General features: G+C 45.7%; 2 protein-coding genes and 1 long non-coding RNA gene across 3 annotated transcripts; 1 reads left to right on the forward strand and 2 right to left on the reverse strand.

Annotated features, from left to right (window-relative positions):
• Positions 1 to 11,915: 11,915 nt before the first annotated feature.
• On the reverse strand, positions 11,916 to 19,821 carry LOC134410060 (uncharacterized). Its single transcript, XR_010026239.1, has 3 exons — positions 19,447 to 19,821; positions 17,967 to 18,160; positions 11,916 to 12,400 (listed from the first exon to the last, which is right to left on the reverse strand). It is a non-coding gene; the product is annotated as an uncharacterized LOC134410060 (long non-coding RNA).
• Positions 19,822 to 20,373: 552 nt separating this feature from the next.
• ATF7IP2 (activating transcription factor 7 interacting protein 2) lies at positions 20,374 to 38,087 on the forward strand. Its single transcript, XM_063143397.1, has 11 exons — positions 20,374 to 20,459; positions 21,823 to 22,498; positions 24,954 to 25,075; positions 26,548 to 26,679; positions 28,109 to 28,180; positions 28,869 to 28,993; positions 30,622 to 30,689; positions 32,280 to 32,344; positions 32,937 to 32,985; positions 33,412 to 33,512; positions 35,691 to 38,087. The coding sequence occupies exons 2-11, from the start codon at positions 21,832 to 21,834 to the stop codon at positions 36,090 to 36,092; spliced, it is 1,803 nt and encodes a 600-aa protein (XP_062999467.1). The 5' UTR covers positions 20,374 to 20,459; positions 21,823 to 21,831; the 3' UTR covers positions 36,093 to 38,087.
• Positions 37,696 to 57,842, reverse strand: EMP2 (epithelial membrane protein 2). Its single transcript, XM_063143398.1, has 5 exons — positions 57,754 to 57,842; positions 46,034 to 46,148; positions 42,796 to 42,886; positions 40,993 to 41,139; positions 37,696 to 40,777 (listed from the first exon to the last, which is right to left on the reverse strand). Exons 2-5 carry the CDS (start codon positions 46,109 to 46,111, stop codon positions 40,593 to 40,595), a joined length of 501 nt encoding a protein of 166 aa, XP_062999468.1. The 5' UTR covers positions 46,112 to 46,148; positions 57,754 to 57,842; the 3' UTR covers positions 37,696 to 40,592.
• Positions 57,843 to 58,271: the final 429 nt, after the last annotated feature.

The raw sequence follows: 58,271 nt of genomic DNA on the forward strand, positions 1-58,271 counted from the left end.
ATCATAGAATAATAGAGTTGGAGGGGGCCTACAAGGCCATGGAGTCCAACCCCCTGCTCAATGCAGGAATCCACCCTAAAGCATCCCTGACAGATGGTTGTCCAGCTGCCTCTTGAAGGCCTCGAGTGTGGGAGAGCCCACCACCTCCCTAGGTAACTGGTTCCAATGTTGTACTGCTCTAACAGTCAGGAAGTTTTTCCTGATGTCCAGCTGGAATCTGGCTTCCTTTAACTTGAACCCGTTATTCTGTGTCCTGCACTCTGGGAGGATCAAGAAGAAATCCTGGCCCTCCTTTGTGTGACAATCTTTCAAGTATTTGAAGAGTGCTATCATGTCTCCCCTCAATCTTCTCTTCTCCAAGCTAAACCTGCCCTGTTCTTTCAGTCTCTCTTCATAGGGCTTTGTTTCCAGACCCCTGATCATCCTGGTTGCCCTCCTCTGAACACGCTCCAGCTTGTCTGCATCCTTCTTGAATTGTGGAGCCCAGAACTGGACGCAATACTCTAGATGAGGCCTAACCAGGGCCGAATAGAGAGGAACCAGTACCTCATGCAATTTGGAAGCTATACTTCTATTAATGCAGCCCAAAATAGCATTGGCCTTTCTTGCAGCCCTATCGCACTGTTGGCTGATATTCAGCTTGCGATCTACAACAATTCCAAGATTCTTCTCATTTGTAGTATTGCTGAGCCAAATATCCCCCATCTTGGTTGCTAGTCCAATGTTTGCTTTCCTCTTCCCTCCCATTCCTTCCCCCTCTTGTATTGTGTTAATTAGGCTGTGAGTCTGCCAGGGGAGCTGTGAATCTACTCTGGTTTTCAGTCAGAACCAGCCAGAATTCTAAAGGAGTGATCCAAGGTGCTGAACCACTGGAATGCACAGACAGGGTCTTATCTTTCAGCATCTGTATAGCACTTAGAACATTTTAGATGCTTTGTAAGTGTTCTTATAGAGAAGGCTATCAACGGCTACTAATCCTGATAGCTACGTGTTACCTCCAGGATCAGAGGCAGTAAGCCTGTGTGCATCAGTTGCTGGGGAACATGGGTGGGAGGGTGCTGTTGCACCGTGTCCTGCTTGTAGGTTCCTGATCAACAGTTGTTTGGCCCCTGTGTGAACCGAGTGCTGGACTAGATGGACCCTCAGTCTGATCCAGCATCAGGGCTCATGTTATGTTCTTATGTTAACAAAAATGCCTTCACCTTTTGGCTCTGAACACTACATTGAAAATGGTTGTTTGGGTCCTCACAGGAACTGTGGTTTTTGCCATGCTGGGTTTTTTTTTCCCTTCCCTTTTCCCAGCATTTTTCTTTACTTCCTGTTGGGTAAGATTGTCAGACACAGTTCCTGCTGTGGAGTTTCAAAAGGGCACATTAAAGTTGCATTGCCAGATATAGGATCTCCTGCCCGGCTCTGAGAATGTGTGAAAGAACCCTGTTGGAGCACTGTTGGCTACTGCAGGGGGTTAAAACATTATTGATGTATCTCAAGGCGAGCAGAGATATATATTCCTGTCTAGATCTAGCCTCTGCCAGTTTTTAACTAACAGGCTGGAACTAAATGCTCGGTCAACCCCTAAGGACCACCTATCACACTCAAGGCAAGGCAAGGAGTGTAAATAGATTTAACCCTTCTGAGTGAGGAAGAATGACAAAAAGCCCTGCAATGAGAGATTTCAGCCCATGACATATAACTGGGAAGGATCAGGCATGCATCTTACACTTGTTTTCCTAGAGCCAGTGTGTATCAACAATGCATTCCTCCACCCACCCATCCCAATAAACCTGACTCAATGCTGAGGACCATCTGGGGGTCCCAGTCCTGCTTTCCCTACGATTAGATGTATGGTAAGAGGAGGGCCAGCATCCAGGCTAGGCATGGTTGGGCATCTGCCAAGAAGCCCACGCCCCTGCAGGGACCCACTGACAAGACATGCTCTTGTCTTCCATCACTGCAACCTGTTTGTTCACTTGCCACCTCCTCTGGTCCAGGCAATGGTGGTGGTGACCAGGAGGAGTAGGAGATCCCCCGGCCTCCTTGCTCCCTGGCTCTCTCCCTGTCAAGCAAGCAAGTGGTACCCATGGCGAGAAAGAGGAAGGGGAGCAAGAGCGCTGGTGACCATGGCAATAAGAAGGAAGACTCACTGAGGGAGGGGTTCCATTCAGGGTGTCTTACCCAAGAACCCTCAAAAACCCAAAGCCAGCCTGGTAGGAAGGCTGAAGGACAGGGTCAGGTCTGTGGAAATCAGCTTCCCAGGGAAAACCACCTCGACCCATCATGACTTGCTTTCTGACAGGCAGCCAAGACACACCTCTTCTTTTCAATGGGCAGTTTTATTTATTATTTTGTTTATTTATTACATATGTATCCTGCCTTTTTTCCTCCAAGGAACCCAAGGCAGCGTACATAATCCTCCTCCTCTCCATGTTATCCTCACAGCAACAACCCTGTGAGGTAGGTTGGGCTGAGTGTCTGTGCCTGGCCCAAAGGCACCAGTGGGTTTCCATGGCCAAGAGGGGACAAGATCCCAGCTCTCCCAACTCCCAGTCCAACACTCTAACCACTACACCACAGTGGCTGTGGTGCTGCCTGTTAATTCGATCCTCGACTGCTGCTGGTTGGATCAAGTTGGTGGATCACGGAGTTGCTTTATGGCAGTTTTAAGTCTCTATCTATATACGCTGTGTGTTCCTCTCTCTTTTTGATGTCACCTAAAGCCTTGTGTTCAGTAACTAGCAGCCACCCAAAGCCATTGAGCGAGCCATTCCTGTGCACTTGAAGACAATTAAAATGGAGGGTTACTAATCTACAAACAAATAAACAGGTGAGCAAGAACAGAACTGAACCAACACCTAGAGAACCTTGTTTGTTTGTTTGTTTGTTTGTTTGTTTGTTTGTTTGTTTAAGTACAAGTAGGCATGAGGTGTTGTAGGCATGAGAAGATAAGCAAGGTATAGGCTGAGCAAAATAGATAAGAGCAAAGATTATAAAGCCAACCAGAGGGGTCTGCTAGGGAAGGAGCTATGGTTAACATGAGTAAAGAGCAAACGTCGGCAGCAGAAGAAATTAATGGCCAGCATTTTCTAAGGTCGCACAAACAGAATGAAGTTGAGGAGCAGAAAAGGGTAGTAAAGAAAAGAAGGGTTTGTAAGGAGGCCAGGCCAGATGGTGCAAACAAATGTCATCCTATGGTTAAGACGAGTACATGAACACAGCCAGAGTGCAGTTTTCTTGGTGTGAACATGGGTCCCTGGGAGAAAGGATGGATCTTTGATGTTAAGGAGTAACAGGAGAGGAATGGATATAGAGGTGGGCGTAAAAGAGTACGGTAACCCAGGGGTCCCCAACCCCCAGGCCACGGACCGGTACTGGTCCGTGGCCTGTTAGGAACCGGGCCGCACAGGTGAGCTGCTTTCACCCTCCCCCACCCCAGCGTACCTGGGCGCAGGGCACCATCTTGCCTGCCCAGCCAGCTGAAGCAAAGCCAGGATGCTGGAGTGGGGGGCGGGGGCTTCCCAAAACCATCCCCTCAAACACCCACCCACCCCCGGTCCGTGGAAAAATTGTCTTCCACGAAACCGGTCCCTGGTGCCAAAAAGGTTGGGGACTGCTGCGGTATCCAATCACATATCATGCTCAAGTGTAAAACTATATAAAAAAGTAAGTGATGATACCGTGCAGGCTGGCTCCCAACAGGGAGGCCCCCTCTGCCAGCCAAAAGCCATAAAAAACAATAATGTCTATTCCTACAAGCTACTAAATCGCAACTTCATCTTCCCACTGGAAGCTGGTGGTTCTGGTACCAGTGGGGTAGTGAATCCACTCTGGGTTTCAGTCAGAACCAGGCAAACTCTAAAGTAGCTCTCCTCAGTATTGGACCTGTTTGGGTTCCAACTCTCTGAAAGAGCTATCAAAGCTGCTGAAACCCAGCCCTCAGTCAGGTTCAGCACCTTGGATAGCTCTTTCAGAATTCCTATACGTATTTAAATGTATTTGCTTTTCGTTAAGGATTTTTTAAAACACAACAACATAAACAACAACAATCTAAGTATATGTGCTTTAATTTATGAAGTAACTGCGCTATTGGAGTCCAAGGGTGAATTGCAAACTTTGAGCCTTATCTCCTGTACTAGGTTGTAGGGTTGTAGGGACCTGTTCTAATGGAGATGGTATTATTTAAGTTTAAAAGACCCAAATAGATTTTTGGACCACGTTATTGCTCTTACAGTGTGCCTGGCGAAATCTCTGTCACGGCTGGGCTAAGCAGAACCCAGTGAAAAAACTGTAGGATTTGGGTTTTTCCCTTCCATGTTTTTCTGAAGCTGAAGGGTGGTAGTAGAGCAAAACATCCTTCCCACGCAACGTACCCAGTGCCATGTCACAAATCTCTCCCCATGACTTCCTTCAGCTTCAGAAGAGATTTGGCATGTGGTGCAGGCAGCTGGGTGTTGGAAAGAAGCAACACGCACAAATCCAGCAACCTGGATGGAGCCGGGTGGTTCTTTGGATGCTGGCTAAAGTGAGACATGAATCATTTTAAACACTGTATTGCAGAGCGCGGTTGGGCCTAACCAGTACTGCTTCCTACCAGATGCTCCCCTGGAAGTGCTGTTTACTGCACAGAGCAGTTTTCCAGATCAGGGGTCCATGGTGACTTTTGCTATGAATGAAAAAGCTACCAAGTTTGGCCTTAGTAAGGGTTGACAACACAACCCCTGACCCTCCATCCCCAGACACACCAATGATCCATAATGTTTACTAGGGACAGTCCCGATTTGGGGGGGGGGTCCCCTGACAAATTACAATACTTTCAGGAATGCCTCATGCACATTTTCTTAACGTCATTTACAAGCACTATCATTCTTCATGGTTCACCTCTCTCCCGAGGTCTCAAGAAGTTAAATTTCTGAGTGAGTGGGTGGGTGAGAGAGTGTGTCCTCCTGCCTCCAGCACACATGAGCAAATGCAGAGGAATGTCCAGGTGTCATGCAAATACACTGCCTGCCTTTGGTACGATAACAGAGATGTTAATGGCAGGCCCCTATTTCTGTCTGGGAAGCGTTGGAGGGTGTGCTTTCCACACTGCAGAACGGCTGGAGTCTTTCCATTGTATTCCCTTACACTGCAGTATTGTCTCCCCCACAGATGAAAAAGGTGTGATGACTATTCTTTAGGTTAAAGATAGACTAAGGGGGGAAACAATTGTTCTACAAATTGCTGTTGATAGTTCAGAACCAGCCCTACCACTATGCGAAATGAGATGTGTGCCCATCTGGGATCTCTGCTCAAAAGGATACTACCTGTGTAAAGAGTTCCCCCCTCTTGGCATTTCTTCCCACTTGGGAAAACAGAAACCATCAAGTATCACGTCGGGTTCACATAACTGTGACTTGTAACAGTGGCCTTCACCTCCATTTTGGGGGGTGGGAAAGTGGGATATAAATTTTAAAAATAAATTTGTGTTTACCTGCCCTTCTGGGAAGTGGAAGGGTGTGGCCACCTTGGTAGCTACCAGCTACCAGCAATGTGACAAACATTTGTGAATGGTTTTTTTTGCTTCGCATAACTACTATTTCCTGGTCAATGTCATAGTCAGTGTGGTGTAGTGGTTAGAGCGTTGGACTAGGAATTGGGAGAGCTGGGTTCTAATTCCACTCGGCCATGAAAAGTCACTGGGTGACTTTGGGCCCATTACTGGTTCTCAGCCCAATTTACTTCACAGGGTTGTTGAAAGGATAAAATGGAGAGGAGGGAGGAGGAGGTGGTGAAATGCTGCCTTGGGCACCTTTTAGGAAAAGATGGAATATAAATGTAACAAATGGAAACTCACATGAATTACAAGAGTTTTCCAGGAGCCATTACGCCTGGGCCCAAAACCCCAAAACAGGAAGAAACAGCAAGGTGTCCATGAATAGGAAGAGGTTTGTCCACGCACCTTTCAGTGTTCCTTTCACACTTCCCAGGGACGTGCCTGGAATTTCATTGAGTTCTTCTTGGACAGTTTAGTACTCAGACTGCAGATTGTTGCACAAATTATTCATAGACTTTTCATGGTGCAATTGGTCTCAAGGCGATCTTTTTTTTCTCCTCGCTGCCCAATTTATAGGCCCAAAATGAAACAAGAGAATGAGGGGACAGGCAAATTGAGTGGAATATTGAGATGGGGTTAATGGTGTTTTTTTAAAAGGAACATTAAGCAAACCTGCAAATATTTTTACTTTATTTTCCTTTGCAAAAGGAGGTGCAACCCTAGAGGAATACTAACGGCACATGAATACATTCAACTATTCACACTATATATGCATGCATGCATGCATGCACTAGTAACAGATGGAGCCTTTTCTACTCCCCTCTAGCCATGATTCTTATTATGGGCTGGTTCACACACACATAGAGATTGTCTGATTTCTCAGCACTTGGTGATGCACAGCTCCACATGTGAATTAACTCCATTGGGAGGATTGTTTCAGAGCTACTGCAGAAGTTGTGCCTGGTTTGGTGTGTTGTTGTCATTGTTTTAATATGTGAAGTTGTATTCACACATACAGAAACCACCATGTGACACAGCAGTTGTCAGAGGGTGAAACTGCATTTCCCAGGGGCTATAGGGAACTATGGAATTCACTATCTCAAGGCGTAGTGATGGCCGCCAATTTGGATGGCTTTAAAAGGGGGATTGGACACAGTCCTGGAGACAAAGGCTATCCATGGCTGCTAGTCCTGATGGCTGTATCCTACCTCCAGTATCCGAGTCAGTAAGCCTGTGTGCACCAGTTGCTGGGGAACATGGGCGGGAGGGTGCTGTTGCACCATGTCCTGCTTTATTGGTCCCTGTTCGACAGCTGGTTGGCCACTGTATGAACAGAGTGCTGGACTAGATGGACCCTTGGTCAGATCCAGCGTGGCACTTCTGATGCCTCTTTGGTCCAGAGAGTGAGACAACCCTATCCTAACACTTACACATACACACACAGACACACAGACACACACACAGAGGGAGAGAGAGAGAGAGCACTACTGTTTCAGCCAAAAGGATGATTGAAAAGAGCAATACGTCTGGCATTAGTAAAATACCCACACAGGTTTTATTTTCCCTTTACAATCTCTCATGCAGGGAGCTGAAAAATCCTTGCAGCCAGCCAGCCACTGGAAGAGTCACTTTGATCACGTAAAGTAATTCAGTCTGTGTTTTTCTCTGGGTGACACCTAATGCCTTATTAGCTCACCCAGTGATGCAACTGTCTAATCAGATTCCGTGAAACTATCCAATCCTCCCTGTGGGATCCAGGTTGAGAAAAGCATTAATGCCACGTGATTTCCTACCCCCTCACCACCAGCCCCTGCATGTGCATTTTTTAAAATACTTATTTTAGCTCTCTCCTGATCTTCCTCCTAATCAGTGGAGCAAAAAATAAAAATAACAATGCTTTATATGTCATACACTAACTAAAGCCTTCCTTTGGAACAGCTATGGGTATAGAAGAAGCATATAGGCCAGCCTTCCTCAACCTGGAGCGCTCCAGATGTGTTGGACTGCACCTCCCAGAGCTGGCTGGGGCATTCTGGGAGTTGTAGTCCAACACATCTGGAGCGCTTCTTTCTCTCCCTTCCTAGCTCTTAGCTTTGCTCTTTCTCTCCCACTCACCCCATATACCTCACTGTTTCCCTCCCTCCTCGCCTGGCTCTTTGAGCTTTATCACACCAGCATTATACTGTGCAATCACTGTGAATTGCATGCAAAGGACTCAGACGTTTTCCAACTTATAATTGGCTTTGACTGTGAAGGACTCCCCTGCCTCCTGCCTTATTGTGCTATAAAGCCAAAAGATTCGCCGTATTTAGCCCCTACTTTTTGAGCGTATCTTCCGAGCCGCCGCTCGGGCGTAGGAGCAGGATTTCAAAGAAATGCTTACATCTGCGTAAACTTTAAAGATAAAGACACCAAAATTGGCATAGTAATAGATATTAGGGGGAGCTTTAAGCAGGTCATCCGTTGATTTTTTAATGATTTTTTTACATTTCCCCCCTTAAACTCACTTCCTGGTATACAAAGGGTCGCTGTCACCTGGTAGCAAAAACAACAACAATGGCGAAAACTTAGTGCTATGGGGATAATCCAAGGGAAGCAGGGACGTGGGATGAAGCTCCTTCTATCCCCTCTACCCGTCTGCCTTGCTTTTTCTTCCTGCCCACTGAACAGCAGATCAGGGACAGGAAGGAGAACCTGGTGCTCTGTGGTGCGTTTTTCAATTTTTTATTAAAAAAACCCACGTTTTTGGAAGGGAGCAGGGAGCGAAGAGGTGTGTGGGTGCCATTGGAGGTGCTGCATTGAGGACCGCTGTTTCTCTTCCGCTGCTCCCAGACTGTGAAATGGCCTGCCAGAGGAGATTCGTCAACTTGACAGTCTTTTAGCATTTAAAAAAGCAATAAAGACTGATCTATTCTGGCAAGCCTACCCAGTGGAACTTTAGAATGTTTTAGGATGTTTTAAGGATGTTTTAATAATTTATACTATGTTTTTAATCAGTTTTATGTGTTTTATGTTCGCTGTTGTTCCCCGCCTGGATCCAAGTGGAGAGGCGGGTAAGAAATAGATGATGATGATGATGATGATGATGATGATGATGATGATGATGATGATGATGATGTATCCAGTGGTGCACTGGGCTCCAAAATGACCACTCAGAGAGCTGCAGGTGATGGGGGCTGTGGCATTACACCCCACAAGTCAGTTCCCTAATATATGTCTAGGATTTGTAAGTCTAGCGTGTTTAGGATGTTGACCTGAGCTGGTGGAGATTGAATATCTTAGGAGGGGGGAGGAGGATATATAAGGGGATGACTGAGGTGAGAAGGGGGGTTGTTTTAAAAGTACTTTGGTTCAAGGGAGAATTAGAGGATCAGGGTAGAGAGGGTTGTCTTTGGAGTGTAGTGTGCAGATAGTCAGTTGGTGTATATTAAACAATTCTGATAATAAAGGAAGTTCAAGAGTGAAGGTGTGAGAGAAAGGAAAGCGTGTATGAGAAGAGAGAAAGGATTGGATGAGAAGTTTTAACAAGGGTCTGAAAAGTTTTATTATGAAACAAAGTTTGTGAACATTGAAATAAATTTTTATTCCGTTTGTTTTACTACCACAAAAATCCCATGTGTCTCCTTGGCATTTATCATCTGCAGTTATATACCGATAACCCCCGTTCTGACATTAATTCACCATCAGCACATATAATTCACAGCGCATTATTTTATTCCTGAAATCATTCCTGTTTAACCCCTTTCTCCACATAGTTTGGAGAAAGGCGGTGGTTGTCCCTCACCTCCGGCTCATAAAGCAGTGGCGCTTAGCTTGAGCAGGGAGTGTCCACAGACAGGCTGGTTGTAAAGAGCCCGTGTCGTGGCAGGGGCAGGCAGGAAAAGGCCTGGGGTCAGCGCCTGGGCCCCGTGGACATGCCAGCACGAAAAAGTTCATCCTCATCATTGCAGCTTCCTTCCTGATTTTTAAAAACATCTTAGAGGCAGGGGCTGGCCACGCGTGTACATGGTTATAGGTGCTCACTCTATTATTTTTAATTTAAAAACCTATTTTCTTTTTCTACGATGAAATAGTGTGCTTATTCCCAAGTAAATGTGTTTAGCAGCAGATGCAAACTCCAGGAACAGAAAATAGGCAGTGCCGGAGTCTTGGTTTTGTCCTAATTCTCCACAGCAGAGTTCAGCAACCTACGGCCCAAAGCAACTCGGAATTCTAAACTGATTTCTTGCTTGAAAAAACATCCCTAAAGCTGAAGATTTGTTCGAGAGCTCCACCTATTGTCAACATGAATTAGAGAGGCTGAAATATAAAAAAAAAATGAGTATGTTGCAAAAGCAAATGCTCACCACCATGCCCGTTGGCTTGTATTGACTGGGGCTGCCAACTTTTCAGCCAACCCCTGTAGCTGTGCTTTTCATACAGAGGTACTGGTGGCAATAATGTTTATCTCTGGGCTGTGGAAAGCTCCACCTGGTCATTTCTGCACATCACACAGATGATAATGGCATAAGAGCAGATTGCAGTGGCGTTTCCCTGGCCAGTTGGCAACCTTGATATTGACAGAAATCTTGAGGAGGCGCTCTCTCCAATGAACCCAGAGAAGCAACAACCCCTGAACTGCCCCTACTTTAAAAAGTCAATACCACAAACTTTGTTTGACATTGACTTAGCATAGCATTATAGCATTGACAGCACAAGCCTAGGGACACTTACCTGGGAGTAAATGCCAATGAACACAGCGGCACTTACTCCAAAACAAACATGGCTAGTTTTGCACTGCGAATCTCACTGAAACGAGTGGGGCTTTATTTCCTAGTAAATATGGGCTTGGAACGGACTGCCAGCTGTGTGCAGTTTAGAAAGCCCCAAGAAAGGTCCAGGAAGTGACCCCTTCCAAATTTAAATGCCCCGTTCTCCTGTGGCATGTTGGATTCCCTTTGAGGGCAGTTCCAACCTTGTCATTATTCAGAACTATACCATGCACAGGGAACGTTTAAGGGGAAATGATGTTATGGGCAGAGAGCAGTGACATTCTAGATTGTTGAAAACTTTGCATTAAATCATATGCACCCGTTCCCAGTCCAGGTGCCAGACACTTCATCTAAAGGCTACATTTTAGAGATTATTTTTTAAAAAAACCCAACAACCTGGAAACCTCTTCTAGCCACCGCCTAGTTAGAACTCCAACCGGCCACAGGCCCTTAACAATGCCATGAGTTTGAAAGGACTGTCAGATACAGTTGCCGGAGGAAGTGAGTTAATGACTTAAAGATTTCATGCCCTAAAGGGAACAGTCATTGTGATAAATCAAAACGAGAGAGAAGTGAACTGTTAGGGCTACACTGAAGTTGGGCTGCAGCTGACAGAAAGAGACCCGGGTGTCAATACCTGGTTGGAAAAGTCATTATTCTGTTAAAATATGGTCCTGAAAATGGCAGAAAGATTAAGGTATAAACCCACAGGTGAGTCCTCCTTGGGTTTTGCATGAGGGAACTTTCCCTGGACCATGCCTTAAGGCCATTTCTATCACAATCACGTCAGGAAACTTTTTTTTCCCTTGCGAAATGCTAGAGTTCCACAGCCTTAATATTTCATAGCAGTGTTTGATGGGATTATTTAGTAATGACGCCTCCTGCTAGAAAGGCAGTCAGCAGGAAAAAAGCAACAGATAAAACATAATGAGTGTTTACCAGTCCCACGTGCACACAGGCTATCTTAGAATAATAAAAGGAGACCACACCCTTCTTCAGTGAAGGAAAGAAAACAGTTTTATTCACAAATATTCTTGCCTGCTCAGTTCATTTTTTGTTCCATTACACCAGTCAGAGAGCAAACACATTTGCTCCCATTAATGGTGGAAGTCAGGCAGGGGGGAAGAAGGGGAGGCGCAAAGGGGGGAATCGCAGGAATCCACATTATGGGCTATACAGATGCTAAGGCTAGCTGTGGTCAAAATTCTCATGAAATAACTATTTATTTATTTATTTATTTATTTAATTAATTAATTTTTATACCACCCAATAGCTGAAGCTCTCTGGGCGGTTCACAAAAATTAAAACCATGACGAGCATAAAAACAACCAACAATTTAAAAATACAATATAAAAAGCACGACCAGGATAAAACCACACAGCAAAAATTGATATAGGTTAAAATATGAGATTAAAACAGCAAAGTTCAAATTTAAGTTAAATTAGGTGTTAAAATACTGAGAAAATAAAAAGGTCTTCAGCTGGCGACGAAAGGAGTACAGTGTAGGCGCCAGGTGAACCTCTCTGGAGAGCTCAATCAACAGCCAGGGTGCCACAGCAGAGAAAGCCCTCCTCCTAGTAGCCACCTGCCTCACTTCCTTCGGCAGGGGCTCACGGAGAAGGACCCCTGTGGATGATCTTAAGGTCCGGGCAGGCACATATGGGAGGAGGCGTTCCTTCAAATAACCTGGCCCCAAACCGTTCAGGGCTTTAAATGTCAATACCAGCACTTTGAATCAGGCCTGGACCTGGACTGGCAGCCAATGAAGTTGTAGAAGGACTGACGTGATATGATCTCGCCGTGATATGATCTCGCCGGCCAGTCCCTGTTAGTAGGCGGGCTGCCCTTCCAATAACTTGCAGACAAAGTTGCAATATTCCCAACAGCGTTCAGGGTTGTTATCACCACAGAAGCTCCCATTCAAATTGTTTCAGAAATTTGGCTTTAAGACACCCTCCCTGGGTTGCAAAACAAAAAGAATGTAAGAATGGTCTTCCTGGATCAAAGCCTAGATCCATCAAGCCTAGCACGCTGTCTCCAACAGTGGTCAACCGGACGCCAAAGCATGAAAGCAACAGTTCCAGGATGTGCAGAATATCACTCTGCATTTGGGAGGCCACTTAGTCATCACCAAAAAAGAAGACAAAAGAGGAAATTGATTACATAAAATTTGCATGTGTCAATTTCTCGGCATAGAGCCGGGCTCTGGAACCTCAGAACCAGGCGCTAAATCTGACCCTCTGGAGGTGCCTGTCTGGCCTTTCAGGATTTCCCAGGAGGCCACACACCCTTTCTCCCAGCCATAGATCATTTGATAGTTCCCCAACCTTTGTGCATTTCCCCCCAACCTTTGCGCATTTTCCCCCATTCTTAAAATGTCGAAATACCTCTCTGAAGGATTCGTTACTGGTAGTCAGAGCTGTAGAGCTTTATCACACCAGCGTTATACTGCGCAATCACTGTGAATTGCGTGCAAACGACTCTGATGTTTTCCAGTTTATAATCTGCTTTGACTGTTAAGTACTCCCATCTATCCTGCTTTAATTGTGCTATAAAGGGAAAAGACCCACCCTATTTTGCTACTAGTTTTTGAGCGAATCATTTGTAGTTTTCCAAGCGGCCACTGCGGGCACAGGAGCGGGATTTTATATGTTTAAAGAAAAATTAAACAAATGCTTACATCTGCGTAAACTTTAAAGAAAAAGACATCAAAATTGGCACAGTAATCGATATTAAGGAGAGCTTTAAACATACGAAATTTGAATTGGATTGGTTCATCCATTGATTTTCTTTCTTTTTTTAAGATTCCCCCCCTTAAATCCTTTGTAAAGGATCGTAGGAGCGCTGCCGCCTGGGGTGTGATTTAGCAGCAGCAACAACACCGACAGCTTAGCGCTGTAGGGGATAATTCGAGGGAAACAGGTATGTGGGATGAAGCTTGTACACTACAATATGCTGGTCATTTTGATACTTTGGCACGTCTCTTTTGCCTTCAGTCTGACCGTCAGCTTCTGTCTCCTGGCCCCTCTGGCAAGCCGACATAAATCACTGTTTACAACAGACTCTTTCTTGCAATAGATCAAGTTACACAGATCAGCTTTCCAGCATCTCATGGCAAAAGCTACAGCACTTAGACTCCCAAATAAAGCAAATCGCTTCTAAGCTATCAGCGCACTATTCGGTTCAGGAAACAGTCTCAAGGCTAGAAGTCATTCAGCGTCATAAATCCCACCAGCAAATTGCCTGCCTTAGTCTTAGATCATAAGATTACAGCAGACAAGGGTTCGTACAATAAACCCCAACTGGGAAATAATCTGAGCACGAAAGACGTTGATCTCAGCAAAGGCCTGCCCACTTGTTTCAAATTAAATACAATGGAGCGGCGGTTCATACCACGGAGGGGCGATAAATACAATGGAGATTTGAAGCCTCTCCATGGCTAAGATCCCTGAAATGCCCTCCCCATGGGATCCCACCCGCTGCCTGGTTGCCACCATCCCAGGCAATAAAATCACAGGTTTGATTTGAAGTCTTATCTTGCAACTGCGGCCGCTCAGGAGTTTCATTCTTCTTCGGCATGTAATCAGTTGGAAAGTCCGGTTGTCCCAAGTTCCCAGGCCTTGAATTTTCCACAACAGCACTAGATTCTAAATCATCCTGGTCTAATTGTAGTCTATTTTTCTTTTATTCTTCTTGATCACACCAACTATTTATATCACCTGTAAGATGGATCCTGACATATGAAGGCACACGAGGCAATTCACAATAAAACCCAGCTTGAAAACAAAATCTTAATTAAAACACAATGTAAAAACAAATACATGTAAAGACACAATTAAAAAGCACAACAATAAAAGAAATAAACAGCACCAACCAAAATAAATAGCACCAACAGTAAGACTGTCAGTCAAAGAAAAGAAGAAAAAGGAAGGACGGGTTAGATGTTTTGCTCTTTTTAAGAACAGATGATCAGTGTTTGAGGAGGAGCAATTTAATGCGGCACTAACCTTCACACTTCGTAGAGTGCAGCCTCTCCAAACCTGCCCCCACTGCCATGTTTTAACTCTAGGCAATATTGGATTGCCAGGCTGAGTCAAAGAAAGGTCACTTCTTCATGTCTTTTAATTAGAGAGAAACCAGCCTAAATTGGTTGGTGCTGAATTAGAAGAAGGCGCACCAACCCAACCAGCCTTTGCCCGGAGAAAGACGACCAATTAAATAGATTGTGGATGTCATGCAGATGGGTGCAGAATCCACAGGAAGCTATGGACAATGAAGAGATGGCAATGATATTCCCATGTGTTTCTATTATCTATTTGGGCTTTGTTAGTTTAGCAAGAAAGACGCAGCTGGACAAGCATCTGTCTGGGATGCTTTAGGGTGGATTCCTGCATTGAGCGGGGGGTTGGACTCGATGGCCTTGTAGGCCCCTTCCAACTCTGCTATTCTATGATTCTATGACTAAAGGCGCAATCCTATGCATGTTTAGATGGGGAGGGGGGAGTCCTACAACTCTCAGCATTAAGAGCATAAGAACATAAGAGCCATGCTGAATCAGACCAAAGGTCAATCTAGTCCAGCATTCTGTGTACACACAGGGGACAACCTTAGGGACCCATAAGCAGGACACGAGTGCAGCAGCAGCACTCTCCTGCCCATGTTCCCCAGCAATGGGTGTGCACAGCCTTACTGCCTTTGATACTGGAGGTACCACATAGCTATCAGGACTAGTAGCCATTGATACCCTTCTCCTCCAGGAATTTATCCAACCCCCTTTTAAAGCCAACCAAATTGGTGACAATCGCTACATCTTGTGGAAGTGAGTTCCATAGTTTTAACTGCGCTGTGTGAAGAAGTGCCTCCTTTTATCTGCCCTGAATCCCCCACCCACCAGCTTCATGGGATAATGACTCCACTGGGTTCTAGTATTATGAGAGAGGGAGAAAACGCCTCCCTCTCCACATTCTCCACCCCAGGCATCATTTTATACGCTTCCATCAGGTCTCTCCTCAGCCTCCTTTTTTTCCAAGCTAAACAATCCCAGCTGTCGCAACCTTCCCTCATAGGAGAGATGCTCCACTCCATCCCCTTATTCATTTTAGTTGATCATTCCCCAGCTAGGAATTGGACTTTTCCTGTCTAAATATTCTTGCGGGGAGGTAGGAAAGAGGAAAGATCCCTCAAACACTGCAACTGTATTTTTGAGGTCAGTAAAGGTACATCAAAAGAGAAGGGTGTTTTGTTTTCATTCCCTGGGATGGCTGGGACAGTGGTTGGAAGGAGCAGGCAAATTAGCAGCCATCTGCCCATCGAAAATTGGTGTTACTGTGCAAAACAACCTCGTGTTGGTACCACCAGTTTCTCCCCCTTGCCTGGCCACCATTTCTATAAAGCGAGAACGCCAAAGAAACACGCAACGTTCATGACTGCTTGGATCCCTGTTTATTTGAGCACAAGGGAATTGTTGTAAATGCTCTACAGAACATTAAGCAGGAGTTTAGAGGACAGGGAGACAAGAGGCAAAACTATCACGTGCAACAGCATCCTTTAAGTGAGGTTACGCCAGCGGGCTGCCTTCACCGAGACTACCAGGGTGTAGCTTTTTCCATGATGTATAAGAAATGTCGCTAGGAGCATTTCAGTGGCTTGTTCTGAGTTGGGGAGAGCAACTGGATGGCCTTTAGACAGCATCTGGGGCAGGAGGCATAAGAAAAGTTTGGATTCCCGGATCACCTCCGCGCTCCTCCCGCTCTGCATAGGATGCCCTTCAGCCTCCAGATTCAGAGGCTGATGGGCATCCCGACAAGATTTAACCCTAAAGCACTTTGCACGCACTAATCCTTACAACAGCCCTGGAAGGTTGGCCAATATCATTATACCTACATTGGAGATTTATTTTATTTTATTTATTACATTTTTATACCGCCCAACAGCCGAAGCTCTCTGGGCGGTTCACAAAAATTAAAACCATAATAAAACAACCAACAGGTTAAAAACACAAATACAAAATACAGTATCCAAAGCACGACCAGGATAAAACCACGCAGCAAAATTGATATAAGATTAAAATACAGAGTTAGAACAGTAGAATTTAAATTTAAAATTAAGTGTTCAAATCTTGAGAGAATAAAAAGGTCTTCAGCTGGCGACGAAAAGAGTACAGTGTAGGCGCCAGGCGGACCTCTCTGGGGAGCTCATTCCACAGGCGGGGTGCCACAGCGGAGAAAGCCCTCCTCCTAGTAGCCATCTGCTTCACTTCCTTTGCCTCACCTCCTAGTAGCCACCTGCCTCATCTTCCAGGGAGATGGAGGTGCTGAGGGTGGGCAACCGTGGTTTGCCTAAAGCAGTCTCATCAGTTTGTTGCACAAAATATGCCTGATTCAAGTGCAACGAAATCCAATAATGAAACACTCGCGAAAGATCTCCGTCAAGGCGTTGGGCTCCAAAACGTTTATTCTCGAGAATAAGGTGACCTCTTTGCGCTCACGCTGTTAACCAGAGTCACACTGTGCTGAGGTAAGACAATAGCTTATATACTTTATGCAGTGGTCAGAAGGGGAATTGCAGCTGCCATGTGCTTTGCTTCTGTAGCCCCTCCCCTATTGGTGATGTGGCTAGAGGACAGTCCTAAGGACTTGACTGAGCTTAACTGGTCAGTGTCATTTTGAAATTGACCTATGGTGTTAAAGTGCACTTAAGCGATGTTTACTTGAAGTTAGGTGGTGCTGGAGCTGTCGGGGGGGGGGGGGTGACATCTGTCCGCCACCATCAGTGTGAAATACCTTCTCTCAGATATCCTTTGCCCTGCATACCTGCACTTAACCTTTCCCCTATATGGTGAGGTGTGGGCAGCTGGGTGAGTGGATTTGATGGGATTAACTCAATCGGTGTCCTTTGGAGCTGACAAGGCTAAGGGGCTTGATATGTGCCTACGTGCTGCTTGCATAAGGATAAATGGAGTTCTTTACTGGGGGCGTCTGGCCACTCCCCGCCTTGTGCACCCCTTTACCTTTTCTAGGTGTATGCGTGTCAGGGGGAAATGGACACTCTACTTTTTACATCAAGTTTGTGACCAAAATTAGATATGCACCAAATCACAGCTCATTCTCCGAGCCATTTTGCTTCAGCAGCTTAGACTCGCTTTTATAAATTTTGCAGACCTGGCTGCACAAAGAGGAAGTCGGCCTGTGTGGTTTGTGTAGCAATACAATCAAGGTCAGTTTTTAAAACATTTTACCACCACATTCAGTCTGTGGCAACATTTGGGTGGAAAACACTTTCTAGCAGCAGTGACTAAATGAGGTGGCTATTAATGGTTGCTCCTTTGTGATCCCTAACTGTGTCTGGAATTGCTTCTTCAATTGAGTTTCAGTTACTCAAGGAAAGACATTTTTATTCCATCAAGCATTTGGTACATGCTGGAAGGGTAAAGCTGTACTTTTGAGCTCAGGGTATGATTAGTTTTTAAAAGGAAATAAATAAAATTTAAAAAAAACACAAATAGAGTGTTTTAAATTGGATCTTTTTTTGTACTTTTATGTTATCTTTAATACACTCTGAGAACTAAGATGCTTAAAGGGGCGGGCAAGTTATACATTTTAAAAAAAATGTAGAAATTGAAGGGTGTTAATTTAGATTGTGGGGGGAGAGTGAAAGTTTCAACCTACAATCTTATGCATACTTACCTAGGTGTAAACCCCACGGAGTGACGTCTCCCATTTCAGGCCAAACGGGATTGTACTCACATGGATTAGAGGGATCTGATCCTGAAGAGCCACTTACTTGTGAGCAAGCATGGATAGGATTGTGCTGTGAATAAGTCTTCTGCTTATGCAGGCAACATGCAGTACATCCTCCTACTCCTTGAGAGAGGAGGTTTCTGTAGAAAAAGAGTACAGTTGGAACAAGCTCTGAAATAGCATGGTCTGCATCCCTTCTCTTCAACTGATGCATCAGGGCCAAACATTCTTTTTACTGGTAAACTTCCGGTGGGCATCAAAATTCATTTATTCTTTCTTCATTTTTGCAGAGAGGGTAAAGCAGAAAGCAGACAATAACGAGGCCTGCTAAGCAATCCACAAAGCTTTATTCAAGCCATAAAAGTCTCTTCCCACCTGAAGAGAGTCTAATCACTAGGAAGTTTCTCCTGGGCAAAGCTATGCAAACTAAGCAAGACAATTGTCCTTTCAAGAAGAATGGGAAGCCCTTCCCCAACTTCATGCTCTCTCCCTCAGGAGAATGTTGGCTTCCCACTTATTTGCCCTTGAGGAGATAAGCTCTGGAGAGGGGTCACCACCAGCTGGTGAAGCGGTCCTGAGAGCTTTCTCCTCCACTGGTACAGGCTGGCCTGTGTCTGGCGCCAATTCCTCTACTTCAGGGTCCGATTCTGATTGCTCACCTGAAACACCTTCTTCCAACCTAGGAGGAGCAGGGCGAGATATGACACATGTCTTCCTTTACTCACCCTTTTTCTAAGCTAAGCAATCAGCAGGTAAGGCCCCCTCCCTCCTCCCCCCTCACCTGCATCCGTCACGTTCCAGCGGCTGCTTCAACTGAGCCTGAGGACTCAAACAGGAAGACCAGGCCGCAGTGGCCTGGTCTTCCAGTTTGAATCCTTGGGCTCAGTTGAAGCCGCTGCCGGAATGTGACGGACGCAGGTAAGACCCTGCCCCCCTACCTGGCTCCACCACCATCACCGCACAGACTGCAGCGGGGGTGCCAGGTAAGGCCCCCCTCCCTCCCCCCCCTTACTTGCGTCCATCGCAGCCTGTCGCCGGCTTCACTTCAGCCCGCGGCTCAACCCGGAACGGGGCCTACACTTCCGGGTTGAGCCACGAGCTCAAGTGAAGCCAGCGACGAGCCGCGACAGACCAGGTAAGACCCCCCTCCCCCATTACCTGGCTCTGCCGCCATCACCACACGGGCGGCGGCAGCAAGGCCAGGTAACCCCCCTTTTGCACACACCACTTACCTGGTCCGTAGCGGGCTTCACTTCAGCCCACGGCTCAACCCGGAACTGTAGGCCCCATTTCTGGGTTGAGCCATGAGCTCAAGTGAAGCCGGCAACTGGCCGCAATGGACCAGATAAGACCCCCCTACCCCCCTTACCTGGCTCTGCAACAGTTGCTGCACGGGTGGCGGCAGCGCCAGGTAAGGCCCCCTTACCTTTTTTTCAGAGCTCCGGATCGAGGCGAAGGATCCGCCTTCATGTCAATCCACTCTGTGACGCTCCGCTGCCCCCCCCCAATCCTCTTCACCTCCGGCTTAAGGGGAGGCAAAGCACCCCGATCCGCTTCTGCTTCTCCGACCCGAAGAGAAGCGGAGCACAGCCCTAGTTTAAACAATGTGTGCTATGTAAAGAACTCTCTCACACGTCCATTCAAAACCATTGACTGAATCCCTCTCTAGGAGTTCCGGCCACTGCCAGCTTGCTGCTGTGCAAACCCGCATGGTACACGTGTCTTTCCATATTCACACATTTAACTCCTTCCCTACACGAGAACCTCCTTAGACGGCCAGCATGCGAAGCAGCCAAGTAAGCCACGCCCCCCTCGTCCTGCCCCCCCCCCCCCGTCGGTTCTGATTGGAAGAGTTCCTTTGACCGACGCGCCTTTTTATCTCCTCAGGAGAAGAGAGGCGGAGGGCGGTGACACGCAGCGTCGGTGCACGCTCGCTCCTGATTGGCTGGCGGGCTCGAGGCGAACCTAAACTAAGTAAATACATAACAACAGGCCCAATCGCGGAGAGAGGCAGCAAGGGAATGGACATCTCGGCTCCTGATTGGCCGAGCGGACCTGCAGCGAGAGCCCCTCCCCTGTTCGGGGGAGTGACGTCGGCGGCAAGGGTGGCTTGCCGATTGGACAGCACTTCGGGAGCTTCACCCAATGGCGGGGAGAGGGAGGAGCTACCCTGTGACGAGACGAGCCTTCCCCCCTCAACAAGCCGCCGACGTCGACCGCAGAAACTTCTAACGGCGCCGGCTGCCTCTCGCCTCTCAGTACCGTCGGCTGTGCGCGTGCGCAGCCTTCCTCCGGCTTGAGCGGCGCCCGCCACTTCCTCCTCCTCTTCTCTCCCGCCCCTCCGGCAGCTCCAACCGCCTTCGAAGGTTCGCGGAGCTCCAACGGCCCTCGGGGCCCCAGCTGAGGGAGCCCTTGGCGCGCCTGCGCAGACGGCACCCGGTGAGTCGAGGCGGGGGAGGGGCGCCCAGGGGTCGCTGGAGAACCGCTTTAGGGGCGCGTCGAGCCGCTTCCGGAGGGGACCCCCGAGGCGGGAGGGGAGAGCGCCTGCGTTCAGCCCCTCATTTACCTCAGGGTTTTCATTCCCTCGTTTACCTCAGGGTTTTCATTCCCTCATTTACCTCAGGTTTTTCATCCCTCGTTTACCTCAGGTTTTTCATCCCTCGTTTACCTCAGGTGCTGTTATACAATACTATGCGTCTCTCTATATATAATATTAGTGATTTGCTACGTTTATATCCGGCCTTTTTCTCCTCCTGAAGGAGCCCAAGGCCGCACACCTAACCCTCCTCCTCCTCCTCCTCCTCCTCCTCTCGCGTTTTTATCCTCACAACAACAACCCTGCGAGGTAGGGTAGAGCTGAGAGTCTGTGACTGGCCCAAAGCCACCCAGGGAAGCTTCCATAGAAACAATAAATACAATTTTATTTTTCCTTATTTATTATGTTTATATACCGCCCCATAGCCGAAGCTCTCTGGGCCGTTTACAAAGATTAAAAAGATTAGATTTAAAAGACTGAACATTAAAAATCAATATACAGTGTTTTAAAACAAAATCAGCTAACATAAAATAAATTTTAAGCACTCAGCCAAGCCAAAGCTCGTTTTTGGAGTCAGTTAAAACTCAGCAAATGCTGTTATTACCACCACCACCATCATTATTAATTATTTTATTACATCTATATCCTGCCTTTTCCCCTCTTACAAGGAGCCCAAAGAAGAATTGACTGCTGTGTTATTATTATTATTTATTTATTTATTTATTTATATAGCACCATCAATGTACATGGTGCTGTACAGAGTAAAACAATAAAATAGCAAGACCCTGCCGCATAGGCTTACGTTCTAATAAAATCATAATAAAACAATAGGAAGGGGAAGAGAATGCAAACAGGCACTGGGTAGGGTAAACAGGCACAGGGGAGAGTAAAACTAACAGTATAAAAGTCAGAACAAAATCAAGTTTTAAAAGCTTTAGGAAAAAGAAAAGTTTTTAGCTGAGCTTTAAAAGCTGCGATTGAACTTGTAGTTCTCAAATGTTCTGGAAGAGCGTTCCAGGTGTAAGGGGCAGCAGAAGAAAATGGACGGAGCCGAGCAAGGGAAGGAGAGACCCTCGGGCAGGTGAGAAACATGGCATTAGAGGAGCGAAGAGCACAAGCGGGGCAATAGTGTGAGACACCGACCAAAACTGAATCAAGGTTTGGCCTCTGATATGTTGAACTGAATATGAATTTCAAAGCAGCAGCTCTCCAGTAAATGCAAAGTCATGGTTGATCATAGTTTTAAGATGCAATTTTGTATTTTAGGGTGCAAAAATGAATCCAAACATGGACATCAAAAAACCCTTGCTTGCCAGAAAAACAATGACTCCGAGCAGCCGAAAGCAAGTGAAAATGTTGAACAAAATGAAGTATGCCCAAGGAGCGGAAAAGACTGCAAATGATGCCTCCAGTGAAGATAATCATGTTCACCAAAAAATAGTTGAAACAAACTGCTTGCATCCGAGTTCGCTGGAACAACTTGACTGTAGTCCCGAATCAAAACCAACACAATTGTCTCCTAGGACGCTAAACAAACCATTAGCTAATTTAGTTCTCAATTCTGAAATCAGCATTTATAATGACCACCGAGAAATGTCCAAAGATCATCCATACAACACTTGCACAACAAACTCTGATGTCAAACAGATTTGGAATGCTGGTGCTTTACAGGATATACTGTACAGTTGGTATGAAAAAGAATCCAATTCCCCCATAGTTAAGCCAGTGGAAGTGCACTTGAATTTAGAACCAAATAGCCAGCTGTTACGCAATTCAGAAGAACAGTTTTCAGTTACCTCTCCCACGAATGCAATCCCTGCCTTAGATAGAGTAATGGAAACAACAGAAGAAACACTTGTCAATCAAACTATTCCAATATTGGAAAGGGAAGATGGTAACGTCCAGCTGCATAAGAAAATGGTTAATTCTTCAGTCCAGACAGGTAGGCATATGATAAGAATTGAACTGGTTTAGAACCCATCCTTGGAGTGCTTTAAAATACCTATCCCCATCAGAAACCCACCCCCATTTCCACTAAAGCTCCGTCTGCACCACCTTCTAAGCTACCCAGAAGTTTGGGAGACTGTCCAGAGGGGCCTTGAATACAGCAGAAGGAATGCAAAAGGGGACCTAGAGTGTCCCAGCTCACGTGCAGAGGCTCTTGGAAACGAAGGTATTTTTCAGGGAAGGGGAAAAGCTTGAGAGTTAGTGTGGTGTGATGTTGGGACTGGTCCAAGCATCATGGAGGGCCTTAACACTGAATCTGGGTCTGATTCTGAATCAGAGAAGGATGATTTAGACTGCAGTATTGTGGTGGAAACCTCAAGGCCGGGGAACCTGGCACAGCCTGGCTCTGCAGCCGATTACTTGACATTGGGGAGTGTATCTTCAGATCTGTCCCAGTGACAAGATAAGGCATCATGTCACACACCTGATTCATTGCCCCAAATGGTGGAGTAGAGGGCGTAGGGTGTCTCCCCAAGGGGAGACATCAAATCAAGAGGGAGGGGCAGTGGTCCCCTCTGCGGCATTCTTTGAATTTACGAGCTAAAAGTTCAGCTTGGGAACGGTGCTCAGAAGAGGGTGTTAACTAGGCCTGCCCTGGTATTTAAAGTAGGCCCTAGCTAACCGAACCTGGCAGAGATCAACATCTTTTCTTTCTGTCTTTTCTTTTTTCTTTTGTACATTTCTTTTCCTCGGTTTTACAATGTATGTTTTAAACTTTGTAAGGCTGCCTTGAGGCCCAGTATTGGGCAAAAGGTGGGATACAAATATATATAATAATAATAGCAAACATCTAAATTAATGCAAAGTCATGGTACGTGACAGTTGGAGTACAGTTATTATCCCTCTCTTGTCTTGGCCTTCCTAAAAGTCAAGCTCACAGTCTGCTGAGCTGTCCTATACCTGAGGCAGGTTAGTCTCACAATCTAATTTCTTCCACACTTGCTGTGAAGAAGCCAATGGTTCGGGGCATATCAGTATAACCTGATCTATGGAAATAAAAGACTGAATGCAAAAAGGGCTTCTCTGGTTAAATCGCCTGAGGAGCTAGGTAGCTTAGCTGGTTACGGTTGATAGCCTAGGCCTGGGAAAGCCCATCTTCAGGTCCCTACTTTTAATATTTTAATCCTTGCATATTGTTGTATAGGGACTTTAAGGAGATGGCAGGGGGACACCTCCTTCCACCATATAATCAAACAGAGTCAGTGGTGAATGCTGTGTTTGTGCAGGCTCACAACCGTAGCCAGTGCCTGTTTTTCAGGTAGCAGTTCAGAAGTGTAAGCATGCAAGACTTCTTGAGCCTTTTTAGATGCAATTTCTAGAGGGTAGCTGTGTTAGTCCATTGCAGGAAAAGCAACAGAGATGGCCCCTTGAAGCCTAACACATTTATTCTGTCAAAAGCTTTCATAAGCTTTTATATTATGGTTTTATACTGTTGTTTTATACTTTGAATGGTTTTAATTTTTGTGAACCGCCCAGAGAGCTCCGGCTATTGGGCGGTATAGAAATGTAATAAATAAATAAATAAATAAATGGACTGTAGTTCCTCTGATGTGTGGAGCATTAAGAGTATTTTTAGATGTAGTTAACTTAAATGACTGTCCCAGAGAGGCTGCAGTCTGAATATTGTAATTAATTTTCACTTAACACCCCACCCCACCCTCCCACACACACCCTTGTTCAAGTAACTCGTGGAGGATAAAGCTATCAGTGGCTACCAGTCATAATGGTCACACCTTGCTTCTAGTATGAGAGGCAGCATGCCTCTTTGACAGTTACTGGAGAACGCAGGTGGGAAGATGATATTGCTCTCGTGTCCTACTTGTGGGTTCCCGCAGCAGGTGTTTGGCCACTGTGATTAGAATGCTGCATTAGGCAGGCCTTTGGTCTGATCCAGCATGACTCTTAGGGTCTCAAGTGGCTGGTGTGAAGTTTCAAATCCCCAACTGTATTGCTGAATAGTGGCAACTTGCAATTCTTCCATCCCAGTGCTTCACCCCAAGGGTGAGTGTGATGCTAGTTTTTTGGGGGGTGGGAAACACTGTACAGTTCATTTAAGCACCTGAATTACTAAAATGCATAACTTTGGACTCCTGGCAATTCTACATTCAGGTTCTGAAATCACAGTGCTATTACAGGCCCTGATCATTTCATGGAAACTAGCAAACTGCAGACTTTATTTGGGTGCTTCTTGCAAACTGCACTAAATCTTGGGGGTGGGGGGAGGCAAAGAGATGTTGTTGTTTTAAGAGACATCTGATGTTAAAAATCTTTTAAAGCTTTCTCAAAAGCTGGAGGGGAAACTTTAGTTCAGTACTGATACGGCTTCACTAAAATGTGTTGCTGATGTTTTCTAAATCCCTTGGTGAAATGTCTTTTTGCCTTTTTCAAAGATGATAGTCTGAGGAAAAGGAGAGTTTCAGAAAGTAGTGAAGATGCCCTTTCCAAACGCATCAAATCATCTGGCAAAGAATGTGATACAAGCTTAGATAAAAGACAATCTGGTTTGGGAAAGGTAAGTTGCTTTGCCTGGTGAAAAAGAGAGAAAAAACCTTACTTTTTAGTATGACACCATAGTTGTCTGATCGAGCAATGTGGTGTTGCTGATGCATTTGCTGTAGGTGGCAGTAATTAAAGCATTAAAGTGGGACTGAGAATGGTGTGTGGGATTTGTAGTGATCTGGTCATTGCAAGTCAATCTCTGGCTTGTCAGAAGTGGCATTGAAATGTCTTTGTAGTTTGAGTTGTTCATTTCAGATTTGCATAACTATTGCTGTTTTTGTCTTGATAGCTTGCTTCAAGCCCTCTTGGGGCTGGAAAAGTCTAAAGGTAATGCTGCATGTTGCAGTGCTGTTGCTATGTGAATTGTGGGGCCAGGAATCTGCCACCAAACTAGATTTTGGTGTGATTCCCAACCCTGGGTCTTTGGGTTGTAGTTGTGGGTGTGGACTGCTCCTTGAATTTCTGGTCCACTCCATTCTAAAGCCTCAAGATTGTTGTAAAACATTTTACTTTTTAAAAGTAAATCTATTATGGCATCTGGTCCAGGAACTAATAAGAACGTGGGTGAGCTTTACAATACATTTATTATGGCATAAGCTTTAACAAATTAATCCAAGGAAGACTGATGCTTATAATCTTTTAGTCTTTAAGGTGCTCCAAGACTTGTTGTGCTTGCTGCAACTGACTGTCACTTCTACTGAAGTAGAAAGTGTTGGTCATGTCTTCATGATCTGAATGCACCCATTGCTAAAATGCTCTGGTAGGGCTGAAGAAGAAAGAATTTGGAGCGCTACAGTCAGCATTGTGAGGATTCCTTTTCTTCCCCCCTCCCCCTGCCTTGGACGTGCTAATTTATTTCTGTGGAGGGAACAGCTGTGTACACTCAACCCTTTACATGTGTGGAGCTGCCCCAGAAGTCAGAGGAAAAGAGCATCTACTTGTGCAGAAGTCTTGCACATGGCCAGTGTGATTCTGGGCAATTTGAACCACAGATTCTCTTGCCATTTCAAAAATGGTTTTCCATGAAGCTCAGAAAGATAGTTACCTTTCAGGAAGTGCAAGATCAAAAAACGTTTAGGGGTGCCTGAAGTTCAGTTGCACAGCTCCTTGGAACCTATGTTGAATGCACATGGAGCTTTGATTTGGAGTAAGCAACAGAAGGAGTGGTAAGAACATATAGAATAGTGTTGAAACAACTAGAAAATGTACCAATAAGAGAGACCATATCCCATGTTGGAATTGTATTACAGTTACAAGTGCAGCACTGAGTATAAGAGGCCTGAAGGATACAGAATGAATGTGGAAAACAGAAAGCAAAAAAAGTCTAGTGTGATTGCAGTGCAAAAAGCACAGTGCTTCAAATTTTATTAATTTGCTCAAAGTGAGGGGTTTGACATTTTCTGCTGCTGAGTACGATCTCCATATGTGAATTGTCACGAGCTTCTCGATTTAAATATGCATGGTTGTGTATTTTCCTCGTTGTAGGTCAGGTCTTTTATTCAAAATCGGATGGATACTTCGATGGGAAAATTGGATCACCAACTCCAACATTTACATGAAAGAATTGATCGCACCCAATGCCTACGAAAGCATGAAGGAATTGCTATTAAAATTGTAGTAAGCAGTGATCCGTTTACAGCATTGTATGTCATTCATTGTGCATTAATATGTTAAATAATAGTCCACAAGCATGCACGTATGGGTATGGAGGCTTTATTAGAGCCTAGTAATCCTCCCATGTGATTTCTCCAGGCCTGGCTGTGGGGGTTGGCATCATCAGATCTATGCCAAGGCCCACATGCAAGCAGAGGCCTACTGATGGCCCCCAGAGCCCCCTGGTTGAGCTGCTGCTGCCACCTGCTCACATACGCTCTCCGAAGAAGCAGTGGCAGGAGCCAGGAGGAGGAGCCTATTGTCCATATTGGCGTCTTTTGGGGCAGTGGTGTGGATTGGGCCCAGAAGGAGAGGGCTAGCAAATGGGTAATGGTGAGAGCAGCAAGGAGGTGGGTCCCACTGAGGGCATCTTGTCAAGGGCCTCTGTAAAATTTGGAGCCAGTACTGTATCTGCATCCTTCTCTCTCTCTCTCTCTCTCTGTTGTTTATATATGTATGAATTACATAGATATAATAATAATAATATATTTATTTATTTATTTATTTATTTGTTACGCACCTCTCCCTCCAGATTGAGGCGGGGTACAACACAGATAGATATCCATGGGCCCATGCATTGGGCCACAAATCATAAGTCATAGGGATCTCGCTGTTGGCTACTGTTTGAACAGTTACGGTAATGTAACCTATGGTGTGCAAATTTTGGATCAGCCTATAGGCCAGTATTTTAAAAGTGGTTGCCTGTGTTGCCATTGGCTGGACTGCGGTGTTCTCATAGGGGGGTCGGCATGCATGTGAGCTTAGTAGAAATTTAAACAATCAAGCTTAATAGAGAGCCCAAACATTTACGTCCTGCATGCGAGGCTGCCCTTAAAGACCATTTGGATGCAACAGCCCACCTTCAGGCCAGAACTAGCCACTGCACCCATCACCTTACCACCAAGAGATCATCACTACTTGCTGGCTGGCTCCCAACAGCTTTGAAAATCCCTAAATAGTCTTACACCAAGAGAAGAGATGGCAGTGTTGGGTAGACATTGAGTCTAGCAGGGGTGGACAACCTGGTGTCCTTCCGACCATAAATCCCAAGCAGCAAGGCCAATGATCAGGGATTCTGGGAATTGCAGCCATAAACATCAGGAGGGCACCAGGTTGCCTGTCCCTGGCCTAAGGGCTGGGTAGCTGTGGGAAGAGAATTCAGAGTGTGCTTTGCTTCAGGGAAGCAGGATTTTGAGCAGTGGAATTAAAATACCTGTGGAACAGTGGAGGGGATGGTCCTGGAGCATAGAAAGCGAAGGACCAGCGCAGGGCCTGGGGAGAAGAGAGACCCTACAAGGAAGGCAACTGAATTGCACCTACTTTATCTTTGCTCCTCCTTGTCTGAAGCCCTTCTGGTGTCTGTTTCAAACAGGTTCTTTCTCTTTTCTTGCAGAAGAGAATCTCTAGGCTTGACAGACGCATTAATGCTGTGATAACATTTCAGAATGCAGGCTTATCCAAGAAGGTAAGGCATCATCTGCTACAGCACTCTTATTATTGTGGTATGAAATGTTGATGGTGCTGTCAAAGGCCTCAGCAGCTATTAGTATCCTGTTGCTTCTGATCCCACCATATATAGAGGGGGGGTCTTACGTGGCCTCTCCTACCTGGCCCCAGAACTGGGGGCGGAGTGCAGGGGGGAGGGGAGATTGTGTGGATCCAGCTTACGTGCCTAGGTCCTGCCCAGACTTTATATGCAACATGTAGATACGATAAACTCATTGGGGTAGAAGGCACTCCCAACCCATCGGGCCTGCAGAAGAATGACATGGGAAGCACGTGGAAATGCAGGGTCGGGAGGTTTTTGTTTTTAACTTGGGGTTCAATATCACAGGCTCCTGGTGGAATAGAAAATGTATTTTAACCTGAGTTTTTAAGCATTTCGTTCCTGTTGACCATCCACCCAGCTCCTGTGTTGCCTAAGCCTACGACACTCTACCCTGAGATCCAGCAAAAACTTGTCAGGCTCCACCATCTAACCAGCGTAAACCCAACCATAGCACCACCTTCTGTCCCAGCTAAGCTTCTGCCCACCAGTCTGCTTTGTTTGCTTTTTTAAAAGACAAAATCGCAAGTTGTCAGTCTGGCTTTATTATTTCTCGTTGGTTGTGTAACAGCATGATGCATGACTTCTTCTGTGTCTTTCTCCCCAGGTCAAGTGTCCAGGAGCAGACTCACAAAATAAAATATTAAATTGCACCACGCCTCTGCCTGGCGATGCAAATGTCAAGGCGACACCATCAAATACCAGTGAAGCTCTTTCTAAAGGCACTGAAACGTAAGTGACAAATGGCGGCAGCAGACCTCGGTCCAGTGACCAGCTGTTTGGTTGCTGCTGCTGCTTCCCCAGGCAAGCATCCAGTCATGGGAAGCAAGGTTATGTGACCCTCTATAGTCCCTGCAGGCAGTGGTCTGTTTACCCCAGAGCAGGGGCGGGCAAGGTGGTGCCCTGAAGGCACCAGTGCACCCCCAGATAACTTCCTTGGTGCCCGTCAAGGTGACCTGCCCCTCCCACTTCAAAAAAGAAAGAAAAACTGCTGTCTTCTCAGTTACAGAATTCCACATCCTAGTGTCATGGATTTTAAGAGAATAGTTAATTTTTAGCTTGAATGCAATTGCTAAGAAGGAGACTTGTTTTCCCTCAAAGCAAAACAAGGTATCTTTTTTATGAAATGCCAAGTACTTTACTTTGAGTGCTCCCGTGGGTAGAAAGGCAATGGATATTTCAATAAATAATAAAACAAATGAATAAGTGAAGGGCAACTCTAAATGCTTAATGATACATCATTAAGAATTTGGCGATGTGAATAAGCAGAAATAATGATTGTATAAAGGGAAGACACAAGCAGGTTCACAATGAATTTTGGATAACTTATACTGGAATAATGGCCAAGATGACCTTAATAATAATAATAATAAATTTATTTCTTACCCGCCTCTCCCTTTTAATGATATCTATGAAGGTAATACTAAATTAAAGACTTGGGTCATAGAATTGTTTGAGTAATGAAGAGCTGTAAAACTAATATTCCGGGGGGGGGGGGGGTGTATTAGTTTTTTCTTGTCAGTTAATGAGCAGGGGGGAAATCATATAAAGGTATAAATATTTTTTAAAAGCTTGATCTGTAGATGCCTAGAAAAGTTTATACCCTTAGGGTTAATTAGTAAATTTTGAGTTGTATTTTCAAATATAGAATTCAGAATTAATCTTATCTAGCCTGCAATATATATATATGATTAATGGTGAAATCCTATCCTGATGCTCATAAGCTCTGCATTTTCACTGGATGGGGTTCTGTGGAGAGGGAGGGAAGGAGACTGGGGAGGCCTGGGAATGCTACGTTAACTGGCCTCTCCAGCCCCCTCCCCACCCACAGAAATGCCCCCTTCATCGCCCCTCGAAGCAGCACTTGCTGCCGTTGTTTCTGCACCGGCTGCGAGGGGGAGGGGAGCACAGATTCCTAGATCCAAGGTCAAAGCGTTGCCTCTGACCTTGGATCCAGGAATCCAAAATGCCCATATTTGGGAAATACTCTTCCCTGTTAAACTAAGATGTAGAAATCGTTAGACTGTTCTCCTTTATAATAATAATAATAATATTTTAAACTTTAGACAATGTGTTGCATTTTGATGTTATGCTTAATTCAGACTTTATTTTTGTTGATGCAAAGATTTTCCCCTGACTAATTATTGTTTATACAAAACCAAACTTGTGTTGTTAATATATTTTACAAATGAGAGGTGATTTCTAAATGGTATGACAATACCCATCTAAGTGTAAAATGAATTATAGGGAAAGCAGGTGTTTATAAAACAAGAATTTGGGTATGTTAAATGGGGAGAGATCAGGCTGGTTTACAATAAATTATTATAATTACTTTATCATCATTATTGCTTTTTTATCAGATTTGATGACATTGTTTGCATTGATCTGGTGAACAAAAATTCAGGTGTGGAAGCTGTGAATGCTACAGGTACAGAGAACTAAAACTTGCATTTTTATATTTTAAAAGACACATTTCAACAGGATGTGCAAAATAAAACTTAAATATTTTGCTTACAGCTGTTTTCTCTCCATCTCTCTCTCTCTCTCTCTCTCTCTCTCTAATAAAACAAGTGCATAACTGGAGGATACCTAAATGTGCTGGGGTGAGCACTGGGTGAGCAAACTAGTCACTAGCATGTTTTCATTCAAGGGGCACAGTGCATCTTTAAGTCTTTACTTTCTTCACTGCAAAGTTGAAACAACAAGAATCTGATGGAACTTTATTATGGCATAACCTTTCATGGACATTATGCACTTCATCAGATGCATGAAGTGTTAACCTCCGATTTGTAGATTTATATATACATGCTGATACATGCTGGGCATGGAGGATATGTAAACCATGTGGTCAAAAGGAATTGAAATGCAGAAAGTACAGACAGTGACAGTTACCTTAACTGGCCACTGACAAAATGTTGTTGGGTGATTACACAAACTTCATTGTGTAGAAATGCAGTTGAATCTGTTAATGAACAGCAAATCTGAGGGATATTGTGATTGGACCTATCCGCTCTTCCTCTCTTTGTCTCATTTCTTCTTCAGCTGAATGGATACAGTGTCCTCCACAGGGTTGTTACGTGCATTGAGATTTAGAGGAGGACCATAGCTCAGTGGCAGAGCACTTGTTTTGCGTGCATTTGTTACATTTATATATCCTGCCTTTTTTCTTCTTCTTCTTGCAAGGAACCCAAAGTTGCTTACATGGTCCTCCTCTCCATTTTATCCTCACAAGAACCCTGTGAGGTAGGTTAAGCGGAGAGTCAATGATTGGCTCAAAGCCATTCATTGAGCTTTCATGGCTGAATGAGGAACCCAGAGCTCCTGAGTCCCAGTGCAACACTCTTAACTGCTACTCCACACTGGCTGACAAACAAAATTATGTGAAGAAAATCAATATAATTCTAATCAGTGACTTAGGACTAGTTCCAGATATTTTTCCACCGCATATGGTCCTTGAGGTCATCTGACAAGGCCCTCCTGGTGGTTCCACCTACTTTTCAGGTCTGCTCCAAAGTCGTTAAGAGCAGGACATTTAGCATAACGACTCCCGCTATGTGGAATCCTCTTCTCCCTGTGATTGGACATTGCCAACTTTCTGAGGTTGTGATTAAGCTGTTTTTAAGGATCTCTAGAAAGCTAGATGGTACAGTATTAAATAAATAATTATTTATTGATCTTTAGAGAGAGGCTGTTCACATCCGGGCTATTAAGAATGATTCTGTCCCTTTAATTGCTGCCATTACCTTTTCTGAGTAGGTCATAGTCAGGGGCATCGTTAATCATTTGTCAGCTTTACTCCTGATACCTGTTTAGTTAACCCGGAGAATGGTCAGCCTGAAAGCCTAAAGTAGCACTCTGTGTCTCAGTGCTGTTTGTTAGATCCCTGATTGCCGTTATATCTGTCATAGGTATTAACTAGCTGTCTGTACTTTCCTAATAAATCTGTAGGGGAAAGCCATGATAACTTGCCAGATCAGTTGCAGATTTTTAAAATCACATTTCTGTCAAATTCCCTTAGATGTTCAGCAGAAAGGCTCTTCTGTGAAGACAAACACTCCAGCTGAAATGCCATGCAACTCTAAGGTCGGTTATTAAACACCTTCTTTTCCCCTCCCTGTTCCTCTCTGGCGTAATCCAAGTTTTGATCCCTTTTCCACATTCCATAAAGAAAGAGCCTAAACTATGAATGGCTGTGAATTGTTCTATTTTTATTTGGCATCGTCGGATAGATGTTATTGAAGGTGGTAAGGGGACAAGGGCGTGCTGGGAATTGTAGGACTTCATTTTGTCTAAGCATGCATAGGATGGCACCTTAATTGCTGTTGAATTTGTCACCCACATCATTTATGTATCTATTATTATTCTGTTTTATTTATTGCATTTCCATATCACCCAATAGCTGAAACTTTCTGGGCGATTCGCAAACTTCATCACTTCATCATTTTTCATGTCTTGCCACATGATCCTAATACATTTTAATCTTTCTGCCACATGAGATTAAGTCAAGTTCAAGGATTTCCAGAGGGGCAGGAGCCATGTTGTTATTTGTTAAATAATTAATATTTAGAAATAAATAAATTTAGCCTTCAGGTCCTAAATCTTGACAACCTTTGATTATTAGCTATAAAAATGTTTGCATAATTCCTGCTTCATTAAAATTCTTTCCTAATTGCAGAATCTATTACTGATCGATTTAACTGATGAAGAAAGCAGTGTTGATAAAGGTGAGTAGCTTTTTTAAAAAAATAACTCCTCTTATTTTATTGTGAATGTTTCCTCCTCTGTTTTATAATTTAGAAACTGGAACTCCCCACATAATTGCACAAAGCAGTGTACAATAAAATGACAAAACCAGAACAATAAAAACAGTCATAAAAACATAGGAAATCCTGTTGAGCAGCAGCATATTCCAATATATAATTGATATTTAGAGAGATTTGTTTATTGATTACTAGAACAGCTGTTAGTTTAGTGGCTTTTTTGTAATTGGGGAGAAAGAACAGGACCTCAACATGCAGCTAATCCAACGAAAGACGTTATAGGTCACAGGTGGCTGGCGCAATGCTTAAAATGTACTGGTCCGTGACTGAAATAAATAAACTGAATGCTTAAAATGCTATATTAATATACATTGATATATTTTTCATGAGTTGGTGGAGAAAAGGAGAGAAAGATTGCAGAGAGAAGACACTCGGCACCAGAAGTCCTGATACCAGATCCTCCCCAGTCTGCACTACAGTTATCAAAAGAGGTATTTAAATTTTGAAAGGTGAAATCGTAGAAACTCATTTGTCCCAATCCAGCAGTCCTGGGTTTCCATGCAAATCCCACAGCATAGACTGAGAGCACATCACACAGCGGTCTGGCCAGTGCCTGGATGGAAAACCTGTGAGTTCCATTACGGCAGAGAGGCAGGATACAAATGGAATAAATGTGGGATTCACAGAGCAATGCTTTAGTCGGTAAGTCCCACTGTAGTTACCGGGGCTTACCCCATGATACATGTGTAGAGAACGGCCTCCTCGGATTGCAGCTAAGGGAAGAGCCATAGCTCCATGCTAGAGGACCCGTGTTACGGGAAGGTTACTAAAGAGGAATCTAGGAAAGAAGAGGAGGAGGAGGAAAAGGAAATATAACCAGTCATCTTCAGGGCGTATCCATGAAAAACAGCGATAACTGGAAAATGGGGATAAACAGCTGACATAGGCAGGGAGGCCATAAAGGGCTTGGAATAGGGAGAGGGCAGTAAAGGGGCAGTGCCCACTCACAGGTCCATAACCAAGTTTGGAGTACAGAATAAAAAGGCATGGGGGAGACACAGGAGAGGGGAGGGGGGTTGCTTCCAACATCTGGGGATCCAGGCAAAGGAGCCACCGCTGCAACATGGAGACGTACTTGCAAGATGTTTTCTGTGTGAATATGCGTCATTTCAATATTTATTTATTTTAACAAAGCTTGTGCGGTTTACTTTTAAACTGGCTGTTCTGTTCAATCCAAGATGCAGGCAGCAAACCCTGGGTAAGGGTTGTAAGGCAGCATCTGCCGCAGGGCTTCTGTTTAAAAGTGCCACCAGCAGTATCCTATTAATACAGCTAAAAATAAATTCCTGCACTCATCATAGATGCCACTACCTGGAATTAGATTGCTTTTCAGAGTTAGGTCCGGCACAGTGTCAGATTTTAATGCACACAATAACGTAAATGGGAACAATCCTGAGAAGAAGGTGCAGGCGTGGATGGCCCTGAAACGCAATTGTGAAACGTTTTAGAAGTGTGGTAATGCAGAGTGAACTTCAGCCTCTCAGCCGCTAGGGGACGGTATTGCCACAGGCGAGGGGCAGCGCGCTCCGATTTGAGGCCCTGCTGGGACAGTGCTTGACCCGTGCTGGGTCAGCTGTAATTGTTGCTCCCAAAGCAAAGAAGCAACTCCAGTTTGGCAAGATGCACGGATCAAGCTTACTGTATCGCGAGATGTGTTTCTCTTTGAATATTGTTTCTAAATAGTTTTGTACTGAGAAAGGTAGACTGAAGAGGCAGAAGCACAAATCTAGTTGGAAGTATCCTTAATAGGAATATCACTGAGAAGGCAAGGGACCAGTACTACGCAAAGTCCGTTAATTTTAATTAACTATGAATAGCTTCAAAGAGTCCAGGAGGTTTAACAATATTTGAAACGGCTTTGTTGATAGGGAATTGATGCTTTGATATGTTTTGAGGCATCTTAAAAGCTAACAGGTTAACTGTGGCATAAATTTTCATGGGCTGTTACGTCATTTTATAAGGTGCCTGAGGCTTACTGTTGTACACAGATTAAAAATAAGAGTCCCCTAAAAGTAAGAGTCCCCGCCTACAGATTTACTATCTAAAAGGGGGGAAATTAGGCAGAAAAGTGGGGGGAAAGTCAGTACAGGCACCAGTTCTCAGAGTAGCCAATTTGAAAGGAAAGGGGAGAGCCAATAGGGCTAGCTGCATTAGGTCACAAGCTGCAGATATATAATTATTATTTATTACATTTATATACCGCCCCATAGCTGAAACTCTCTGGGCGGTTTACAAAGAGTTTCATGAAGTGTTATGTGTGGTTGGCGGATCATTATGCATATGCACATGCTGGCCAACACGTGTATGCATGTGTATGTATATGTACAGGGAGCCAAAAAGGTTATGAAACAAAAGAGGGACAAGCTCAAATGTATGCAAGACCAGAACAGTGCCTGTTCATAACTAAAAATAGTAATTTTTAGTCAAAACAGTAATAATTCTCTCTGTCTCTTGCATTAGGCCCAATGTGTGCAATTTTCCCCCTGTACCTCATGTGTGACCTGGGAGTTCGTCCCACTGAACTCAAGGGGACTTCCTTCCGAGGCCACCTACTGAGTTGCTTGCACCTCTTCTGATTGGCTCAGTAACTTAAGCTTCTGCTTCCCTAGGTTCCGAAAGAGTTTTCCCACCTCCCTCCCTTACCGAGGACTCCCTCGCAGCCGGAGCACGTGAATGGATTCTGGAACACGCTCCCGCCTCAGAAGCTCGAACTCGCTGTTGCTCACGTCCAAAACCCCAAAAGCATTGCCCTCCAGTGGAACATCACAACCGTGGAACCCAGGTGTGCCCCCATAGACAGCTTCCACTTGTTCATATGCGTAGAGGGACCCAAAGGCAGTGTGTCATGTGATTGGATGAAGATGACCAAAATCAAGGCGTTTCCTCTCCCCATGGCTTGCTCTTTATCTCGGTTCCCAGGTCCCACCAGGTGCTATTTCACCATGCGGTCCAAAGACATTTACGGGCGCTATGGGCCCTTCTGTGATATTCAGTCCATTTCTTCTCTATAGTTCCTGTGGGAGGAGGGGTGAGAGCCCTCTCAGTATAACGTGTTTACATGCCCTGCTCTGTGCACTGTTTAACAGCTGTATTTGCACAATTCTGTTTATTGTAAAAATTCCACTTAAAATTCTTCGTTGACCTCTTTCCTCTCCTCAAAGGAGAGAATTACGAATGCTGTTATCTGTGGGGAGGTAATAATTTTCTTTAAATTTAATTTTTGCTGCATTCCTCGTAAACCAAGATGGAAAAAGTGTTCACCTAATACTGAAGGAGTAATAGGGTTTTGTTTTAAAAGAGTAAACTGCCTTTCATGTTGGGTTTTCAAAAAACAAACATTATTGAGAGAGATGTTTCTAAATTTACCACAAACAAAAAACATTAAAATCAATTTAATTTAGTGACATGTGCCTGTAAACCGCCAGTGTCTGGCATGGTCTACTAGCACACCCCATGTTCCTGATCTGATAGCTTATGTGCATAAATAGTGGTACTGTTTTAAAATGGAATTACATCATGTTGGTTTTCTCAAAAACGACAGTTTTGCTCCATATATATAAATGTGAATGAGGAGTCATCTGAAACCGGTAAGTGGCCTTGTATGTTCTAGCACACTGATGCTAACAGTCGGGATGAAGGCAACTAGTTTTATTCTGCATACCTGAAAGGATGTATGGGTAACTGTCTTTCTTTCCCAAACGTCTCACCCCATCCTGGCCAATGTTTAATGGAAAAGGATGAAGACCTCTTAGTATTTACCAAGGGGTGGGGAACGACCCATTCTACATTTCCTTACAAGAATACTCTGGGCCTAGGGTGGTATGAACTTTGCATGAAGTAGGGGCCTACACGGTTTAGCTGGGCAGTGGGATCCAGCTATTGATTTTAATAGCCAGTGTAGTTCTGCATTCTTGCTTCCATTTCCACTGGAGCGTTGCACTCGATTGGTTGGTTTTGGTACCTGCTGCGTGGCTGGAGGGAGTTCTTCCAGCACAGGAGCAGGAGGTGGGGTGTTTTGCGGGAACTGCTTCCGTTTAACCCATGACACCACATCCAGCTCTTCCTTGCCACCTTGCTGGCAGTTTTTTTAAAAAAAAAATGGTTACCCCCTACGGTGGAATAGTACCAGTAGTGACTTTCTCTGCTGGACGCCTTCAGTAAATTCGGGGTTAGCACTGGCAACTGGATTCACAGGCTCATACGAAGAAAGTTGGCACCTGTTGCCTATATAAATTAAGGTAATTAAGCCTCTAGCTGCTCAGTGTACATGCTTCTGCTTTCATTAGTTACGAGAAAGGCTGCATGTTAAAGTCTCACCCTTTGAACACTGCGGGAGTCTTCCTTAGGCACACAGGTGCACACGCTTCAGCTCCTGAGATTCAAACAGACCTCGCTTTCAAGCCCACCTTCTCAGTGTTGAGGGTTAGAAGTTTGTTTGTTTAAAAAAGTATGAAAGTGAAAGTTGCTATCCCAGGAACCCTGGAATCCGTGTCCCATAGCGGATTGTATGCAGTCTGTGCCTTTTCTCTATCCCGCTCTTTGATTTTTCCAGCAGTTTGATTTTTTTCTTTCAGTATTTAGGCAGATGCTAACAGAAACACAACAGAAACGTGATGCCAAGCACAATACTGGTTGCAACTTTTATTTCCATATACACAGCGGATATATAAAATACAAAACAATTGAGGCACAGTTGGTAGAGTTAAGCTCACTGTCTTGAAAAGATTGTCCACTGAGAAATCCAGAATGTTTGGTAACTTCCTTTTAAATTTTGGAAAAAAGGGTACTACAAATGCAAAAAGGGACTCCTTGTTATTCCAGGCGGAGTTGCAAAGGCAGTAAAACGAAAATTCGTAATGAGTAGGCTGGAAGATATAGCTATATTATAACTTCCTATTTGCTTTTAGTAAGGGGTCAAAAAGTAATAATGTAAATACTGCTAAATATGTATGTATGTGTTCATACAATTTTTTTTTACATAAATATAAATTCAAACTGTAAAATCACCCAGCCAGACCAGTTTGTTCTTTTGAACAGAGAATCGCCAGCGGCACAGATTCATCTATAAAATGTACATGGAGCTGCACACGGTATTTCGGGTCCTGGCAGGATTGCCCCAAGGACAGAGCAGTAAGACTGGGAGAAATGGGGTGGGGGGAGAATGCAGGGAGGCAGAGGGGCTGTCAAGCATCTGGGCACAAAAGTGTGCCATTTCAGGCAGAAAAGGTTGCAGAGGGAAGCAATTTTGGTTCTGCTACTATCAAATGTAAAAGGGAAAGTGTTTACAAGTGGCCTTCCATGCCACTTCATGCAGTATTTTGTTTCTAAAACGGTTAAGTTCTCCCACAGATCCTAAAAGCCCTCTCTTTGAGGTGTTAAAGAAATGTGCTGCATTCACATTTAATTGAAATTGTGAGATTGTTTAAAAGCCGTATGGCTCAGCCGCGAAGAGTGCCATCCCATGCATGTTTAGACAGAAGTGCTACAACTGCCAGCGTGCCCCAGCCAGCCAGCCAGCCAGCCCGCCAACAAGCCATGCAGGACAGTCCGAAGCAGGTTCGCTCAGAAGTCCCACCGAGTTTAATGGTGCTTATTCTCTCAAGAGAGAGTTTAGGCTCACAGCCTTAGTGGCAAACACTGCAATTAGCAGTGATTTGGAAAGGAAACAGCCTTTTGTTTTTTTGTGTTACATTTGTTAACTTGTAGCTCTTTTTATAATCCTGTGTAAAGCCATCTTTGCTGTAGTTAAGGACGTCATGAGACATATGGAAAGATCAGTTCCTTGGCAAAAGATGAGATCTTTGTGTGCAACCTGCGTTTCTAGCGCGTTTGTGGCCTGCCGTGTTTGTATCAATGCCCTCCAGTGCTGAAACTCAAAACATCTTTTCTGAAGCATTTTTCAGGCCAAACCTGGAAAGCTGCTGTAGCTGCCAACACACTTGCTGAACTGATGACAAAATACTAGATGTTTAGGGGCTTGGGAAACCATGTGGATCTGAGTAGTCCGGTAACCCAGAGTGGATATTTTGGAACAAAGCAGGTAAAGAGGCAAAAAGAGCTGGTGTTGGGTGTGTTTGTATTTTTTTGTTTGTTTTTAATTTCCTGATTTAAAATCACCTTTTGAGTCTCACTATTTTCTGCTGTGAGTCTGCATTACAAAGTGACAGAGGTCATGTTGTGGTAGCGCTCTCCAACCTGGTGTCCTCCAGAGGTTTTGAGGACTATGACTCCCATCAGGGGATAATGGAAGTTGCTGTCCAGCCCTTCTAGAGGACACTGGGTTGGGGAAAATGGCTCCACACCAACTGCCTAGGATCTTGACCAGAGCAGTCTTTCCTCACCCTGCTAATGGAGATCTTTTCTTAAGCAGAGAGACCAGGGCTTAGCTTTACCTCTCATATATATGGATTTTTTTAAATTTTAAATTCCTCAGAAAGTTGGGCAATATTAAAACTGAGGAAAGATTTAAGTGCCAAAGCAGAGATGAGCTAAGAATGTTGCTGCCTTTGCTTGCTGCAGAAATAATCTGGCTGTAGATCAAGGCAGTATGTATGTAGCTGCATTTATTGAGGTAACTCTGGATGCACTATTTGACAAGAATAGAATCTGTGCTTGAGAGGCCCAAAGCCATTTTTTGGTCTTCGCAAAGGAATGATCTTGGAACCTGTAAAGGTGTTCACTGTACGCCTTTAGTGGCAGAATACCACGCTTCCAGTGGGAATGCTGTCCAAGGGTGGGTGTGCTGCTAGCACAGTGTGTATAAGCCGAATCTTTGTGTGTGTGGTTAGAGCAGTACACACCCATACGCTCAACACCCAGAAACCAGACGGCAACTGTACCTCTATGCTGCTAGTACAAATTGGCTACAAGGATCCGCCTGGAAATAGCAATGTTGAGGTTTCTGCTGTTGCACCACGCCATCGCTTTAGGGGCTGTGGGGAGAAGCCCTCGTATTTTGAGGTCCTTCTTGTGCTGATGTTTCGGGCCCTGGAGGAACTGCCATCTGTGATGTGCTTCCACAGAATTATTTTGGAGCTGAGCGCCATCTGGATCACCCTGTTCATATTTCTTAAAACAAAAAGAATCCAGACGCCCAGTCGGTTGTGCCGTTCTCATGACCTGATAAGCTTCGAGTCAGCAGCAGTTTTTCATCTGCCCATCTTTGGTTAATACCTAGTAACATTACAGTTGTTTGGAAAGCAGCATCATGAGAGGAACAAACAAAATTATAGCCTAAGATAAGTCGATCAGTGGCCGTAAGTCACCGTGGCCATGGCGTGGTTGGTTTTTTAGCTATGCATCCATGCCTGGGGGAGAATTCAAGTGTGTCCACTTCACCTGCATTTTCCTTCTCCCCTGGTCCTCATTGTTTCACACCAAAGGGGGAGGGGGGGAACAAACAATAAACATACTACAGAACCTCTTCTGACTATATACAAATGAGTTACTGGAATTCCAGTACTGCAAGTACAAGATCTTTTTTCCCCTTTTCTTTAAATAACCTGCCATTTTTATTTACGCTTCCTTAATATTAGGTACATAATGCCACTGAGCAAAGTGAAAGCGAAAGCAATCCAGGCCAAGATGTAGGAATAGCCAAACTGACCCTTGCTCACATTTAAGGAGACGTGGGGACCCTCGTGTAGCTCTTCTTGCCGGTCAGTGTAAATAGAAGCTGCAATCATAACGCACAGACCTGTAGAGGGGAGGGTGGAAGAAAACCATGAAGGATCTTACGAGCGCTGAAAGAAAGCTGGGGGGGGGGGGGGGTCTAGTTCTTTTTTCAGTAGAAGGAAAAGGTTTCCCTGAGCCTTGGGCCCAGCAGCTAAACCTGGGCTTATTCGAAGGCTGTGCTTCCCCTATTGTTTTTTGGATCAGAGGACTGCAAATCCAAACTAGGGTTATACTCACAGGAGAAGAGCTGGATGATCGATGTTAGAACAAATCTCTCCCCTTGCTTTAGGCGGAAAAGTTGGAGGATGAAGACGAAAAAGGCTACACAGCACAGAATGGTAGACAAAATCATCGCCGCCTGAATTGCTTGGAAAGCTGAATAGGCTGTTGAAAAATTGTAAAACATTACATGAATTTGGGTCCAACCATCACTTGGTTACTCTTGATAACTGCACTGGATGGCCAGCCTATGCCAGGGTTAAGACACCTTTTGGGACCGAAGGCCCATTTGGCAATTTGAGAAACTCTTGGGCACCACCACAAAATGGGTGCAACGGGAGGTGTAGCCAAGGACAAATCACCAACCTGAAAGACTGAGTACAAGGCAGAGGTGGGGGCTGAGCCCTGACACATTAAACGAGTCCTTTGAACCCACAGTTTTCAGCACCGACAGCATCCTATTTCACAACAACCCCAGCTGCCTGTCAGAATATGTGTTATTTTGCTTTTTTAAGTAGGAGCAGCAGGTGCCAAGAACGGTGTCCGGTGGCACCACGCTGCCGACCCCTGCCGTACGTGAACTGACATGCTTTGCACACAATGCATTTTTGATGGGATTTTTGGTGTACAGCGGCCCTGTGACCAACACCCCTCACTGAAACTGCATATGCATGAATCCGCTCTTGGTGCTGCTTGTCCTTATCTGCTCCCTCCCTGCACCATCTTGGGGGGGGGGGGGCCTCCCTGACTAAAGTTTATTTTCCACCCAGCTTTCCTTAAGACCCACCTGCATCCTGCCAGCGACTTCCCCTGCCAATTTTCGTGCAGAGTGACAATAAAAAAGCTGTCAGTTTCTTGCCAGCTCTCCCAAATCCACTTCCTGCCCCCAAAATGCAGCTTCCGCAGAGAGGAACTCCTTGGAATTGGGCGGCAACGGACCCCTCCCTTCCTCCTGTTATGCTTTAGGGATTTAATGCAAAATCAGAATATCTACAGATACAAGTGGGGTGGCGGGCAGACATCTGCATTAGAGTCGTCTCACCATTGAATTCTTATAAAGTGGGGTGGGTGAATTTAAAATACAGATGGGGAAGGAGGGGGGTATGAAAACTCATATCCACACACACACACCAGATGTAGAAAAGGTCCAGGAAAGGGCAATCGAAAAGATAAAGGGCTTGGAGAACATCCCTTTCTCCACACCTTACTCTCCCTTTTTCAAAAATAGCTTCTAACACGTGAGTCTTTCCTTTTAAGAAGGCAGGAACATAGGAGTCCCGATGGGGGCCTTGGTCCACCAAGCCCAGAGACACTGTTGATTCGCTGAATGAGCTTCTTTAAGAGGAAGCGATGCTCCCAGAGCTAAAAAAAATTGTGAACCGCCCAGAGAGCTTCAGCTATTGGGCAGTATAAAAATCTAATAAATTAATAAATAAATAAATAAATAAAAATGCCATTCCCTTTGGCCCTGTTCAGAAGACACCTTTGCCTTATTCGCCGTGGTTTAAGGTGTCGTCTGAACAGGGCCATTGACTTGGCAGGCGAGAGGGATAAAATATTTCAGTGGTTTAGAACTGAGCAAAATGAGGAACAGGCAGAGTCTTTACAGCTGGTAAGTCGCAGCATGACCCACAAGGCCAAACTTGTATCACATCTGTTAGCCCACCAAGAGCTCAATAAACTTCCGGGTTATCCCATCTAGCATTTGTAGGGTACCAGATACATGTCATGAGCAATTTGGGTCCCAGCCCCTCCCCACCACCACCACCTCCCTCCCACCCACCCACCCCAGTAAGCAGGGCCATCCACCTTGTCACTCACCCGGGAAGTTGTTGTCAAGCGCCGTACAGTTAGAGGCATTGAAGCAGCGATGCCAAACATCTGTGTAGAAACCAGGTCCGACCCACCAGGCCTGCAAAAGGATGAGAGGAAAAGCACTTAGAAGTGCAAACTGGGAAAGGGGGGTGCAAAATGGGGGTGGATTCCTGCATTGAGCAGGGGGTTGGACTCGATGGCCTTGTAGGCCCCTTCCAACTCTGCTATTCTATGATTCTATGACCTGGAGAGGTGGGTTTTGTTTTTCCAGCTAATGCCTTTAAAAGAAGGGGTGCTTTGATGGACGCTGCCACTTGCTCAAAGGACTGTTGAAGGCTGGTGGCTACTAGCTACACAAAACCACTACCCGCTTGGCTGGTGGCTGCAGGGAAATAGTTTGGCAGTTTGAACGTAATCACCAAAAGTATCTGAAGGAAGTGTTGCTGCCACCTGCTATTTTGGGGTTTGGATTCAGGATTTTGTGGTTGAATAAAACACGTATTTTAATCTACTGGTTGAAGCCTTTTATATCTAAGTAGCATAGGGTGACCATATAAAAAGGAGGACAGGACTCCTGTATCTTTAACAGTTGCATAGAAAAGGGAATTTCAGCAGGTGTCATTTGTATATATGGAGAACCTGATGAAACTCCCTCTTCATCATAACAGTTAAAGCTGCAGGAGCTATGCTAGAGTGACCAGATTTAAAAGAGGGCAGGGCACCTGCAGCTTTAACTGTGGTGATGAAGAGGAAATTTCACCAGTTTCTGCAGAAACCTTCCCAGCTCTTTCAACTGTTGCTCACAGGACTTGGTTTCCAGACTTCTCCCTATGCTGGACACACTACAGCCGGTCAATGTCCTTCTTAAAATGGGACACCCAGAAACAGACACAGTACTCAGAACACAACCTAACTAATGCAGTGGAGTTGTACTTCTTGTGAGATTTGGACACTATGTTTTTTTAAAAATACAGACTAAGACTATTAGCTTTTTTAGCAGCTGCATCAGCCTGGGCCATGCCTTGGTGATATATAGCAGCAGTCAAACAGAAACCAGGAGTGGAGAGAGTGTGTGTAATTCTACCTTTTCCTATCTCTGTGGGGCAGCCAGATGGTCAGCTGACCTGCACAAGCATCAGGTGTGTAAAATCTGGGCCGCCCCCAAAGAGGGCGGGGCTAGATAAGGTGTATAAAAAGGGGATGTTTTACTACATAATGGGTTTGGGGTGAGAAGTCAGGTGGTTGTAGGTGAGGAGCAGGTGTGTTAAAGGCAGAGAAGAAGGAATGTTGTTATTATTGGGAATGAGAAAACTAGGTTTGCCATTTTCAAGTTAGCTATATGTACAGTTCCTGTATCCGGTGGCAGGGGTTGCATTGTCCACATTTGTGCTTATTTTGCATTCTTTGTATAATCAAATTGTTCCAATAACCTCCAGCGGGACATTTTGCTCCAGAAAGGGAAATTCTCATCCTAGTATGTTGCATAAACTATGCCAAATCTGAGTGTGCCAAAAGCCAATAATGAAACACTCGCGAAAGATCTCCGTCAAGGCATTGGGCTCCAAACGTTTATTCTCGAGAATAGGAGATGACCGGGCGCTCGTGTGGCAAAGGCAGGGTCACACCGGGCTGGGGCAGGACAATAGCTTAAATACTTCCATGCAGTGGTCAGAAGGGGAATTGCAGCTGAGGTTGCCATGTGATTTGCCTGCAGCCCTTCTCCTGTTGGTGATGTGGCTAGGGGGGAGTCCTGAGGACTTGGCTGAGTTTAACTGGTCGGTGTTATTTCCAACCGACCTATGGTGTTAAAGTGCCCTTAAGCGATGTTCACTTGAAGTTAAGTGGCACTGGAGCTGTGGGGGCGGGGGCGAAGGGCATCTGGCTACTGCCATTGCTATGAAATACCTGCTCCCAGATGTCCTTTGTCTTGCATACCTGTACTGAACCTTTCCCCTACGTGGTGAGGTCTGGATTTGATGGGATTAACTCAATCGGTGTTCTTTGGAGCTGACAAGGGTAGGGGGCTGGGGAATTGTCTACGTGCTGCTTGTATGGGGGTAAATGGAGATTTTACTGAGGGTATCTGGCCACCCGCCGCCCTGCCTTGTGCACCCCTTTACTTTTTCTAGGTGTGTGCATGTCAGGGGGAAATGGACACTCTAGCTCAGAGCTTTCCAAACTGTGTGTCGCGACACGTTAGTGTGTCAGCTGCAGTGTGCAGGTGTGTCGCTCGAACGTAACGAGAAACCTCTGAGTCTCTGTGAAATAAGCAAGACCAACTTGCATGCATTTTTACGCAGCAAAGGTGCCGATCAGTATGGTGCACTAGTATATTCCCCTTCCGTCGTATCCGTGTATGCACACCACAGTCAAGGGATCATACAGGTACTACGCATGCGCCGGATGCATAATTGGGTCGAAACAGCTGATTCCGCGTCACTTCTGGTGATGCGGCTCCACCTGAAGTAACGCATTCGAGAAATTCCATGGGTCCAGTTTTTTGATAGAACACCGTCTCAACCGCCGCTCGATCGCAGCTCGACAAAATTGGTTCAATGTGAAAAATCTTGGAAATATATGTTATTATCTTGCAAATCATATATTTTTAAAAATATAAATGAAAGGTTTTCATGAGATATGTTGTGTCCCCAGACATTTCGTTATTACAATTTATGTATGTGTCCGTATCTCTTATAAGGGGTTAGTTTAACCTCCGGTTTGCTAGTAAAACTGAATTACTGTGTCGCGAAATGATGCATGTCTAAAAAGTGTGTCACCAACATGAAAAGTTTGGAAAGCTCTGCTCTAGTTTATACATCAAGTAGGGGGGAAACTGCATGTAGAAAGTCTACAAAAGCTCTGGTGTCCCAACTGTGGCTGGCAGGATTAAGGGTGGGGTGAAACTATTTTTCAGCCCAAAGGCCAAATTCTGTTTCAGATAAACTTTCAGGGGTTGCATCCCAATGGTGGCCGGGACTGAAGGTAAAAGAGGCAGGGCCAAAATACCTTCAGATGTCCACATCTTGTAGCTTAAAGCTAATATCTGGGCGGGGGGTGGGGTGCTGGACAAAATGGACATTATCCCCATTTTACAGATGGGAAGAAAGTTATGACTGAGAAATCCAATTTCCCTATTCTTCAGTCAGGCTCCAAGAGCAATATCGATTTTGAAAATCCTCTTTTAACCTTTCAGATTGGACACACGTACACGCCAATCAAAAACTGTAGCTGGTGAGAAACTTACATTGTCAATCGTAGAGATGAACAAAAGTGCAGCTGAGGTTATATGGAAGACGATGATAAATGCCAGGAGGATCAGCATCCTTGCGTGGGAAGCGTTGCTTTAAGCGAAGATAACGCTGTTCAAACACAAAAGTGGAAAGGGAGTTTCAGAGTTGCTAAAAGATTCTGAAGATGCAATTACAATGACAACTTCTGGAAGCCAAGTCTTAATTTTGCCCAAAGCTGCTGCTGGTCTTGTTATTTTTACAAGATACTGTTCTACTATTTCTTATAGATCCTGGCCCCCTTCAGAAGACACCTTAAACCATGGCTTTAACCATGGTGGTTACGCCAGAAAGCCGAGCTGTGTTCAGAAGACACCTTAAACCATGGCTTTAACCATGGCGAATAAAGCAAAAAGGCTTATTCATCATGGTTAAAGCCGTGGTTTAAGGTGTCTTCTGAACAGGCCCACTGTTTCTCTAAATCAGCCTTCCTCAACCTGGGGCGCTCCAGATGTGTTGGACTGCATCTCCCAGAATGCCCCAGCCAGCTGGCTGGGGCATTCTGGGAGTTGCAGTCCAACACATCTGGAGCGCCCCAGGTTGAGGAAGGCTGCTCTAAATTAAACTTGCCTTTTCAAGATGCATTCAGATGTTGAAACCATCGCAAGAAATAACCACCTATAGCACGAACAGCCAGCATAAGCTACATTCATTGCCAGCTAATAGAAAGATGGGAGTTTTTAATCAACCTATTATAATTAATTACCAGTCATTACCAATCAGTAGGCTTTGTGCCACTATTCCATCTTTTCTTAACCGATTTTCCATGGTAAGGAAGACTGAAGTGAGGGGGAAACATGGGAGTGTTAAAAGTGGCAAACAACATGTCTCCCACCCCCCAATAAAATTCGGTGAATGGCTCAGGGTGCTGGTAACATAAAAGCCCTATCTGGAGTTGTTCACATTGGCTAAATGAAGCACCTACCTTAGCTAACTTTTCCTGATCATAAATATAGCTTATGCCCCCAATACCAGCGGGGGTTTCAAGCATAGATTTGCAACAGCGACGGTGTTCTTTTATATGATTTTTGATAACATTCCATATTTTTAAAAGCCTATCATGACAAATTTGTTGTTGGCTGCTGAGATTGTGTGGGCTCCTTGTGTGGCGCGGGGGAATCCAATCCCTCCTTTAGTGAAAGAATGGCTGGTCAAGCTTTTAGACATTTACAGCAATAGACAAACCGGCTGAGCAAACCCATCAAGAAATGAGATTGGCTGAAGGCTCGGTATAAAGTTAGAAGGCTGGAAAGAAATCTATTTTCCGTGATTTCTATGGTAAAATGATTTTTTAATTTTAAAAAATCAATGATAAGGGGTAGAAACGTAAAAGCATCCAAAATCATATTCTGTAGTTTCATACGTGACTGCAAAACAGCACCACCACACAACTTGGCGCATAGGGGCTTCTTTATTTATTTATTTATTTATTTATTACATTTTTATACCGCCCAATAGCCGAAGCTCTCTGGGCGGTTCACAAAAATTAAAACCACAATAAAACAACCAACAGGTTAAAAGCACAATTACAAAATACAGTATAAAAAGCACAACCAGGATAAAACCACGCAGCAGAAATTGATATAAGCTTAAAATACAGAGTTAAAACAGTAAAATTTAAGTTAAAATTAAGTGTTAAAATATTGAGAGAATAAAAAGGTCTTCAGCTGGCGACGAAAGGAGTACAGTGTAGGCGCCAGGCGGACCTCTCTGGGGAGCTCATTCCACAACCGGGGTGCCACAGCGGAGAAAGCCCTCCTCCTAGTAGCCACCTGCCTCACTTCCTTTGGCAGGGGCTGCCTGTTTTTCTTGTTTGAAGAAAAACAGGCAGAAGTCTCACAGGGCATGCACAATCACTTCAGCATTATTAAAATTGTTCTTTAGGTTGTATGAAATTTACTGCCTGCACCTTTGTCAACTCAACTTCTCTTAGGCTTCCTTTTCTCTCATCTCTCTCTCTCTCTCTCTCTTATTATTATTATTTATTTATATAGCACCATCAATGTACATGGTGCTGTACAGACAATCCTCTTCAGATTCAATGTCCCGTGTCTTTTGGCAAGGCAAGGAAACATCTGCAGTTTGCAAAGCTACCCCTGTGGCATTTGACCATATAACCCAACCCAGACTATGTACCTTTACATTTAAAATAAAATAAAACCGGCAGTTCCTGACAAGCCGCTAACCTTCATTGTGAGGAGTGCAGTAAGTCGGATTGTTCTTGTGTGGTAGGAGGGGGGGGAAGTGTTTGCTTTTTTAAAGTAATTTCCAAAATAGGCTGACAGGACTAATACTTGCTTAAGCATCTGGTTTTGTTCAACTTGAATTGCTGAATACAAAACAAAATGTATTCATGAGAGCTGGATGGAGTGTCCAATCATGAAGGCCATCTATCTTTACCAAATTCTGGGAACAGGTAGCCAGGCAGGGCTGTTACCTTCATGTCTTCCCAGAGATGCCACCCCCAACTCTGGGGTTGATCCAACAGGGCTCTTGTATATCACTTCATTTCATTTCTTTTTCTACCGCCCCATAGCCAAAGCTCTGTGGGTGGTCCCCCCAAATTAAAAACCATTAAAAAGACATTATACAAAATACAAAAAAAAGACAATTACATAAAACCACAGACAACACATATCTAAACAGAATTCGTTAAACCATCAGCTAAGAGGAGCCATGAACTAACGATCACTTCTACAATGCTAGAGTAGAAAAGTCCATGGAGGTGGACACAATGTGAATTAGTTTCTCATAAGCATCATAGTTCTAGTATCTGGACTTAATGCAAGAGAGAGAGAGAATATGAATGAATTTAGGGTGAAAATAAAAGTCATTTCAATCAATCCTATGAGTTTTAGTCAAATAATCAATTACTCTATTGAATACATTTGCATATGGATAAAAATAATATTTCTGAAGCAAAAAGCATATTTTCCTTATTTTTAGAGAACAGATGCATGTTTTATAAGCGCCACCTTCTACAGGACAGAGAACCTCTTTTAAGATAGTACCTGCCCAGCTACAGTTTTTATAAGTGCTTGTATGGAAAAGAACGACTTTTCTTAAATAATCTACTGTCCAGTTAATGGGTGGAAACCTTTGAAATCATTTAGAAATTCTTGAACTGATTCATGGATTCAGCGCTGCAATCCTAAAAGAAATATGCATCATAAAACAGCCCCCCCCCCACCTCTTCCTCAGCCTGGCCCCCTCCAGATGCATTGCAATACAGTCCCCATCATCCCCAGCCAACAGGACCAATGGCCATGCTGCCTGGGGATGATAACCGTTGTAGTTTGGCACATCTGGAAAGTAACGTGTTGAGGGAAGTTGTTGTGAAATACCTATTAACTCATCTGTTCTCTCACACCATCAGTCCTACGAATTTGCATCCAGAAATGACTAAAATGCCTGTTTTTTTGTCAAGGAATCAGCAAATGCAACCAATATGGAACCAATGGCTCATCTGCCTTTTGCCATCCGTGCCTTCCGACGCTCCCGCATGGGATACACTCCAACTTTCCCGTGGCAGCGCCCCTTCAATGCCATCCTTAAAACCTTGGCTGGCTCCCTTTCCTTTCAATGTTGCCAGTGCAGGAGAGGTTTCCCAGGGGACTGGCCATGCAGATCAGATTTGACAGCCACCCTTAAACGATGCCCAGCGCCTACCTCCTGGGACAGGCATGAAGCCTGGACTCACGATTGGGGCCATCTGTGCACATGGATGGACTTCAGCTGGCATTTGCCTCTTTTGTCACACCTACTTTTTGCTTTTTCTCTGGAACAATTCTCTGGAAACAGGGTTGGGGAACGCGACAGCCTCCACGTGCCATTGGACTGCAATTCCTAGCCAGAACAGGCAATTGTGAAGAATGATGGGGGTTGCAGTCCAACAATACCTGGAAGGTTACATGTTCCCCACCCTGAACTACAGAAACAAGACTTGCTTAAATTGAATATTCTTTCCTTTTTCCTTTCCTTTCTTCCGTCTTTCCTTCCTTCCTTCGTTTTTTCTTTCTTTCTTCATTCTATCTTGCTGCTTGTTCTGTTCCAAGGGCCCAATGTGACTGTTTTCCTCTTCTAGTTCCTTCTCTCCCCCCGACCCCATCTTATTTTTTCCTGGGCAGGCCTTTGAAACTTGAGAACAGACTCTTCTCTCTCTCTCTCTCTCTCTCTCTCTCTCTCTCTCTCTCTCTCTCTCTCTCTCTCTCTCTCTCGGAACATCCCACTGAACCGTAACTAAATCAATAGGATTTTACATCAGATCTAGACTTGTGGCAGCTTGTACCTTTCCTTTTCCTTTTCCTTTATGGTCTGAAAATATCCACATCTGAAAACAACAGTGGACCAATGTTCAAGGTGGTTCCATACATTTACAGCCTAGGGTAAGAACCAAAGGTCCCTTGTTCAATCTTGATGCTTCCAGTTAATGCAGCAATGCAGATTTTTGAGCTGGGGGTGTGGGGGGCGATGTGTCTCTCTAAGCTTTATCACACCAGCCTTATACTGTGCAATCACTGCAAATTGCATGCAAAGGACTCAGAAGTTTTCCACCTTATAATCAGCTCTGACTGTGAAGGACTCCCCTGCATCCTGCCTTAATTGTGCTATAAAGCCAAAAGATTTGCCGTATTTAGCCCCTACTTTTTGAGCGTATCTTCCGAGCCGCCACTGGGGCACAGGAGCAGGATTTTAAAGAAATGCTTACATCTGCTTAAGCTTTAAAGATAAAGACACCAAAATTGGCACAGTAATAGATATTAGGGAGAGCTTTAAGCATACCAAATTTGAATTGAATTGGGTCATCCGTTGATATTTTATTTATTTTTTTACATTTCCCCCGTTAAACTCACTTCCTGGGATGCAAAGGATTGCTGTCACCTGGTAGCAAAAACAACAACAACCGTGAAAGCTTAGCACTACAGGGATAATCCAAGGGAAGCAGGTACATGGGGTGAAGCTCCCTCTCTCTCTCTCTCTCTCTTTCTCACACACACACACACACACACACTTGACGAGGTGAGACTACACAGAGTGGACAAGCGGTTCTGTACACTTGCACACTGCAAAAGACCCGGGGTGGTGATAAATACGATCCCATTTGCATACTCCTGGAGCACCATTTTTTTTATATTTTTTAAAGTGGTGAACAAAGCAAGTGCTCTACACAGAGGTAGTGATCAAAGGAGTTAAGACGGGTTGCCACGCAAAGGACGCTGGGATGTGGGCCGGAAGGCAGTGGGCCGGAGGACTGAGTGGGAAACGCGAGCCGCACCAAGGCCGCCTCCTCCTCCAGTAATGTGTCCAAATCGGCGGCCATCACTACAGTCTTGTGGTACCGAATTCCATCATCTGAGCTGAGTGAAAGATTGCTTCCTCGTGCCTTTTGTGATGAGCCTCAAGGCTCTCACAAGGATGTGATTAGCCCATTATGAGCAGGATCCTGCAGAAGGCACCAGCCTTGTTGGAACCGCTCCCCCGCCCTGCTTCTCCCCCTCTCTGCTTATGGGGGTCCCAGGAGAACGGAAGGAAACGGGGCGGCGTGAGCCAAGCGGTCCTCCCCCTTTGCACAACAAGCGCCTTGTCCGTGGCCACACCTAAGGGCATGTGTCGTGAAGGCGCATTTATAACACAGTCTTCTGAAATGCCTCGAAGGATTATCTGAGTCATCCATTCAATGGCACAGTAAAGTAGCAAACCGCCCTGGCCCGCGTTTAACAGTTCCTGGACCGCAGCTGGCGAGAGGCTTAAACGGAGGCCTTCTCTGCAAAGACCGTCCCATCCCAAATCCGGGGTTGTGCCCTTTGCTCTGCCCCCTGACCCAGAAGGCACTGCCCCAATCTCCCAACAGCATATTTGATGTTGAGAGCTGGTGGATTCCCTGCACCTCCACCCTTAGTTTGAGGATCCTGGCGCAAGATGATGCAAGACCCCTCTGAAATCCTACAAGCGCCTGACCCACTCTACCACCTCTCGGCTGGCATATCGCAATAAAAGCCCTGCCCTGCCACAAAGCCTGCATTTCTGCCGGCACTCTGCCTTCTTCACCGGAGCATTGCCTTCTTGAATCGGTCCAGCCCAGCGCTCCGTTTCCAGCTGTTGGACAGCCAAACGCCCTTGGGAAGTGTGCCACTTCTGATCGACCAGTCAAAACAAGGCATATTCAAAAAGAGGGAAGGAATGTGGATTGGAAAGGATGGCGAAAATATTTCTAAACAGTTTTGACAGGCCTGTTTTGAAACTATTCAAAGAACAATAATTCCAAATAGTTCAATCTGAGCCTTAGTTGAAGCGGGACAAACCCAAGGCCAGGGTTTGTGGAAGGAGGGCGGAGGCCACTCAGGTCAGGTGCCAATGCAGGCTTGGGAAAGATGTAACGTTCGAGCAGCAAAATATGCTAGGATTTTAGCATCCCGTCCATTTTCAACACCTGAAAACAGCTAGTGGTGAAGAGGTGTTTCTGTTCCGTTGTGTGTTTCCAGCTCTGTTTGGAAAAAGGCAAAGCCCCCGTCCTCATCTGCCCTGGAGACGTTGCTGTTTTTCCTCTGGACTCTTCTCTGCAAGCACGTGGGATTGGAGGACTGCAGAGTTCCCTCACCTAAAGCACTCCAGATGTATTGGACCGCAACACCCATCATGCCTGGCCAGTGGCAGTGGGTTCCGTTGGTTGATATCTGTTACGGAAAAACAGACTTTTCCCCATCTTGAATTTATACCCGATCGATGTAACTGGAACCCCCCAGTTCTGCTAATGTGAGAAAGGGAGGAAAGCGCCGTCTCTGTTTTCCCCACCCAGCGATGCCCGTCAGCGCTCACCGCTGCCTCGAGCTGATGGGAAGCCGACAACATCTGGAAGGTCACCGCAGCCCAGGCCTGCATGATTCCTTCCTGCCTTAACTGGGCTGCAAATTTTGGCAGGATCCCTGCAAGGCAGAATGGCGGGCGGGTCGGAAAAGCAGCTGCTCCAGACGGCCAAGATCACAGGCCTCGCTTTGTGGGACCTGGCCCTAGAACCACTTCCCAGCAGAGGTCACCCCTCACGGACACCTCGGCCACTCCAAGGCTCCTGCCCTGTTCAGAAGCAGGGTGGGCACTCGGGTTTGAAGGCTTTTGGGCAAGACCCCCTGAATGGACCTTCTTCCTCGCCAACGTGGCCCCCAGCTGCTCTGAGCGAGAGCCAGTGGCTGGTGAACAAGCAGGTTGCATGGGGGCGAGGCCAGGAAGCCAGTCCAGGGTGCTCTGGGCAGCGGCCCTTGGCACGGCCCTGTTCAGAAGGCTGCAACACAACCTGCTTCTTGACAAGGCTAACGGAGCAGACCGACCTTGGGGTAAGCCAGCAAGGGAGGGGCTGCCTGCCTGCTGCTGTGATTTGCATGGCTTCCTCTCTCCCTGGTGCAACGACGTCCAACCTTGGGCAGGGCCAGGCGCGCCAGAAAACACGCCAAGGACAGGCAGAGCCTGAGCAAAATTTTTCTGCGCCTTGAGGGCTGTGCTGCCTGGGGAGGGTGGACAATTCAAGGATGTATAAAGCTGCTTATTGGTGCCGGCTCGTTTTCGGAAGGCCCCTGGGCAAGGTGCCCTCCATGGGGCCCCTCCATCAAAGAGCCTACGTTCTCACTGCCAGGGAGCCCCGCTGCTCCTCCTCCTCATCATCATCATCATCATTATCATCATCATCATGGGTACCACTTGCTTGCTTGACAGGCTATGAAGCCTGCTTAAACCAACTGATAGTTATTACAAGAAGCTGGCTCGATAACGGCATTATTATTTTTTACTTCCCTGCATTTTTGTGACACTTGTCCTATTTAAATTCCATTCATTCATTTTACAGACCATATCTAAAAAGCAGGTTACAACACAAAGGGTGGGGGGGGGAGGCATTACTTGTGTGTGATTCAAGCACTTGAAAATGCATATGCGGTTTTGGACAGAGATTAGATTGCACACCCCGTGGGGCAGAGTCCTTTGTTAGGAAGCCAAGAAGCTTCTACTGAGCCAGGACTTTGGTCCGTGGAGAGCAGCATCTTCTGGATAATGGCTGGCGGCGGCAGCAGCTCTCCAGGGCTCCAGGAGGAGGTTTTTCCCCAACCGTCGGTGGAAATGCTGGGTCTCGAACCTGGTACCTTTGGCATGCAAACTATGAGCTGTGCCACTGAGCTACAGCACCATTGTGGGTCTTTGGATACAAGTCTGGGTGCACTAAATACACCAAACACAGTCGACACAATGACAGCAAATGCCCAAATCTACCACCTAACAATAAGAACACAGGATAGACTTGGGTTTTCTTTGCATCAGGGGAGGTGGGCCGTGCACACCTGCACCGTCACACGCACCCCGAGGTGTGAAAAGGGATGCACGTACCACCCGCTCTTCCCCTACCCAGGCCCGTGTCACGGCGCATGGAGTCCATCTCGGCATCCACACCCAGCCCAAGCTGAAGAGGTTGGATTTCAAAACAAGTCTGTGTGCGCATGAACTAGAGCTGAGCGCAGGGCTTCTTCAGTCCAACACGGCTAGTAGCCATTATCCAGGTCTTCAGCTGTCCAGGAATTCCTGCAGTGGGCGTTCCCAGGGCATGAAGCCCCTCACAACCCCCGTCTCTTGCAGAAGCCCTAGGACAGCCCTCCGCAACCTGGGCGATCCCAACACATCTGAAGGCTGCTAGGTTGGGGACAGGCGTCCTGTGATGTGAGCTACAAGTAGTGGAGGCTGGTGGCTCCGAAGTCAGTGGGGCAGGGAATCCACTCTAGGTCTCAGTCAGAACTCTAAAGGAGTGATCCAAGCACCATGGAGAGCTCCTTTAGATTTCTGACTGGTTCTGATTGAAACCCAGAGCAGATTCACCGACACCTTGACATCCGAGCCCCCAGGCTCCACTGGCTACGCGTTTCCCTCACTCCCATTTTACAGATGGGGAAGTTGAGGCATAGAAGGCAGTGACCTTTGCCCACCCCTGTAGTGAACCCCGCGGATAACCCAGCAAGCCCACAATGCCAAAAATTAGGCTGTGTAATTGCTCCCACCACTCAACCGTTACTTTGCTCCAACAATGTGTGAGGTTCTGTTCACTATTATTATTATTATTTATTTATTTATATAGCACCATCAATGTACATGGTGCTGTACAGATTACACAGTAAATAGCAAGACCCTGCCGCATAGGCTTACAATCTAATTCACGAAGCCATGCTGCCCCTTTCAGTTAGATAAGCAAGTCTGAAATATGGGTGAGCCCGGAGTCATAGTACCAGGGGGAAAGCATCCAACATCCGGGGACTCCTAGGCGGAACTTCACAACGGCCAACGTTCACAGCCTCGCTGACAGATGCTCCACGCACCGCCGGAACTAAATCAACGGAAACGGCATTAAACAAATGTTTGCAGGTACTGAAGCCATCCACCCTTGAATGCACATCCTTTGACTCCGCCAGGAGAGGCGGGGAAAAGAGCTCCACCTGTGCCCTCTAGATGGGTTCTCAGTTTCAGGTGACTATTCTGATGTCTCCTCCATGGGGTGAGGGACACTCTCATGGTCCATTTTGGTTTGGGTCCAAACTCTCATCTTTCCTCCCCTGTAAACCACACCCACTTAGCACAAGCTCCTCCCTTCCTTGGGCACGCCCCTTTCTTTTAGGAAATAGACACAGCGCTACCTGTAATAAACAAATGCACCTCTGTACATGAACAGAGGGCCTCTCCCCTTGCCTTTCTACTTAGCATGATAGACCAAAGATTTCCAGTTCATCATTGACACAGTCCAAACGACAATCGAAGCAAGGGACGTGTGTGTGTGTGTGTGTGTGTGTGTGGTGGGATTCTTAAACCTTATAACTGAGTGTGGTCCAAGCACATCACTGCTGCTAAACTGTGCCCAGTCCCCCTAAATGGACTTGGCTCCGTGACTGTTTCCCTCCAGGCCAAAATTCCAAGGGCTGCGTGTGTGTTTTTGACAGCCCAAAAACAAAGGTTTACATCGCGCAGTGAGTTTGTAGGGAAATATAGCGGATTGCATCACACTTGTTCTGACTGGCATTCACGCGGTCTAGACTCTGTTTCACTGCCTCTTTGTTTATTCAACAGTTTAGAAAACAAAACAACAACGAGCTAATCACTCTCGAAATGTATTTCTCCTAAAATTCCTCTCCCGACCCACTAGGATGCAGACCACGTGGCTGGATGTGCACAGAGGCCCATTCACAGGTCCATTCATTCCAACCATTTTGAAATGGCTCTTTGCTTTTTTTAAGATCGATTGGTGTGTCTGTGTGCATGGCGTGTGCTGTAGGTTTGCACCTGGAGAACCAGTTTTAGGAATGGTGCAGTAAGCATCCCACATCTGCCCATCCCATTCCAACCCTGGTCTCACAGTTTGTAAGAGGCATCTGGGGACACCATTTTGATTATTGTTTCACAAAACTTGTTCCACCCATGCAAATCCCCTGTGGAGGGTGGCGAAGGGGGGCCGGGGCAGCAAACCCCGTTGACTTCAACATGCAGAATCTAAGAGGCAGGCCAAATTATCTCTCCTACACATGGACAGATGTATGCTTGACATTTTGCACAATCCTGAAAATGACCCCATAGAGCAGCCTTCCCCTTCCAGATGTGTTCGAAGTGCAACTCCCAGAATCCCCTAGGTTGGGGAAAGCCACCCTGGAAAACGTAATACACCTGCACCAAATTCATTCCTCCTCTATTGGTCAAGCAGTTTGCATTTTGAGAAGAGCAACCTGAGAGGTGTTGCACCTCCCAGGGTCCACCTCCGGGTCCACCTTGAGAGGTGTTGCACCTCTCTCCTGCCCGTGGGTTCCTGGTTGGCAGCTGGTTGGTCACTGTGTGAACCAGGACTAAATGGACCCTCGGCCCACGCTCTTACATGTGGCCAGGTGCCTCTGCAGAGTGGACTGGTCATCCCATTCCGCCCCACTAGAGGGGAGACAGAAGCCAGCCCATTGCTAAAGGCAAGGAATGCCACCCACCCCGCTTACGAGTCGCTCTCCTGCGCCAGGAAAGAGCGATTTTTAAAAATGAAAAGACCCCCCCCACACACACACACACACACCCACGCCCCCACCCCGGCCGCTCCCTTTCCCGGACTCAGACAGAGCGACTTCCAAACGACGTGGAGCAATACGAGGAGCCCCGCCGGGCTGAGGTCTTGCTCTCTTTCTTTCCCCCGAGGACGCCCTCGCAACGCGAACTCCAAGCCTGTTGCTCCTTTGTCAGGAGGGCACGGTCGCAAACTGGGGGCTGCTTTGGATCTCCCGCTGGATCTCTTTCCCTCCCGCCCGAAATAAGCAGCTAGAGAAGGGATCGGGCAGGCAGAAAGACGGCAGGGCTGGCTTTCCCATTATTTTTTTATTTGGGAGGGGGAGGTTTGCTCGGGGTTGGAACTGTTTGTCCCAAATTGCAAACTTCTCTCTCTCTCTCCGCCCCCCCTTCCCCATTTTTCTCTCTTCCTTTGTCAGCAAAGCACCTTTCCACAAAGATCCGGTTTCCTTTGCCTGCATCCCCCCCCTCCTGCTGCTCACATCTGGCTCCTACATTGAGATATATGAGAAGATATATAAATGTAGGAGTTTATCAGTTCTTCTCATACATATATATGAGAAGAACTGAGCTTTTTTTAAAGCTCCCCCCCTCGCCCCCCCCTCAAGTTGTGGCTACTCACCGGCTGCTGGCGCTGGCCACGGGGACTGCAGTCCGGCTGCTGGGGCGGCCGAAGCAGAAAGTGCGGCTTGTTTTGAAGGTCTCCCTCCGGCTGCCTCCTCCTGAAGCGATGGTGATGTCAGAAGCCAAACTGGGTGTGGAAGGAGGAGAGGAGAGGAGAGGAGAGGGAGGAAGGGTTTTTCAAACGCGCCTCTCCACTGCCAGCGAGGGAGTGAGGGTTGAGCACGGAAAAAACACCCCAGTCTCAGATCTCACCTCACCCAGCCCCACAGGTATTTCCCTGTGGATTTTGCTGGGGAGACGGAGGGGCCTTCAGGGTTTCTTTTTATGGCTCCATCCTGGAAGGAAGTTTTCTCTCTCTCTCTCTCTCTTCCAGGGGGGAGTCCTTGCCTTTATAGAATCATAGAATAGTAGAGTTGGAAGGGGCCTACAAGGCCACCGAGTCCAACCCCCTGCTCAATGCAGGAATCCACCCTAAAGCATCCCTGACAGATGCTTGTCCAGCTGCCTCTTGAAGGC

This window comes from Elgaria multicarinata, chromosome 17 (genome assembly GCF_023053635.1).
Source record: "Elgaria multicarinata webbii isolate HBS135686 ecotype San Diego chromosome 17, rElgMul1.1.pri, whole genome shotgun sequence".
In the NCBI taxonomy this organism is placed as follows: domain Eukaryota; kingdom Metazoa; phylum Chordata; class Lepidosauria; order Squamata; family Anguidae; genus Elgaria; species Elgaria multicarinata.

Coding starts and splice junctions, on each gene's coding strand:
- ATF7IP2 (XM_063143397.1), top strand. CDS start 21,832: ATGAATCCAAACATGGACATCAAAAAACCCTTGCTTGCCAGAAAAACA. Junction 22,499..24,953: donor TAATTCTTCAGTCCAGACAG/GTAGGCATATGA, acceptor CCTTTTTCAAAG/ATGATAGTCTGAGGAAAAGG. Junction 26,680..28,108: donor GAATTGCTATTAAAATTGTA/GTAAGCAGTGAT, acceptor CTTTTCTTGCAG/AAGAGAATCTCTAGGCTTGA.
- EMP2 (XM_063143398.1), bottom strand. CDS start 46,111: ATGCTGATCCTCCTGGCATTTATCATCGTCTTCCATATAACCTCAGCT. Junction 41,140..42,795: donor GCTTGACAACAACTTCCCGG/GTGAGTGACAAG, acceptor ATTTTTCAACAG/CCTATTCAGCTTTCCAAGCA. Junction 40,778..40,992: donor GATCATCCAGCTCTTCTCCT/GTGAGTATAACC, acceptor TCCCCTCTACAG/GTCTGTGCGTTATGATTGCA.